Source organism: Zea mays, chromosome 9 (genome assembly GCF_902167145.1).
Source record: "Zea mays cultivar B73 chromosome 9, Zm-B73-REFERENCE-NAM-5.0, whole genome shotgun sequence".
NCBI classification, from domain to species: Eukaryota; Viridiplantae; Streptophyta; class Magnoliopsida; order Poales; family Poaceae; genus Zea; species Zea mays.
The window spans coordinates 96,717,730-96,789,818 of NC_050104.1; the positions used below are offsets into that span (position 1 = coordinate 96,717,730).

General features: G+C 42.9%; 2 protein-coding genes across 2 annotated transcripts; both read left to right on the plus strand.

Annotated features, from left to right (window-relative positions):
- Window positions 1–18,226: 18,226 nt before the first annotated feature.
- LOC100273945 (26S proteasome regulatory subunit 10B homolog A) lies at window positions 18,227–25,204 on the plus strand. The gene is made up of 10 exons (XM_008661540.3): window positions 18,227–18,669; window positions 19,582–19,701; window positions 19,918–20,054; window positions 21,797–21,958; window positions 22,082–22,168; window positions 22,243–22,329; window positions 23,466–23,603; window positions 24,292–24,483; window positions 24,576–24,674; window positions 24,769–25,204. Exons 1-10 carry the CDS (start codon window positions 18,423–18,425, stop codon window positions 24,841–24,843), a joined length of 1,344 nt encoding a protein of 447 aa, XP_008659762.1. The 5' UTR covers window positions 18,227–18,422; the 3' UTR covers window positions 24,844–25,204.
- A 2,541-nt stretch (window positions 25,205–27,745) lies between these two features.
- Window positions 27,746–33,038, plus strand: LOC103638703 (C2 and GRAM domain-containing protein). The gene is made up of 9 exons (XM_008661542.2): window positions 27,746–28,789; window positions 28,933–30,324; window positions 30,426–30,608; window positions 30,698–30,969; window positions 31,068–31,184; window positions 31,268–31,527; window positions 31,615–31,780; window positions 31,883–32,155; window positions 32,243–33,038. Exons 1-9 carry the CDS (start codon window positions 28,291–28,293, stop codon window positions 32,474–32,476), a joined length of 3,396 nt encoding a protein of 1,131 aa, XP_008659764.1. The 5' UTR covers window positions 27,746–28,290; the 3' UTR covers window positions 32,477–33,038.
- The last annotated feature ends 39,051 nt before the right edge of the window (window positions 33,039–72,089 follow it).

The window sequence follows — 72,089 nt, forward strand, 5'->3', positions numbered from 1 at the left end:
AAATGTGGTCTACCTTTTCTTTTAACTTTTTAATTGGAAAACCTATGCTTAAACAATTAAAAATAATACAAGTTAATTTACAAAAATATGTAAATTGTTGCAACTATAAATTTAAACTGATTAGCGCATTAACACAAAGCTAAAAAATACTCCCTTCGTTCTTTTTTATTTGTCGTGTTTTAGTTTAAAATGAACTAGCGAACGACAAATATTCGAAAACGGTGGTAGTATTATTTAATTTATTTGGATATCGAATACACATTTTTTTAAAATAGAAAAACACTATCGCAGAGCTAGAGCACGATTAAACGTAGATGAAAAGGAGTATATTACAAATACAGTCTTCATCTTCTACCTCGATTTGGTCATGGAGTAAGACAAAGTAGCTCCGTCTGTGGGTCGGCGACGTCGCAGAGGCACCAACGAAGGAGACGACAACATGGGAGATGGAGGTCCTAATAGCGTGGGCGTGGAAGTCCCTGTGACGACCGACGACGACGACGATGATGAACGATAACATGCGATAACGATGTGGCCACGACGACGAGCAACAGTGGCGCGATAGCAGCAAATGCGGAGGAGCAAGCACAAAGGATGGCGAGCAGTAGCAAGGCTGGCATTTGGTGGCACTAAGCAAGGAAAATCGGCGAGGGAGGGTGTTGGCACGAAACCCATAACCATACACTCATAAGCGAGGAAGAAAATAGCACGACAAAAGAATAGGATGTAAGCTTAATTGTATTGCCAAGCAAGTCATGTGGGCTATAGGAACGAGGTATATATAGGGTTAGCCGGGGGTTGGTGAAATATGTATTGTATTACCCCCATCTACCAACTATATTTGCACTATGCACTGTACAACTAGGTAATTACAGGATTTATGACATAATTTCCTAATACATTAGATTTAATACCCTCTAGAGTCACTTGCAAGTGGGCCCGCAGAGGGCGGGCGCTGTTTACACGGAGATTGCTCTAGGCGAAGTCTACTTGCCATCGACATCACGGGCCGCCTTTCGGCCATGTTTTGTATTCGAGCTTCCACCAACTATGAGCCCCCTTTATAGGTCAACTTTCCTGGTTGACTTTGCTGCCAATTAGAGAGGTCGTGTTTTCGTGCCTTCGATATTATCTCTCAGCCTTCACCTTTCTTTTGTAGCTTTGATCGTAAGGACTTGTGATCGAAGGGGGCGTTCTATCTTCATTCCAACATGAGCCCCGAGGGGTTGGTTCAACTTGTTGAGTCAAACTCGAAGTCTTGTAGGGATGACAGGTGAACACTGCCCTCCATCACAAGTTGAACTTGTTGCTTTTTGTGTTTGTGACCATTGGTTGCTGACATAGCCAACTGATGTAGGGTGTCTCGTCTTTTGATGGTAAGCAGCTTCATGTTTTTCGAAGTGCCTCTCGGTCGTTGTATATAAGGGTAGGGCGGTGCGTGGTTATTCCTTTTCTGCGCACTGCTTCGTTCCTCTACTCTACCGCTTTTTCTCGCGCCACATTTCTCTCTCTGTCTTGTTAGTGACGATTGCTCTAGCGTGGATTTAGCAAACTGCTCGCCGCCAACGCCGATACATGACACCGCTCTCTTCTTCCTCATCATTAAGTATTGTGCCCCCTGCTAGGATATCGCCGGCGGCGGGTGGTTCCGGTGTACATCGCGCCATTGGCTTGGAAACCTTGGAATTTGGTCGATCTATGGTTTCCTCAAACCATGTGCGTGAGTTTGAACGGTTGGGTTATTTTGGAGTGGGAACCAGGCGCGTGCATGGTACTGAGAAGACTCTGAACCCACAAGGGAAGATCGTAGTGTTCGAGGCATTTTTTGAAGTCGGTCTTCAATTTCCATGCCACCCATTTGTGGTCGAAGTGTTGAAATGTTTCAGTGTTCAACTGCATCAATTGATACTGAATGCCATTGTGGCATTATCTAAATATGTGTGGGCGCTGACTATATATGGCGTAGAGCCTTCAATCGAAGTCTTTGCAAACCATTACTGTCTTCAATGGCAGAAGAAGACTGTGGGTGGCAGGGTGATGCAGTTCGAGAGATGTACTTTCACACCGAAGACCGGCAAGATGGGAGGCAAAGTGTATGAACTGGTGCCGTGTGCAAAGAAAAAATGGGAAGCTAGTTCAAGTCTTGGTTTTATGTTGATCTTGGAGAACGTGTACCGGGTGTGGCTCAGCTGGCATCCAACGTTATGGTGGCCTATGACTTCGTTGCTTTCCATGATTCCGAAGTCGGGGAGATTGATTCTGATGAATGGGTGCTGCATCGTGCGAGGGTGATAATTTATATACAAGAGCGCAAAATTTGTACACAATAGTTATTTTTCATATCTCATATTACTTCATATACAGTCTTTCCATCGTTAATACTAACACAATTGCCATTTACATATCGCATAAGCAGTCTCCCTTCTTACTTCCTACAAATCGTACAAACGGAGCAATCAGTGTAAGTCATGAGCAGATATATACTGGTGCTACATGTTCATGCATACAGTAAAAGGATGCCTTCTAAACCCTATCAACGGAGCAATCAATGTAAGTCATGTGTTGGGGGCCTTCTTCCTCCGAAGGTCCTCAAAAACGCGACTGACTATGTGTTTTCAGTATGACATGGATTATTGCAGGAGGCTTTAGCTTCAGAATGAAGATCTTCTCTCGTGACAAGGGTAAAGATGTAACCCGAAGGTGATAAAAATGGACGACGAAGCTATAGCCACAAAACTTTGGCTGGATGTGATGACGAAGACCAAGTATAACGATGACTAAAAAAGGACAAAGACTACTTAGTCCTTAATGTTTTGTGTTATGATTGTAGATGGATGACAAGGACATATATGTAATTTCACCCGGGATGTGTCATGTGCCTATAAATAGATGAACAGTACCACCGTACTGTTCACGCTGGATTGTAATCACTCTCCCGCATTCACACCTTTGAGCAAGCCAAAGGTATCAATGTAATATCAATACTGTCAAATATTCATTTGTTGGAGACTCGTTCTCAAATGCTATGAATTAAGAACAAGGCAACATAAAATGTTAAATGTTAATGCCCTTCGTCCGCTGAAGCATTATTTCCTTAAGGATTTAATGAACTTCGGACGAAGGTCAAAGATGGTACAATTACGAAGGTTGGATCTTCGTAATTGAACTCCCAGAGATTGTACAAAATAATTCGAGATATGAAGCATTAATAAGAAGTAAATTATAAATAATCATCATTTTCATATTAAACAAATTTGATGTATTCAAATGTTTAGATACATTTGTACCTCTGTCTTGGCGAAGAATAATTTCCAAGTGATGCGATTACAATTGCAGGAATGCGTGAACAGTAAAGGAATACTGTTCACTATTTATAGGCACAGGACACAGCCTGTGAGGAATTACAATCATGCCCCTCATAAAAATTTACAACATTGACTCAGACCTTTATGGACTAAAAGGTCATTTTATCTTTAAGTCGGTTCGTCCCTTCTCCTTCGGATATGTTGTATTATCAAAGCTTCATGAATAATGCCTTCGGCGTCACGTACGAGCAGCTTCAGCCGAAGCTGTATCTCTCTGCAGGACCTTCGGCGATGAAGCATGGTCCCAACATCATTTATATTTTATGGAACACGAATATAAATAAATTGATAAGATCTAGTTTTTATCTTTATCCTTTCGTATTTTTGTTCATGTATTAAATAATGAAGGTATGCCTCTCTTAACCTTCATCTGATGAGTAGTATCCCCATGTGGAGATAATGTTTCGAAAGACGAAGGTCGTTAATCTTTAACGATTGTGTTGCCTTGTTCTTGATTTATAGCATTTGAGAACAAGTGAACAACATTGGTGCCCACCTCCGGTGAACCTGAACGACCACCTTCGGCAAGCATCCACCTTCGTCATGCCGTCGACGAAGACAACAGCGCCAGGGGCTGCTCTGCAGCCACTAGACACAAATCAGGATACACTCTCCCTGCGAGAAGCTAGAAGCCAGAAGAGAAAGGTTACTAGCCCAACACTTCATGAGGAGCAACTGGACCAGGAGATCAGGGACTTAGAAGTGATTCAGTAGCAAGTACAGAGGAAGAAGGGAAAATGCTTTGGCTGGCCGACCTTCAGAGGAAAATTGACGAAGCAGCTGAAGAAATGCGTCATCTCACTCAGGATGAACAAGACCGAAGGCCCCAACACAGGGAGCTTTGTCAAGAAAGCCCAATCAATGAAGATGAATGGTACGACGATTTTCACCATGGTAACTTTGCTTTCGATGATGCTTCTCCTTTGGCAGCAGAATTGCAGGCTACCCCGTGGCCACCATCCTACAAGCCACCTCAGCTACCCATGTATGATGGGCATTCGGATCCAAAGCAGTTCCTGATGAGTTACAAGGCAACAATATCCTCGTATGAGGGCAATACTGCCGTCATGGCGAAGTCCTTCATCATGGCAGTTAGAAGTGTGGCTCAGACATGGTATTCCTCTTTCCGGCCAGGGACAATTACGTCATGGTAGAATCTGAAGGACATGCTAGTCACTAGCTTCCAAGGCTTCCAGGCGAAGCCAATCACTGCTCAGGCCCTTTTCCAATGCACGCAGGACCATGAGGAGTATCTACAGGCGTACGTCCGAAGGTTCTAGCGTTTGAGAGCTCAAGCGCCTACAATGCCCAATGAGATTGTCATTGAGGTCTTGATCAAGGGGCTCAGACCAGGACCCACAGCTCAATATTTCACAAGGAAGCCACCACAGACCTTGGAGAAACTTCTCCAGAAGATGGACGAATACATTTGAGCTGACAATGATTTCTGTCAAAGAAGGGAGGAAGCATATAGGTATTCTGAGGTGACTAGGGGTTTCGGAGGAAGACTCCATCCTAGGCATGTCAGGACAATCCACAATCCTAATGCCAATGATGACAGGGCCAATAATGCTCAGAGCAGTCAGCACAACTCACAGTCTTCGGGTATGCAACAAACTTCCTACAGACCACCAGCCCTGAGAGGCAGAGGGGGGAGAAGCTTTGGCAGAGGAAGGTACGATAATCAGCCCAGGAAATTATTCTGCATGTTCTATGGCGAGGACAAGGGACACACAACAAGGACGTGCCAAGTCACGATCCAGAAGCATAAGGAAATTGCTGAAGCCAAAGCACGGTAGAACCAGTCGAAGCAGGTACTGCATACTGCTTCGTGCTACTCTTCGTATATCCCTTAGTACGTAGGCAATCAACAACCTATGACTTCTGCCGCTTCGGCAAGTCACTCTCAAGCTTCCTGGGCTCAGTTACCACCACCACCACCACTGCGCCTGCCCCAAGTCATGATAAGTAGCCAGAAGGGCATCTTTGGCCTCAACAACAACGTGACCTTCGGGAGCAGTCCGAAGCTCGCACAGTTAACGGTACTGTGCCCGAGTCAAGGCATATCTACTGAAGGTGGCACAATGTTTTGGCCAAAAGAGAGCTCCATTTCATTATATTTTTACTCTTTTTACTTTTTATATTTCCTTCTAAAAAGATAATACAGGAAGGTTTAACCTTCAGCTTGATGTAATAAACATGTGGTTACACCATTGAGTGTGACAGGAGTAAGTTCCGAAGCTCAAAAGTCGTTCCTAAGGGAGCACAGAGTAAGTTCCGAAGCTCAAAAGTCGTTCCTAAGGGAGCGCAGAGTATGTTCCGAAGCTCCAAAGTCGTTCCCAAGGGAATGCAGAGCTAAGATACCACCTAAATCAAAGGTGAAGAAGCTTCAAAGTCGTTCCTAAGGGGATGCAGAGCTTAAATGCCACCTAAATTAGAGGTGAAGAAGCTTAAAAGTCGTTCCTAAGGGGATGCAGAGCTTAGCTCCAAAGTCGTTCCTAAGGGATTGCAGAGCTGAAAAAACCACCTAAGTAAAGGGTCAAGAGACTCAAAAGTCGTTCCTAAGGGGATGCAGAGTCTGGGTACATATTTGAGTGGGTTTATATCTTCGGCATAAACATCATTTTGGATCATACCACTACATCATATTGCATAGCATCACATCATACATCATTTCACATCAGCAAAAAGCCGCGAAGAAGGAAAGTTGCTCCCTCGAAAAATATATGTCGGACCATGAAAGAAGGTGTTGTAGCACAATGTATACTTTCGGCAAATACACTTTTATATAGGAAGGGAATCGTTAACAACAGTTTTACTATGCGACAACTGTGGCAACATACTCAGTATTGATTCGATAGAGGGGGAATTTTTTCTTCGTGAAGCATGAAAACAAGGGAAGGTATTTTTCGCCAATGGCTCAAAAAACGGTACGTGCGAAGGTTTCATGCATCACAAAGAAATATATTACATTAACACGTATACAAATACTTGATGTTTGGTTCTTACAAAGAGACAAAGGCCATATACAAACATTAAACTCCTAAATATACAAAGTTTTAATCTTCTTTTAGCACTATCTCAGCGGCTTCGTTCAGTAGTTTGTTGACAGCTTCGTCAATAGCTTCGTTAGCGATTTTTATTATATCTAACACTTCCTTCATGGCCGGGTCAGCTTCGGGGTCATATGGCTCCGGTGGAGGTGAAAGTTCAGCTACATCATAAAAAATGGGTTTGTTAATTCCGAAGCTAAAAATGAATCCTGAAGCTAAACCTCAGTTAAGATACCTATAAGTCTGGCGCGCTCTGCAGCTTCTTCAGCTCTTTTAGCCTCTTCTTGAGCGTCATGAGATTCTTTTTCGTTTTTCCTAATAGCTTCGTCGGCTATCTCACGTCTGCCCTTTATCCATACTCCCGAGTAAAATTTACCGCTTAACGAAGACGCTTTGGCTGAAGGATTCTTAATGTCGTCGGCTGAGATAATAAATTCTAGCTGAACAACAGCCTTCGCATGGTCGCAACAGACCTTTTCCAAAATTGATACAGCCCCGTGGGCACCAGCAAAAGCACATAAATCCCCTCGATCGCTGAGTATCTCGTCAAAGGCTTCGGCCTTCCCACTGTCACACCCGGGTTTTAGGGACCCTGGCACGAACATAATCACTAGGTGTGCTAGGACCAAGTCTCACACATATGATGACTCATGGTACAGAAATAAATGTCACATCTTTACTATATAATAGGAGTTCTATACAAAATAAATAATTACATCATATGAAGACAACGATCTAGCAACCCAAAGTTGACTGGGAGACAACGACCTAGACCTCTCACGAACACATCGCAACATCCTCCATGCGCCTCATCCTGTGGTACCTGTTCTTGACCTGTGGGGGTGTGAGACAGCAAAAGTGAGCTCACACATGTTAATTGCTCAACAAGTTGTGGGGAATAATGAGCATGAACTCGTCAAAGGTGGGAGCTCATGTGAAGTGTAAGGCTTAACAAAGAGGATGGTTAGAGCTGAGCATTGCTTTTAAAGTTAGTCAAAATTTTATTAGCAATTACTGAGTATAAGTAAATACCAACCCAATTAAGTAGTAGAACAAAAGTTACAACAACATCTGCGATGCAATGCATATGACAAATTGAATTTAGTTCCATAAATTAATCATGTGAGGGTCCGAGCTGCTCATGACCGTGAGCACGACTGATATACCAGTTTTACACTCTGCAGAAGTTGCGCATCTTTACCCACAAGTCATGTTACCTATCTACCAAGGGAAGGTCACTCCCATACACCTCTACCAAGGAGGCGAGGCAGGGTAACACTACGAGGCCTTTATAAAGTCCCACTAGCTTCAGAAAACACGCTACAGTTTCTAGGAAGCTCCAATGCAGGGACCCCTCGCCTGATCGTCATCGCAGCAAAATCAACCCAAGGGCCTCCCTACACTGACCACTCCCCTACTGGCCTTGCCCCTTTCGGGTAAGGTAGTCCTCCACTAGCTTTCCTAATTAGTCAGCCAAGAGCGTCCCATACCACCCTTGTGGTAGCACTGTTTTCCCGGGTGGTCGCTCCATGTTCCAATTAACATAATGATCTTATCATGGACAGTAAATAACAAACTAATAATAAAACTATGATCATGAACAATGTGTATCTCTATACCCAAAACCACATAAAGCAATAGCAGGTACTACCTAAAAATTCAGTGGTAAAAACAAGGTATAAAGATAGTCAAACTAGGGTAACCTATTGGGTCCCATCAAAATTAACCTATGCAGATCATTATGATTAATCAGAACATGACTGGGTAAAAAGAAGTGATCAAGGGCACAACTTGCCGGGGACTTGAGATTCCATGTACCAACTTGCTCTTTAGATGACTTGTAACCTCGCGCTAGTCGTAGCAATACAAATAAATATGGTATAGGCAAAATTATCAGCATACCAAACATAAGAACAAACTGCATAATAATAATCTACGCGTCGCTACGAGATCGTGGGTTCGAGAACCACTAAAATCGGGGTTACGGTTAAGGAGTTGTGATTTATGGAATATCCACGTGATTCAAATATTAAACTATATTATAAATTGGTTAATATATATCATATGAGAGATTGTTCTATAAATAATTAACTCAACTTTAATCTAAGTCATTTCTTGATTATAAATCATCTTTTTAGGCCAAAGATAACCATAAGACCAAGATACTATGTTAATATTAATATTAGGATAAGTTAATCCAAAACACATAGATTAGTCAAATTAGTTACCTTATTATAAAATATGGGATATCATATAATCAATGTTGCTACTACATAGTAAATATTTATACGAAGCTAACGCAACTTGAACGGATTGAAACAGAGTTAAAATGAATTAATTATGATTTTCCGAAGTTTTAAGTGGTAGATACAAAACAAATCAAGCGCATAAATTTAACCATATGTTTCATACTAAAACAAGGTTACTAGATATAAACAATATTGAAACAGAATTAATGCCACTGGAATGAATCAATTTGGAGTTAAAATGAATTAAATATGAATTATACAAGTTTCTAGAATTATTTTTGTATTAAAAATCATTTTCCAAATTAATTACTCAATTTTATTAAATATCTGGACTGCGCGTCAAATACTGGAAAGCGCAGGGTCTAACGTGTAAAATTTTCCTAGACTCAATTCGCTGTTGCAATGGACGGCGGGTTAATTTCTATGGAGTTCAGGGGCTCTTCTATAAGATAGCCGTAGCGAAGGGGTGCGGGTAAACCCCTGTCGCCCGATCCAAACCGACCGCCAGGATTATATCGACACGTTATGTGAATCGGTATACAGTTGCCACCATCAGATCACAGATCCACTACCCGGATTTTATGTAGTGAAGGGGTACGCAAGGTATGATCTTGGCCGTCAACATCAGGATCAACGGTTCACACCAACCCCACTTAAATGCCATCGCCGATCTAATCTCAAACGTACACCCATGATCCAATGGTCCCAGATCACCGCCCCTTCTAACCACTACACACGACGGCGCTGCTGGCCTGCACGGCGGAGGACTCGCCGACGAGGGGCGCCAAGATGCTCGGGTGTCCCAAACATGATTCTCACGTCTGATACCCAGTGAAAACCACCGCACGAACGATGGGGATAGGCTCATACCGGCGATCGTGACGAGAAGTGTGTTGTCCACGGTGAGCGGCGGATTCACGACGGTGCCTTGCATCCGATAAGGAATTGGGGTGGCACCATGGGGTCTTCCCGTATACTGACATTAGGGCAAGAGCCCACGTGCGAAGGAGATTTCTCGGGTCCGCAACCAAGGTGCGTCGTGAGCCCGCAGGCACGGATATATGGCGACGGCGGATTTCCCGGTGAACTCACACCTTTCCCTCTGCCTCAGCGATGAGCTCGATTCCCGCGGCCGGTTAGGTTGGGAGAACTGTGATGCCATGGGTCTTGGTTTTATAGGGTCGACCCCGCGAATCCTAGGCAGAGGACCACGGATTCCGCGTGCCACGCATGGGTTGTTACCGTGCGCTCGCGAGGTTGTTCCGAGGTGGGTGACAGGGTTGACGGGGTGACCCCACATGCAAGCGACACAACGAGGTGAGAAGGAGGTAGATCCACTGGCCAAGAGGGTCCACACGACAACGTAGCAAGTAACCCAACTGCGCGCGAGCAGGCACTCTAGCAGTGGGGTCTGCATGGTGGTGAAACGGAGGACCCAAGGTCCCTAACTGTCGGCGCAACGCAGCTGGGCCGAGCGCGCGAAAAGTGGAAACTGGGCCACGAGGAAGGGAATTCGGCCCAGGTAAGTTCAGGTGAGTTTCTTTCTTCTAATTTTTATTTACTTTTTCTTTTCTTATTTTAATCTCCACATTCCAAATTCAAATTCAACTCATGTTTGAACTCCCAAGTTTCCAACTATCAAACATAACTCTATTCAAAGACATAACATCAACTATTTCCAATATTATTATTTATTATTTTCCTTGTCATTTATTTATGGAAGGAGTAAATATTTTCATTAAAATTCCCTTTCTTATTTTCTATTTTTATGTTTTCATTAAAATTGGAGATCCAATTTCATGTTTTCAATAAAATGTATCACCACAAAATCAACAAGAGATCAACTTTTCTTATCTATTTATTGGTCCCTTAATTAATTTACTATTATTGTTTGAATATGAGGAGAGAGAGTCCTAATAGTTTTTTCAAAGGTCTTCAAAAAATTCTCACCACACTTATTATATATATTTTTATCTCCTTATTTTATTATTTCATGATATATTATGTTTACTTTTATTTTATTTATTTTTTTCCTATCAAATTTTGGGCTTTACACCCGCTAATCCACTGGATAACACCATCGAGGTCACCGCGGATGAACTTCTGCTCGGAAGAGTACGCTCCCACCTTTGCAAAACTATTCTTTAGATTCCTGGTGCATTCCAGGGATATTTTATAGCATCTCTCTTTGGAGTCGCGGAGCTCTTTGGCATTCTTTTGTGCCCTTGCTTTTCAATTTCGCTTATCTCGTGCTTTGCCATTGCAACTTCAAATTTTTCGCTCGTTTCTGCAATCTTCTCCTTTAAATCTTCAACTTCGACTTTATACGGTTTGTGCAGTAAGTTTGGCTTCGCTAGATCTCAGCCTATCAACTAAGGAAAGCAATATTTTATCTTTTTCGAGAGCTTTGTTCCTTAGTGTAATGACTTCTAATCGAAGATTCCCAAGAGCTATTTGACAGCTCTCATCTTCTGCTTCCTTTTGGGCCTTTAAAACCTTGCTTAGAATCAAGCCCTAAAAACGAAGAATGAGAACATAACGATAGCAAGAAAAGCTACAAATATAATTTATTTTACAAGAAAAAATATATGCACCTTCAGGCTATTATAAGCAAGGCTATCTGCAAGATCATCCTTCGACATTGCAGATAGGCCAAGTTCAAACTTCGGGTACCCCATATTTTTCATCATTTCTCGGCAAACATAGATCTCTTTATTGTCTAGCAAACAATAAAGGAAATCATCTTCGTTATCACCACCGTACACCAAGGATCCTCGGGGGTACTTCAGATCCTTGGCATATTGTTTTGCTTCAGCGATCTACTTCTCTGATAACTGCTTCCCCGAAGCATGTCGCACAATGAAATCCAACTCTTTAGCAGGTGCTTCAGGAGCAGGAGATTTGGATTTTTCAGAAGCGCCCTCTTTTTCTTGGATCATCGGTGCGCTTTTTGAAGGTCTAGCTTCGGCGGGAATTTCCGAGGGCCCAATTTCAGAAATAGTTTGCACCATGCCGTCCTCGTCAGATTTCTTTGAAACTTTACCCTCTGTGCTAGGCGCTTCAGCAGAAGCAAGAGTTGATGTCTTCACAGATTCCATAACAGCATCTAGCACGCTGGCCATCCCTCTTTTCCTTGGAGTTGTTGCGGGGATGCTTGATGGCTTCGACAGTTCCGTTGTGCATGGTGGACTAAGTGCTTTTAACCGTTCTGCCGCCTTCTCTAGTTTCGGCTCTTCAACCGGTTTTGTCCTAGCTTCGACTGACACAGAGCGACTTGGCTCTGCAATAGGAGCGGTCCCCTCAATTAGCTTCGGCACGTTGGCCATTTCAATGCACCTGGGCTGGTGTGTCAAAACTTTAACCTTTTTTTACTTCGACGCGCTAGAAGTCACAGTGGTAGCAGCTTTCCTTTTCTTTCCTTGCTTCCGCGAAGGATAACAGTAGTCTGGACATACAAATCCGATGACATCGAATACCCTATTCAGCCTCTTTTTGCCTCAAGCTCCGAAGGCAGTTGTCATCGCGTCATCTTCGGCCTTCGAATATGCTCCAAGCAATTCATCACTGGTCGCCTCTATGGCATCTAGCTAGTCATCATTCGATTCATCAAATTGGTTCCTATATCGAAAAGTATGCTTCAAATACACCAAACCATTTTGATTGGAGGCAGCGGCAGTCTCCTTCGGCATTTCCCATCCATGAGCAAGCGGCCACACTCTATAAGCGATATGCTCCTGCACCAAGTCTCTTGTGCCAATGTAAGTACACACTATGTTGAAAGCCGCCTGGCATGTTTGTATATCATTCCCAAGAGCAGTGGCTGACTTCCTCATGCCAAAGCGAGACCATATAGGGCGTTGAATAATCCCTTTCACATCCTCCCTTTGACTTAGGTCATTCTTCACGTAAAACCATTCCTGCATCTAGGAGCTCGGCCACCTCTTTCGAAATGTAGGCACTAGGTAGCTTGCCTCAGAACGAGGCACGAAGCTGTAATAACCAAAGTTGTTGTGATACTACTCCTTTCTGGTAGCCTTCGTTTCATAAGACAACTCATAAATATTGCAAAAGCATCTTGCATCTGGTTCCAGTCCTTGGCTCTTCATGGTCCATATAAAGATCCCCGCTTTAATGATAGCTTCAGGAGTAAGTTGATGAAGGTAAATTTCAAAGGTTTTCAGAACTTCGACCAACAATTTGTTCAGGGGAACCGAAGCCCGGCTTTCATGGAGCTTCTGAAAACCACCACTTTGTCAGCTTCGGGAAGAGGAACATTATTCTCCCCTCCGGTCCTCACGATTGAGATATCACGAAAATATCTCCCCCTCATTGCATCGATCTGCCCTTGTTTAATAGTTGATTTTCCGAAGACAACATGGCTTGGTCTCCAGGACCGATCTTCGGCATCTTCATTTCTACTTTCTACATCGAAACTCTCACTATCGCTGTAATTTTCAAATATTCCAGCCAACATCTCATTTGCAATCTTCTTTGCGTTGGTTTTCTCCATAGCTTCGTAAAATCCGGCTAGCGCCGGATCAACAATCTTCTTTTCATCAGCCATTTAGTCGATAGTTGCTAGAATGCCGAAGCTCAAAATCTACTTGAACCCAACAAAGCAAGAAAGGTTAAAATGACGAACACAATGTAAGCAACTGAAACAGCACGAAAAATACTCACAATGCAGGCTCCTATTTATATGTTCAGAGCCCCATAGTTTGGTGAGTCCCGCAGGTCAATGTAATTCGCTATTCTAGCGAAGGGAAGATGTTTTTTCGGGCCTTCGGCTAAAGGTCTTCGTTCATGCTGCAGTCTAAATTTGTTACAAAGAAACAAATCAATACTACGAGGGGCTACTGTTGGGGGCCTTCTTCCTCTGAAGGTCCTAAAAAACGTGACTGACTATGTGTTTTCAGTATGACATGGATTATTGCAGGAGGCTTCAGCTTCGGAATGAAGATCTTCTCTCGTGACAAGGGTAAAGGTGTAACCTGAAGGTGATAAAAATGGACGATGAAGCTATAGCCACATAACTTCGGCTTGATGTGATGACGAAGACCAAGTATAATGATGACTAAAAAAGGACAAAGACTACTTAGTCCTTAATATTTTGTGTTATGATTGTAGATGGATGACAAGGACATATATGTAATTTCATCCGGGCTGTGTCCTGTGCCTATAAATAGATGAACAGTACCACCGTACTGTTCACACTGGATTGTAATCACTCTCCCGCATTCACGCCTTCGAGCAAGCCGAAGGTATCAATGTAATATCAATACTGTTAAATATTCATTTAAATTTTATGGAATATGAATATAAATAAATTGATAAGATCCAGTTTTTATCTTTATCCTTTCGTATTCTTGTTCATGTATTAAATAATGAAGGTATGCCTCTCTTAACCTTCGTCTGATGAGTAGTATCCCCATGTGGAGATAATGCTTCGAAGACGAAGGTCTTTAATCTTTAACATTTGTGTTGCCTTATTCTTGATTTATAGCATTTGAGAACAAGTGAACAACATCATGCATCGACTTACATTGGTGCTACATGCTCACGCATACACAAAAATGGTGCCTTCGAATCCCTTTCAATGGAGCAACCAATGTAAGTCATGCATCGACTTACACTGGTGCTACATGCTCACACATAGAGAAAAAGGGTGCCTTCTAAACCCTATGAACGGAGAAATCAATGTAAGTCATACATCAACTTACACTAGTTCTACATGCTCAAGCATACGGGAAAAAGGTGACTTCTAAACCCTATAAACGAAGCAATCTGTGTAAGTCGCGCGTCGACTTATAATGGTGCTACATGGTCACACATATAGAAAAAGGGTAACTTCCAAACCCTACTCAATAGATCGATACATATCATTAACTAAAAGATTTCAGAAGTCCTCCTTACAAAAGGAAACAATCATACAATAGTTTGGGAAATGTGTCAAACGACTCATATTACAACACAATCAAAGTCTTCAGTCTAACACCTATAGGAAAGATGGTGAAAGGAAAACAGAGGTAGAAGACACTCACACCCCATATATTACATCTTGTACGTATATGAACTTTGTGACCCTATGTGTGACTCTGTTTCCGATCAAATCGCATCATGTCAACTATTTTGTGTAGTCCTATTAATTTATTAAACATCCGATATCTTTTACGTTAGATGTCAGACTTATTCCATTCAAATTATGTTAGTTTCATATTAATTTTGCCTACACTATAATAATATTATTTTAAATATAGCATATGTTTTAGATAATTAATTATCCCGAAAGGGGCAAGCAGGGAGTGAGTTGTCGGTATAGGGAGGTTCTCGGGTCGATCATGCAGCGATGACTTTTCGGATGAGGGATTCCTATATTGCCCCTTCTGCTAGAAACCGTAGAGGGTTTTCTCATACTAGTATAACTTTGGAAAGGCCTCGTAGTGACACTCTGCCTCGCCTACTCGGAAGAGGTGTATAGGATTCATGTAGGGCTAGACGAAATACTCGTGGCTCGATAACTCGCTCGACTCGACTCATTAGTAGCTCGGCTCGACTCGGCTTGTTTTAATTTTGTAACGAGCCAAGCTAGCATTCTAGCTCGGTTCTCTAATGAGCCAGCTCGGGTTAGCTCGTGAGCTAGCTCGCGAGCCAAATGAGCCAAGCCACAACACAAGTTTGTCTAGTCGTTGGTGTCGTCTCGTCTCTCATAGTCTTGTTTTCTCGTAGTTATGATCTATGATATGGACATGTGTGGATATGCCATGTGCTTAAATATTTGCATTATTGCATGTCTACATAGCTACATTGCATATTTAATATTTGGTTATTGGTTATGGTTTTGTGAACTTTGTTTCTAGCAACATATGATATTAGTGTTGTGCAATGAAATGTTACATGTTTGTGGAATTGATGATAAATTGCTTTATAATGGTGCTTATTGCTATCTTATTATAATAAGGGTTTGTAAATCTGTAAGTTAATACATATTTGGTTATTTAATTTAATATTAAAAGTTAGAAGCTAGGATGGTGATATGATAATAATATAAAGGTTTTGGGTTTGTAGTGTTAAACATTTAAAATATGATTGTTTAGTTATATATATATATTTATGTACATAGATCTTTGTATTTAGTTGTGTGGCTCGTGAGCCTAACGAGATGGCTCGAGCTTCCTAACGAGCCGAGCCAAGCCAGATGTTTAGCTCGTTAGTATAACGAGCCGAGCCAAGCTGGCCATAATGAGCCGAGCTGGCTCGATATCCACCCCTAGATTCATGACCCCTTAGCAGATGTGTATCACGAATTTTGGGTAAAGATGTGCAACCTCTACAGAGTGTAAAACTGGTATATCAGCCGTGCTCACGGTCATGAGCGGCTTAGACCCTCAAAAGAGTAAATTATGTAATTAAATTTAATCTGTCATGCATTGCATTATGGGATATTTCATCTCTAATCTCTTATTTAATTAGGATGGTAATTATTTGTACTTAGTACTTGCTAATAAATTTTTGACCAAGAAAATTAAAAGCAATGCTCGACTTTAACCATTATCCTTGGTAGCCTTACACTACACTTTTTCCCACACTTACTGAGCGATGACCGTATGAGAGTTCACCCTTGCTATAATCACACTAGGACAAGAACATGTACCGCTGGAGGAGGATCATGAAGATGAGTTCGGAGAGGTCTATGTTGTCGTCTACTAATAACTATGGTCGTGGAGGATCGTTGTCGTCATATGGTGTAATTTATCTAAATTATTTTGTACAGAAATTGTATTAAGTAATAAAGATGTGGCATTGTTTTTTGTACAATGAGTCGTCATACATGTGAAACTTGATCTTGGCACACATGTGGGATGCATCTGGATTTGTCCTTAATTCTGGGTGTGACATTAAGAAAATTGCAAAAGTTAGAGCCATAATAACACTTATGGTTGCACCATTTTTTTAGGTGGTTCTCCATGTTTCAATTAACATGTATGATATTGTTATAACAACAGCATAACAAAAACTAAGGAACATCATCAATATTTTATGTGAACTAGCATAAAGCTAAGTTTAAGCAACTAGCATGACTACTTGTTAAAAAGCATACCTAGTTGAACAAGGAATGGTTGATACAGAAGCTAGGTGCATATAATAGGACCCATCAAATTATGCGTATAACATAAACATGTAGTTCAGTATCATGCTATGTTATTGGGTTCAAAAGAATATGCATGCGGTGAATTCCACTTGCCTTCGTCACAGAATTCCCAGGGTTCTTCTTCGAACTGGTCCTAATTCTCAGATAACAGATCAACCTCTATGCGATACACAAATAAATAAAAATAAGCACTAATCAATATTCATACAATAGATCACTATAAACAAGATTAGTACAATAATGAAAATATTATTTATTTCTAAAAATATCAAAGCAAAGATTATAACGAAAAGGTACTCTTTAAGAAAAATGGTTTTCTCTATAATTTATAAAATCAAGGATACAAACTTAGACACATCTTAATTATAAACATTAACTACACCATTTTAATCATTTTTAGAAAAGCTATATTATGGAACATCCAAGGCTTTGGGTTAGAAGATTATAAATTGTGTTTTGAAACATATATTTATTTATTAAAAACTAAGATATAAATCGAAATAGGTTTTTATGTGAATAAAATAAATAAATATCTTGATTTTTGGTAAGAAAACACATGGTCTACCTTTTCTTTTTAATTTTTATTAAGAATCTATTATCCCAAAAGGTATTATATAAACTATATAATTTAGAAATATGAAATCTAGTGACAAAATTGTGCTAAAATATTTACCATGTTAAAACAAAAGCTAACAAAATAAAAATGGATTTTATTTGGACTTAAATTATTCATTTAAAAGCAAAAAAGGCCATGTAGGGATCTAATTATAAATAACTACAACTCTCAGGGTTAATTTTGAATAAATCAAGGGCCTAACAAGTATTTTATCCGAAATCGAGAGACTGGCGGAAAACCGAGGGTTTGCAGGCATGAAACTTTACATGAATACAACAAACACTTAGCAAAATTTCATCTATTTAATAAATTATATAACTTTTTTATATCTCTATTTTTAAAACATAATTTTTATTGGAAACTAATAAATTAAATTTGGTTAGTTTTAGATGATGGAATTTGGATGTTACAGTTTCCTTAACAGGGATGGCAACACGAAAATCCCCCAAAAATTCCTCATCGAATTTTTCCATCCCGGTGACGAAAAAAATTACCCGTGGGGATCCCCATAAAAGTTTGCTGGGACATTTCTTCCCTATCATTATGTGTATATCAAATTGAACAAATTTGTACAACGAGTGATCTCTTGACAAGATAAGTATTTATTTTATCATTAACTATTACATGAAAATATTATTGTATGTAAGTTTAATAGGTCCCCGCGGGAAATAGGACGTCAAAGGAGATTTTTTTCACCATTTACATTTCCATGGGGGAGAAACTTTTCTCCCATCCTCAATATAGAAATTCCCCGCGAGGAATCAGGAATCTAGACATTGCCATCTCTATTCCTGAAAGAAAATTTTGGGCTGCTCGCTCTTTGGGGTGACACTAACTTATATGGGCCGGGCCTGAGTAATCCTTCCGAGCAATGTCCGGAAAAAGCCCACAGACGACCTAGCCTGGCACTTGGCAGGCCCCCAGCAGAAGGGCTCGAAATCCGACCAGGAGGCAGAAGGGTCCCAATTTACATAAGGAATTATTTAATTTATGAAAAATTCCGCTTTACATTTCTTGCGAGAGAAGAAGCAAAGCCTGTGTTCTGCTTCTGCATTCTGGAAAAACAGGGTCCACCTCCGTAAAAAAAAAAAGAAAGCCTCGCGCCGCCGCCGCCGCCGAGGAAGGTTGAGGAAGAGGATGGCCGAGGGCGGGGAAGAAGCCCGCCGCCGTGCTGCGATCGCCGAGTACCGCAAGAAGCTCCTCACCTGCCGGGAGCTCGAGGCGCGGGTCAAAACTGGTAACACTCCACTGCCGCATCCTCTTCCGCCCGTCTACCCGTGCGTGGATGTCATCGTCGGTCTCTGGGGTTCAGTGTCTTGGCGTTTGCGAGCGGCGATCGCGGATGGGGGGATCTGGATTTTACGGTACTACGGCGGCGGGGTAGGGTTTTGGCTGCCCCAATTTGGGTTTGGCGGGTGTGGCGTATTTTCGGCGGTTCAGCCTTAGAGTTTTTACGTTGGATAGGTTCTCGTGTAGGGTGGGTTTTATAAGTCAGAAATTTTGGATGCAAGCGCATGGTTTCCACTTTTCGGTTAGCTTGCATTTAGTTAGTGGCCGTTGACCATTCTGTAAATGGCTGCGGGTGTTGTCCGGACCTGCTGAGGATATACGTATATTTGGAGTTCAATTTTGAGTTAATGTTTTTGGGGGAAATAAGAGTTGTTACCTCCACTAATTGAGATTCTACGTAGTCACTCTACCTTTCATGCTAGAGTCCTATATTCGTGTTGTTTATTGTGTGGCATGTCAGATTGGTTATTTGGTTATAGTTGCACATAACCTTTTGGTAATAATATGAGAGCAACTCCATTCAGCATTTGGGATAGTAAACTAGTTTTGGAGGAAGTTTATGAATATGGGCCAATGTGACTTCAAATGGTGTACCAAAATACTAGATTTATTGTGCCCGAGTGATATATTCTGTGCACCTGTAAGTGTGGTGCTGTTGACGTGCCGTTCCTCAATGCTCCATAGCGGGTGGTCCCTCTTGTGATTGATTCTCTTATGCTTATACTATTTACATCAATGTTACAGGTTTTGTTATGCTCATAACTGATAGATGCGATAGCAAACATTTTTGTACTCATAGCATATACCTGATACTTTTGTTATCTTGATTTTTGTGATGAACTTGTGTATCTGGACTCAGGGAGGGAGAATCTAAAAAATGCAAAGAAAAACTTGGAAAAAACTGAAGAGGATCTAAAATCACTGCAAAGTGTTGGTCAAATTATCGGTGAAGTGCTTCGACCTTTGGACAAGGAACGATGTAAGTAAAAAAAATCCTTATGTTTGTCTCAAAATTTGTTAGTACGAATAATGAAACACTGATGAATTATTTATGTGATCTTTAATTGCGTATTCTTTTTCCTAGAAGTTTACAAACATGAACTTTTATTACGTCATGCTAAAGACTTGTTACTTCTCAACTGATTAATAATGTACCTAGTTTTATCAAAGTAACTGAAACATGTCTTTTTCGAAGTTATTGTCAAGGCTAGCAGCGGACCACGTTATGTTGTTGCCTGCCGAAGTAAAGTTGACAAAGAAAAGTTGATTGCTGGTACACGAGTTGTTCTTGACATGACAACACTTACCATTATGCGCATTCTGCCACGTGAGGTATATGTTTGTTACATATTATTCTGCTTATGTGTTCGTGTCCATTTGATTACTTTTGAAATTAAGCCTCTGTGATCGCTATCTATTTACAAACTTAGTAGTTTAAACCAGTCATAGGATTTAGGGTTGATTAGGTTGATGGATTTGTGGTGGGTGACCGAGTTCCCTTTGTGTGGAGACAGGAAGCGGTCAGGATGGGTAGACTAGAGGAAGGGGTAGGGCTACCTAGGTGGGCAATGGATTTCATGGTTCATTATTACAGCAGCCCAGTTTATCTTTCCTTCCATTTTTAGACACCTGCGTCCATGGTTCATGAGGCATCGTTAGTTGTCACCTAGGCGACAATGTGTGCTTTGGGTGTTGGACGTCGGGGTCGCCACGACCTCCACGCATATGGTGTCCGCCTTCCACAATTAGGCATTGCCTAGGCATGGAATGGTGTTGGGCGGACACCTATAAGACTGCGGATGCCAGACACAGATCTGTGTGTGTGTGCAGTTGCGGACCCAGCTGCTACGCTTAGGGTGTGCCAGGAAAAATATCAAAAAAAGAAACAAAAAATAGAGATCAACAAGACTCGAACCTTGACTGCCAAGTTCAAAAAATAGTAGTTACACCACTACGCTAACTAACCTTATATGATCTTAGGGTGTGCCATGGCCTATATGGACCACCCACTGGGTCCGCCCCTGTGTGTGTGTGGAAGGGGGGGGGGGTTTGGTGGGAATCGACTGCACCATAATGGAAGAGAGTGGAAAAGTGTGTGGGTACAGAGAGAGGAAGAGAGGAAAAGAGAAGGCGGATGGCGGGCCTGGAGGTCGTAGCGGCGGCGGCTGGCAGCCACTGCATCTCCGCTAGGCTGTTTCTCTGGGTTAAATCTGCTTGCTCGAGTTCCTTTCACCGCCAGCCATCCATAGCTGCCACCCGCCGGCCTCAGTGCCGGACCGGACACCGTCGAGCGTCTGCACCGCACCTGCCTGCTCGCTTCGAGTCTTTACTGCTGTCACCCGTTCCCATCTGGCTGTCTACCTGGTAAGTGCGTACATTCCTGCTGCCTCCTCTGTTCTAGCCCCAAAATCTCCTAGCCCCCTGCCGTCTCCTCTGTTCTGGCCCTCCAAATCTCCTAGGCCCCTGCGGCCTCCTCTGTTCTGGTATTCCAAATCTCCTAGCCACCTGCCACTTTTTATGGTTATTTACTCTGCCATTGCTCTTGCACTACTACTCGCTCTGAACATTGTATGCTGTTTTTTTATATATATTGGCCTGTTACATAGTCACATACGGGGTACACACAAAGCACAATGATCTTTCTTTGATTAGTATAATATCTGCTTGGGTTCTTCCTTTGGTTAGTATGATACACATTGATTAGTAGTGCTCTCCTAGTTGTACTAGTATGTGCAGGCTTAAGAAGGACAAATAATGATGTATGTGCTGCACTAGTATCTAAAATTCTAGCTTACACTATGCCTTTATGGTATAAACGCCTAGGTGTTGTGAGCGGGGTAGGGCACCGCACCTCACTTCACCGCCTCAAAAGGACAAAAACCATGCCTGCGTCCCTCAATTGTGACCTGGTAGTGCTGTATTTTTATAGCAGCCCAGATTTCCTTTCCTTCTTTTTTAGACACCTGCATCCCTCAATCGCAACCTGATCGACTTGTATTTAGTTACTATATATGAATTGGACATTATTAATCCTTGATGCAATAAGCAATATTGTTCTTATTCCTACTTCTCAGGTCGACCCTGTGGTTTACAACATGCTACATGAAGATCCTGGCAATGTAAGTTACTCAGCTGTAGGTGGGTTGTCAGATCAAATAAGGGAACTCAGAGAATCCATTGAATTACCTCTTATGAACCCAGAATTGTTTCTCCGTGTCGGGATTAAACCGCCGAAGGTAAGTTCAAGAAATAAATTTGCTTAGGAATACAAAATCACATAGTTAGCTCAAAGCCTCAAATTAATGGCTGCCCATTTTAATGATCTTGGGGTGTACCAAATGTTACTTTACTCATTCAAGGGCGTGCTGCTCTACGGTCCACCTGGAACTGGGAAGACGCTCCTAGCTAGAGCCATTGCTAGCAACATTGATGCTAATTTTTTGAAGGTCTGGATATTTTTCTAGTAACTTATAACATATATTAAGCATATGTTTATTCACTGATGTCACCTTTTAAACAGGTGGTGTCAAGTGCTATCATTGATAAATACATTGGTGAAAGTGCACGCTTAATTCGTGAAATGTTTAACTATGCACGTGAGCATCAGGTAAGCTTTGTTTTATTTTGTTATCTGTGTATGTATACCTAGCTATTCTGATTTATTTATTTATTTATATAAAGCACTAGTTTTCACGGTTTTCACTGTCGTCATGCTCCCCCACGTTTAAATGGTAAAAAGCTAAAATTACGCACAAATGGGCATGCTTATCAAGGACGTGAAGCGTCGCCTTAGTGTCGCTTAGGCACTAAAGCGTTCATGGATTGCTTTAGGGCATAAGACGTCCACTGCGGCGGAGTGTCGTCGGATCGACGCCTTGGGGGCGAGCGGCGGTGAGAAGGGCACGGTGGCATGGCGAGCAGGGCACGTCCTTGGCGGCGTGCGTGGTCTGCTCCCTGCCTCCCTCTCAGGCAGTGGTGGCGCGGCCGAGCGCGCAGGTCACGGTGGGGCGGGGCGGCCCGCAGGGAGAAAGAGGAGAGCTGCAGGGAGGGAGGAGTGCTATGGGGAGGGAGAGGGAGGGGACGGAGAAGGAACTGGCGGTTGAAAGGGCTGCAGGCTGTACCCCTGTAGCTGCTGGTGGCTGGGAGATAGATAACCCTAAAATTGTTGGGCTGGGCTGACTGCTGGTGGACTTCTTTCTTTTTTTCTTTTTTGTTTCTCTCTTCTACCAGGCTTAACTTGCCTTACCGCCTTAATAACTATGCAAATGGGTATTCGAACCATGTTTGTTGGCTCCAAACCCACATTCACACCCACCTTGCAACAAAACACACATGTCTTCGCTTTTATACTCTATATTTACAAATGAAAACCATGGCAACTTACGGGCATTTTGCTAGTATTTATTTATTTTGGAGGAAGATGTCTGTAGCATAAGCTATCCTTTTTCTCCATGGCTATATAGTTTGCCTATGAACTATGACATAAATATAAACAGTCCATTCAATAGTAAAGGTTGAAGAAGTAAGCAACTAGTGCAGGGCATGTCCAACTCTAAATGTACATCGCCAAGAATAAATAGACACAACCTTTTGCATTTTAGTTAGCACGCAGACTTGTTTAGTTGGAAAAAAAAGAAATATGCACACCCGTGGCCCGTGCATAATTTCTTTTAATTGAAGTGCATAATCCGTGTATATGTCATTGCTATAAAATGTTGTCTTTGGTTTTATCTTGTTGCCTAGCCATGCATCATTTTCATGGATGAAATTGATGCCATTGGTGGCCGAAGATTTAGTGAGGGCACAAGTGCAGATCGTGAGATTCAGAGGACATTGATGGAGCTTCTAAATCAGTTAGATGGATTCGATGAGCTTGGGAAGGTATGCCTTTTCTGTGCTAATGATATTAAAATGTTTTTTCATATTAATTGTCTGCTGTTCTGAGGACTGTCAGTGCTGAAGGCGCCTTTTGGTGTAGGGCTGGTGCAAGAAAGTTCCATCAGCTCTTGGTCAGGGCTTCGGCCTTGGATGTTTAGGTGTTCCTTTTGTCGATCATTTTGTTTTTTAGTGTGGGGTTTAGTGTTGGGGTATTTGCTGTTCTTGTACTCGGGACAGGTCTAACCTGTCTGTCCCCATTGTTTCTTTTTTACCTTATATGAAATGACACGCAGCTCTCCTGCGTAGTTCAAAAAAAAATTGTCCGAAAAAAATTGTCCGCTGTTCATTTCTTAGGACCAGTACGTAGTGACATGAAAGTTTTTTTCTAAATTATACACCAAGTGCTGTAGATCCATATTGCATTTGCTTGATGCAAAATCAGTTCACAATTTGTGACAAGAGAATAATTATTTTTTTTATTCCAGTCAATCTTCTGCCCTCATACAGTACACAATCAATCATTTGCCACATTGTATTTTTTGCCGACACAGTGATGCTGTAATTTTGGTGTACAAAGCTAGAGACTATAAAGATGATGCTGGTTGTTCGGTTGTTCCTTACAGCTTGTCCTAATATTTTCAGTGCTGTGTACTTGCGTAGTGTGTCACAAAAAACGTTCTTGTTTATATAGGTGAAAATGATCATGGCAACCAACCGGCCTGATGTTTTGGATCCTGCACTCCTTCGACCTGGTCGGTTGGACAGGAAGATCGAGATCCCACTGCCGAATGAACAAGGGAGGATGGAGGTCCTCAAGATTCATGCAGCTGGCATCGCAAAGCATGGGGAGATTGACTATGAAGCTGTAGTCAAACTAGCTGAGGTGAGCCAGTCTTTAGTCAATCTAGCTATGTAAATTCCTTAACATGATTTTGAGCTATCTCCTGAACCCTAACTATTGCAATAATATTACAGGGCTTCAATGGAGCCGATATGCGCAACTTGTGCACAGAAGCCGGCATGGCTGCTATCCGAGCGGAGCGTGACTATGTCATTCACGAGGACTTCATGAAGGTGCGATTGCATACCCTAGTTTTCTTGTACTAGATGGAGCTTGCTTGGTGCTAACTGTGCCCGGCCCCCTTCCCTTTGTGATGAAATTGTTCAGGCTGTGCGCAAGCTGAATGATGCCAAGAAGCTCGAGTCCAGTGCGCACTACAGTGCTGACTTCGGCAAGGATTGAACGGGGTATCAGTGTATCACCTGATCCGGAGCTGTTCTGATCATATTGCAAACTGTGTTAGGCTGTATTCATCTTATCCTGGATGGAAGAACTCTCATCCAGACGCCCTGGGAGCAAGAGCAAGCAAACTCTTGATTTTTCTAAATTCTATCTGATATCTGATAGATTCCAGGATGGTTGTGGAGGGAAATTTGGCAGTTGGATAGATTCCAGGATGGATGTGGAGGGACATCTGGCAGTTGGGTCATGGATGTAGTCTGTAGACGTCCAAATTCATGTGAAGCTCTTGTTCTTGCTTTTTATCTCTCAATACAGGGTGCGTTCTTTTGCTTATGGTATGGATACATACTCCTTTACATTATTTTAGGATATGAAAAAAAAATCAAAGAAGGCTATTTTTAATATATATTATTATATTATCATAGTAGTTTATAAAATTAGAAAGAATTCATCTGAAAAATCTATAGAGGACTAACAATACTTTAATGGTTATATATACAGATATACCTCATCGCTTATATGTGGGTAATTAATGGATTCAGACAATATTTAATATATGTAATATAGTTTATATATTAAGAGCCATGTGCTTCCAATAATTAGAGGAAATCCAGGTCGGATGGTGCAATTCGGTCGAGCCGGACCAAGTCCGGACGTCTATAAAACAAGACCCAGAGTGCTAGGGTTTAGTTTTTCATGCCCCATCCCGATTCATTAGCGACGACGCGTGCAACGATGGCGGTTGCCTGAGAGCGTGCGTGGCGGTGGATCCTCAGCTGGTGGCTGCGGTGGTCGCGGCTCCTTGACCTCGACGCGTGGTGGCAGCGGTTCCTCGATCCGGAGTAGTGGCGGCGGTTCCCAGGTCGGTGGGGGTGGCTCCTCGATCCAGAGGGCGAGCGGCAGCGAGACCCTTATGCGGGCAAGCGGCGGCGTCCCCGTGGCCCCGAGGCGACGACACTTTCAAGGCCGACGAGCAAGCGGCGCCCCTCGGCGTGCGAGTAACGACGACGGCGCACAAGGCATGAGGTTCGAGCGGCGTCACGGAAGGCGCGAAGTGCGCGCAGCGATGACCGCGCGTGACATCCTCCGATCCGGCGCAGTTCGGGCGGCCCGAGTGACGACCTACATCTGTGCTTGTGTCGTCGATGACGTCCTCCAGCCACTACCTCCTCCCATTCGTGTTTTCTTTTCGATTATTGTGTTTTATGCCTACCACATGTATTATTTACGCTAAAACTATATGATTTTATGCTTGAACACATAGTTTGTATATCAGTTTACTACATGCACATTGGAAAGACAATTCCTTGATTTATGCTGTTCATAATTACCATAAAAAATCAAATCATTTATGTTCGTAAATGCTAGATTTGTACGTCTGCCATATAACTATCCCTAATTCCGCTTGTTCGTAACTATCATAAAAAATTAAATCAAATCACTTATGTTCGTAAATGCCAGATTTTTACGTTTGCCATAAAACTGACCCTAATTTCCGCTGGCGTTCTTAGTTGGACCGATATATTATGCTACACAGTGTAATTATTTATAAGACGTTGTATAAGAATCTATGCTCTCTGTGACTCATGTCATCCAATTTTTAGCGGGTGAACTAGAAAGAAAAATATAATCCAAAATTTGCGTGCATGAAATGGGAACTCCCAGGAGTCATGTTTTTCGAATCTGACATAAAAATAGAACCGTAATAACAACCTACTAGAGCTATCAACCTTTCACATTGGCTCGGTATTTACGCTTATAACTGAGGGGTTTTATGCTCAAAACTTAAGGTTTTTAAGCTCGAACCTGAAGATGCATCCACCAGTGAACAATATACTAGATTTTTTACGAAGTGTACCACATTGTATAAATACTTACATCATGTAGCATAATTTGTATAAGTATATATCATAAATAGGTCTAACGAGCCTAGTTGCATGTTTGTTGGAGCTATCCTATATTTATGGAGGAAATAAAGCATTTAAATAAGTTTTTTTGTTTTCATGCATGTCAATCGATTTTCTTTCATCGTAAATCTTGCCATCCTAAATTTGTGCGTATGCAGCAGGAAACAAATTTTTACGCAGTGTACCGAATTGCATAAATATCTACACCGTATAGTATAATTAGTATAAGTATATATCATAAACTAGTTCTAACGAGTTTAGAGGCATTGCTATTGGAGGGATCCTATATTTACGAAGGAAATAAAACATTAAATACGATTTTTTGTTTCTATGCATGCCAATTCATTTCCTTTCATTGCACATTCTTTCCATCATAAATTTGTGCGCATGCAGCGGGTAACAGATTTTTACGTAGTATACCGAATTGCATAATTATCTACACAGTGTAGCATATTTAGTATCGATATATATATCATAAAATGGTTCGTACGAGTCTAGCTGCATGGCTGTTGCAGCAATCCTATATTTATGGAGAAAAATAAAACATTTAAAAATAGAAACCACCACACATCTGTTTCATAAATTTACGCGCATGCAAGGGAACGTGTTTGACTCATGCATGTATTTCTTTTTTTACGCGCATAGGCGTGGGGCACCCAACAGCCTGTTTGAGTCGGCGCGCCGGATTGAACCAGGTTGCAGGGGTGGTTGCTGGGCTTACTTTAACTATTGGAAGCCCAGCAGAACTCCTATTATACTTGTCCATATGTAATATATGTATTTTATATATGTGTCTATATTCATTATTACTATCTATTTAAATATAGATATAAAACTAAAAGCTAAAAGAAATACTACTATTCTACTGTAAAAATAGAAAGATATCTCTCTGTATAAAAGCAGGGAACCTCTTGCTGATCCCTAGAATATCACTTGGAAGCGCCTGCCACGTGGGTACCTTGCTTCACACCTATGTCTTGGAGCGTCTGCCAAGGGGGATAGCTTGCTTCCCACCTATGTCTTCGGAGTCGGAGCGCCTGCTGTCACGTGGATAGCTTGCACCCGTTTCTTCTGAGCGCGCTTCCCACTGAGGCCTGATATGGCTGGTTTTTGGCTTTTTGCTTCTTTCTTGATATGAAAGTGGCCATGTCACGTGGGGGTCGCTTCTTTGATTGGTTTGGTTCATTCGTCTTCAGTTTTTGGCTATGTTTGGAATGTGCCTATGTTGGTAACCTGAACCTGAAGCAGCCCATGCGGCACGGAGCTTGCCCATCCTCGTACATAGGAATCCCAGCGTTTTTTTTTCTCCCTATGCAAATGTTTAGAAACCTGAACATTTTGTCCCCACGCCTATGCCTATGTTTAGAAACCTGAAACAGCCCAGCCCATGCTGCACGAACCACAGCGGGGGAGGAAGCAATAGCTCAAAACCGTCCAACCTCTCTCCCGCTCTTTCTTGATCGATTCGCTCTATCACCGTCGCTCTTCCTTGACCGATCCGTTCATCACCGCCGCCGGCCGGGACCCTCGCATCGCATGCATGACCAAGTCGGCGGCGAGGAGCGCGTCGACGGTGTCGGAGGCGGCGGCCGCCGCCGCGGCGATGTCGCTCCCGTCCATGACGAAACCGGGGAGGAACAGCACTACGTCCGTGGAGGCGGCGACGGAGAGCGCGCTGCGGGTTACGCCGATGAAGCTGCTGGTGCGCGTGGTGGAGGCGCGTGGCCTCCCCGCCGTGCACCTCAACGGCTCCAGCGACCCCTTCGTGAAGCTCAAGCTGGGCAAGCGGCGCGCCAAGACGGCCGTGGTGAAGCGCAGCCTGTCGCCCGCCTGGGACGAGGAGTTCAGCTTCCTCGTGGGCAACGTCGCCGAGGAGCTGGTCGTGTCCGTGCTCAACGAGGACAAGTACTTTAGCAACGACCTGCTGGGTCAGGTCCGCCTGCCGCTGTCCCAGGTCATGGAGACCGACGACCTCTCCCTCGGCACCCAGTGGTACCAGCTCCAGCCCAAGAGCAAAAAGTCCAAGAAGAAATGCCGCGGTATCATCGCAGTTGCGCGCTTTCTCAACCTCTCCTTCTTTCTTCCCGCAACATTATCCACGTGGAGTGGAGTACGATGCAAATCAAATACTAGTGATTTTTCGTCTTGATCCATGACCTAGATTTGCTTGCTAAATTTTCAGGAGAAGTTTGTCTGCACGTATCGTTGTCCACAAGAACCCACGTATCCGAAGAATCACAGAGCGTTCCCCATCCTGCATCAGACGACCTGGCGTCCAGTTCAGACAGCACCATCGAGCACAAAACGCTGTCGACAACATATAGCTGCATCGACCTATCAGCCGTCCCCAGCATCGAACGAGCGTCTCGCAGCAGCTTCGAGCGATTCCCTTCCAGCATTCTGGAGCAGCCAGACCGGAGCAGCGTGGAGGACTTAGCAGCCCCTGACCCTGGTGGACCAGCAGCAGCCGCAGACACCGACGCGATGCCAACCCCGTCGTCAGTGGTGGAGGTCCTGTCCCGCTACTTCTTCAGGAAACCCGAGAACGCCACCGTGCAGCAGGTGCAGCATTCTGTCGCATCGGACACCACCGACCATCCAGTCGTCGACCGTCAGCTGCAAGAGCCAAACGCGAGCTCATCAGAAGACCGTGAGATCCCCGAGAGAGTCACGGTACCTGAGCCAAGCCTCGACGAGCTGCTCAAAGTCATGGAGTCAAAAGACCAAGGCAGCGAAATGCCGGCCGCCTTGCCTGGTGGCACGCTGGTCGACGAGTCCTACGTCGCCGCTCCCACCGAGCTCAACTCTCTCCTGTTCTCGGCGAGCTCAGACTTCTGGCCAGCAGTGGCGGAGCTCCAAGGAACGAGCGGGTTCCAGATCGAGCCGTGGAAGCTCGACAGCAGCGAGAGCTTCGTGCAGAGGACACTGAGCTACACGAAGGCCGCAAGCAAGCTGGTGAAGGCCGTGAAAGCCACGGAAGAGCAGAAGTACCTGAAAGCGGCCGGGAACTCGTACGCGGTGTTCTCCGTCGTCAGCACTCCCGACGTCCCCTGCGGGAACTGCTTCAAGGTGGAGATACTGTACTGCGTCACGCCGGGTCCCCAGCTCCCGTCCGAAGAGCAGACGTGCCACCTCACCGTGAGCTGGAGGGTGAACTTCGTCCAGAGCACGATGATCAAAGGGATGATCGAGAGTGGCGCCAAGCAAGGCATGGCCGAAGGTTTCGCCCAGTTCTCCGAGGTGCTGTCCCAGAAGCTCAAGACGGCCGAGCTTGACGACGCCAACTCCAACAAGGAGAAGATTCTGGCTTCGCTGCACGCGCAGAAGGAATCGTGCTGGCGGCTGGTCGTCCGCTTCCTCGGGAACTTCACGTTCATTTTCTCCGTCGCCATAGCGCTCTACGTCATAGCGCACCTTCATCTGTCCAAGCCCGACGTGATGCACGGGCTCGAGTATTTTGGCCTCGACCTTCCGGACTCCATCGGGGAGGTTGTGGTCTGCGCGGTTTTGATCCTTCAGGGACAGAACATCGTCAAGGTAACACGGCGCTTCTTGAGTGCGTGGAAACAGAGAGGTAATTAACAAGGCCCTTCTTTGTTCTTTATGAAATCGTCCAACTTTAATTGGCTGATGAATATAGCTAGCTGTTTGTATTGACTTGGTTCCCTGTATCAGGCAGTGATCATGGGGTCAAAGCTCACGGGGACGGTTGGCTGTTGACCGTAGCGCTTATAGAAGGCACTGGCATCATAGCTACTGGCTCATCTGACCTCTTTGATATCTACGTTGTTTTCACATGCAATGCCAAGAGGAAAACGAGCTCGATTAAGTTTCAGACGTCCGATCCAAAATGGAACGGTTAGTTAATTACTTTCACCTTTCCCTCTGTTGTCAACTGTGCAGTGATCCAAAATGGAGCTTTTAATTTGATGTTTGCCTTTTTCTAGAGATATTCGAGTTTGATGCCATGGACGATCCTCCGTCAAGGATGGACGTTGCGATCTATGACTCGAGCGGACAGTGCGTCATTGGCCACACAGAAGTCAACTTTCTGAAGAACAATCTGTCAGAACTGACTGACATATGGCTTCCTGTCAGTGGGAAGTGTGACCAAGCGAGCAACCCTAGGCTGCACTTGAGAATATTCTTGAACAACTCGAGGGGCACCGAAGTCGTCATGAACTACCTAGCAAAGATGGGGAAAGAAGTCGGCAAGAAGGTAAGGGATTTACCACAGTTCTTTCTGTGCTGAGAAAGCTGATCGGCGGGCGTACTCCCGTCTTCAGCCGCTCACAGCAGTGTAGGACATGTGTGCAGATAAATTTGCGGTCAGCCCAAACAAACGTTGCATTCCGGAAGCTGTTCGCCCTCCCTCTGGAAGAGTTCCTCATCGACGATTTCACCTGCCATCTCAAACGGAAGATGCCGCTTCAGGTTGATGGTTCGTTTGGCTCCTGCCGGTGTCCAACCCCCCGTTGTGTTGGCACTAAAAACCTGTCCCGTTTCATGTGATGCAGGGCCGCCTCTTTTTCTCCCCGAGAATAGTTGGGTTTTATTCCAACATATTTGGGCACAAGACCAAGTTCTTCTTTCTGTGGGAGGACGTCGACGACATCCAGGTCATCCCTGCTACACTGTCCATCGGTAGCCCGTCTCTGATGATCATCCTTCGGAAGGATAGAGGGTTGGAGGCAAAGCATGGTGCCAAGGGAACAGATCATCATGGAAGGCTCAAGTTTGTTTTCCAATCTTTCGTTTCCTTCAACGATGCTTACAGGTAGATTCAGTTTCTTCCCTGTTTAAAGATCTGATGAGACAAATATGTCTAGAACTGGTACTTAGGCTCTTGACCTCTGTCTCACAGGATAATCACAGCAATCTGGAAAATCCGAGCGCTCAGCCCCGAACAGAAGGGGGAGGCGACTGAAAAAGACGAAGTGAAAGAACTGCTGCCTGAAGAAGCCGGAACCTTGTTCACTAACGCGGACGTTAAAATGTCTGAAATATTCTCATCAGTTCTTTCTGTTGATGTGAGTGCTGCTTTTTTTTTGTTTTTTTTACATTGCAAATGGTGTCGCAAAGCACATAATCCGTTTTGAGCGCCCATAGGAATGAATACCTGCGCCCTGCAGGTCGAGTCCTTGATGGAGATGTTTTCAGGAGGCCCCCTGGAGCACAAGATGATGCAGAAGGCCGGCTGCATAGACTACACTGCCACGCAGTGGGAGCTCGTAGGGTGCAACATACAGCAGCGGCAGACGAGCTACAAGCTCGACAAGAACCTATCTCGGCACGGAGGAGAAGCGGCCACCACCGAGCAGAAGTACAGCTTGGTGAACCAGGATGGCTGGGCCATCGAGAAGGTGATGACCCTCCAAGGTGTTCTGCTCGCAGACCACTTCAATGTAAGGCCCTCCTCCTCCATCCACCACCATCTGTTCTTGGAACTTTTCTTGGACTCGCTTTGAGATATGGTTCGTGTGATCGTACAGCTCCAGATGAAGTACTGTATCACGAACGTACCTTCGAAGCCAAACACCTGTAGTGTGCTGGTTTTGCTGGGGATTGCCTGGTTAAAGAGCACCAAGCAGCAGAAGAAGGTCACCAAGAGCATTATTTCCAATACCTCGAATGGATTGAAGGAACTGTTTGCTGAAGTCGAGAAGGAGCTCACATCAAGCAGCAGTAGCCATCCTAATGTAGCAGCTGGTCCCACTACTGCTTAAATGTTATCAGTATCACATACAAACAATTATTACAGGATTCACATCAAAGCAATTCAGGTACAAGGCTAACATCAGTACAACACCAAAAGATAGATTGGGCATTGCATGAATCACATGCGTATGAAGAAGCCAGAAGAGTGGATAGCTGTTTGTGATCTCTTCCTGTTCTCTTCTGTTCACGGTGTCACCTGCTTCAGCGCTCTTGCACTGCCGGTAGAAAGTCTTACAGAGATGAGAGCTAAAAGGGTTTCAAAGTAAACAGGTTGTTTCAGAAACGCTTCACAGAAAGTGGCGCGCAGAGTAGTGTATGTGCAGCTGACATGTATGTATAGTTAAAAGGAACCTAACTTTCGCTCATAAATGTAAAATAGAAAAAAAGCGGGGGAACTATATATGCAAGATCAAATTCAGGATATGCTTTGCCCGTTCTTTCTGTCAATTTCCTCGATGCATGAGTATGTACAGATAAGCAGGAAATGTTGGTTTAGGAGAATAATGCACTAGCTTTTGAAGGAACATGTCGCGATGGACTTGACAAAGAAATTTGAAATATGATTTTTCAGCTAAGGCTATCTCAAGCTTTTCATCGTTATATTTAAACTCTACTCTACGAACAGTACAATCTATAATGTAAAACAATATTTTGGATGATGATATAGGTGAACTGTTGAAGACGGTCTAATATACATTTCGAAGGGATGCTACATATTTTTTACAAAATTATATTTCAGTTCATGTAACCATATAAATGTGGAAGCTTAAATGCAATACAAATACAAACACTCGTAGACACGCCGATATTTTTATTAAGATATCTATTAAGTGCACAAAATTTTAACCGTCCTCGCCCCACGCAAGAGCCAAGCTCTTGGTGAGGTGAAATCGTAGAAAGCCTCAGATCTTCTCCATGCGCAAGTGGTGTTCTAGTTCCAGTCTCTCTAAAATATTTCCTATTGTCTCCACTATCAAGATTTCAGTTGAAATAGTATTCTTTCCTCCAGTATATAGTGGCGGCCATACAAAAAATGCATGTTGTATCATCTCACAAGACTATAGTCCCTCTTGGTACAACTACAATGATACGCGCAAATGTCAAGGGATACAATGGTGTGCGAAAAAATCAAGGTTTTGAGGGTGTCTACAATGGTGTGCGAAAAAATCAAGGTTTTGAGGGTGTCTATTCTCACTTCTAACTAGGGGTTAACCTACGCTAATTATCGAATGATTCTGTGAGCAGTTGGGTGTTTAGAACTATAAGAACTATAGTATTGTTTCTCAGCTCCCATACCTCTCAAATGGCCGATGGAGCAGCGCTATTCGTCATCCTAGGTGAAGCTTCACCTAGCCGATAATTATTGAAGAACACTCAATAATTTTCAGCAATGACTGAATATAACTTAGTCATTATCGATAATTACTGAAGATCGTTTAGTAATTACCAGTTGATTGAAGCTTCACCTAGGGTGACAAATAGCATATATATAGCATCCCTATGTCACTAACCATTGGAACCATGCGGACTTCTGCGAGGGCACTAGATACTCTGGTTTGTGCACCGAACACGTTCGATAAGTGTTCCACATGTACTAGCCATTGCCGACCATTGCGCTTGGGATAGCTGGTGTAGTGTTTAGTGCAACACCGTAGTCGCTGGTGTGTTGTAACCTCGCTCGATTGCATTTACAACATCTCTGAACCCTATTTGGTGCGGAGTTGGGTGCATCACTTGATATGTTCGGTACGATGTAATCCTTCGTGTACACATTGCATACTTCTATTGGTGCCATACCCAGTGTGACATTTAGTGCACACTTGCATATCCAATGTACTCTAATATCAAACCCCATTTTTAGTATAGCACTGCTCTTGTCTAGTAATTTATCTAGTGCACTACCGGACACATGTTGTGTTGCTCAGCAGCCTATTTTCTTCTCTCTTCATAATTTGTTCGTCGAGGATTCTTTCTTCTTGTGTATTAAACTCTTGCATGATCTTCATAGATCTTTAATGAGTATTCTAATGTATTACTTTGAGGTGTTGATCTTCTCGATCATCATGTTGCCTTCGTCCAAGTTCACGTTCATCCTTTGAATTATATTTATAAACACTAGCAAATATAATGAGTCCAAATGGTTATATTAATCACCAAACACCAAAACACTTAATCCAATGGGCCTCAATTTATTTTCCCTACACTACATATGGACTAGACCCTATGTATATCAATATGAACATGTATTAGTCCATCTAAGTTATCACTCAATTATCAAAACCAAACAAGGTTCTCTCAACATAACACCTTGGAGTTTTGCGCAAGTCAGAACTTCCAACATGGCAAACTTTCCAAATACTATCTAAGCGTGCAACGAGGTGCTTGTGTGTCTCTTTGTTTATTTTAGATGTCGTATTAAGCACTTGAGCATTATCTATTGTGAGAGTTGCACCCCTCTTTGTAGCATGATTTTCCTAAACTCGATTTTGAAAAATAGAAGTTGTCATCATTTGAGTTTGAAGCCTTTGTTTGGAATAGAAATTGAGGGTTCTTATTTCTTATACTTGATTCCAACAAATCTTCATTTGTGCTTAACAACAACAACAATTGCTAATATAACTTTCTAGATCCTAAATTGCTCATCATTAATACACCAAAATCCACTTAGTTGTCCATTGCAATTTCATAGGGCTGTATACACTACAAAAAACTGGTCGAAGAACGTGGGTGAAAAAATCGCCGAACTTAATCGCATAAGTCGACAAATTTAAATTAAGTTTGTTGGTTTACCAAAGAACATAACCGATGACTTATTTTGACGAACTTAATAAGTTAAGTTTGTGGGGGCTAACAAACTCAAGGTTAAGAAAGTGGGGCCGACGGTAACACCCCTAGTGTTAAGCATGCATAGGCATACCTTATGCACAAATTGAGCATCATCATAAGTATCCATGGTAGGAATATCAACCCTAGAATGCTTGTCATTTGATGTGGTTTATGAGTTTTTGTCGAGACACCTAAAGTTATGTTAACTATACTGCAAGTGAGTGGTGCATGTTCATTAAACCAACCTAGAATGATATTAACAATGTGGTGTGATAACCCCATGGCTGCCGACGGTGAGGAATACCAGGCGATGCTCATCGGAATCACGCCGCCTTTAATGAGGAAGAGTCGACCAATAGTATTCCAAATATTTCCTGTCTGCCTTTCCCATCCTTCTCAGTTGCCTTGTATAGCTGATACTTAACTGGGCCATATGTTGGGCTCAATTTTAGTGGTGTCATGGCCCATGGAAGAGGCATATGATCAGGTGTTAGATTACCGCCTCGATGAAATGTTGCTTGTCCCCAAGCAACACTGTGTATAAGCACTCTTCTGAATAAGATCATATTCGATGTTGTATACATAATAGAGCTGACAATACCTAGATCCCATTGTTTTCTTTTCACTTTGAGCATCGCAAGTTGCTGAGCAGGTAGTCCTAGACCAAAATCACAAAGCCTCCACACTTGCAGTTTCATTAGCATTGCTTGAATTATATTAATTCCCATAATGAGATCAGAAACTCTAGCGTAAGAGAGGAGCAAGAAGTCAATTTTGTTTGAAGCAATCCATGTTGTGATAACATCCATGTCTCTTCAGATAATTTGGGTAAATCAATGTGAACCTGGGAGCAATGTAATGTGAATACTGAACCAGCTAAAATAGTTGTTTACTTAAGCACAAAAACCACATCATCTCCTTTAATTTTAGAAATCTCCAAACAAGCTAAAATAGTCTCACTGCCAGAGAACAAATATTGAGCACATATTGAAGCAGATGGTATTACAACCTTATTGAGGTTGACAAAATTGGTGGACAACAAGCTGATGATGGCTTCTTGTCCCTAGTGAGGCATGAGGACATCCATATCATTCTCAACACTATATGTCTAATTTTGCCTGCAACCAACCATGTCAAGAATCCAAAAATTTTACTGAGAACAACATGTGCATCTTATGTGTAAATTTCCTTGGATTGCATCTCAATTGTAACAAGTTGTAAGAATAGATGTATTCGATTATGCTCCGTCTTCCATATGACCTGTGTTGATGTAAGGCTTCTTTGTAGTTCATCTGCATGTTGTTCTAAAGTGGATTTTAGAACAACAATAAAGTCTCACTCAACCTCTAGAAACATCATAGCTAGAAAATCGTCAAGAGAAACTGCATGCACATAAATATTCAACACCATCAACTCCATATCCATAATTGACCGTTGTCCTAGAACATTAATAAACTCTGCTCGTGATCTCATTCTCATCCTCTAGAGGAATTACATCAAACAAAACATCTATCAGAAGCTTATCATAAGTTTTGTTTAGGGTGTTTTATTTCATCTCTTCAAGAACCAAGTTTGGAGTGGCTGGGCCCTTATCAAATTTCTTGTCACTAATGTCCAACACTATCAATGGCTCAAAATCATCAACAACCAAGTATAATCCACCATCAATTAAATGCTCCAATGAAATTCTTTGCAAGCCCTATACAAGTAAGAAATCGTCGACCCAAATCATATCAGCAAAGGTGATTTCATAAAATACTTCATGTGTACCCATGACTAGCTGTTGCAACCATTAACCATGTATATCACAGTTTGATAAAATCTATCTCGAGCATGACATTTCATCCATTTCTTCTTGAGCAGGACACCTAACAAAGTTGCTTATCAACCCATCACCTTGCACTGGTTGCCACAACAAACCATCATGTGAATTAAAGTGTTGCAAGCACTCTTCATCCCAAACCACATTGTTAGACCTTTCATGGAGCACTTGACCATTAGCTAATTGTTGCCGCAAATCATCAGGTAAATTGAAGTAATGTATCATGTTTTCATCACAAATCACATCTTCAGGCAATTCATCGAACACTTCATCTGCAGCTCCATTTGACCCCACTGGATTCAACCTCAACTGCTCATCTTGAAATGGCATCTCAACTAACTTGTCCAACAAAACACCCTGCAAGCCATGTCCATCCAACGAATCTCCATACCAAATCATAGCAGCAGGATGCACATCGTCCCAGGTAGCAACCTTTGATGGCATAACGTCAACGACATGGCTCAGGTAATACGATGAACAATTGAAGGACACATAGATGTCGAAGCCACTCGGCTCCAAATCGATAAGAGGCTCCTCATCGAACACATGCCCCTCATCAAAGATGGACTGCTCATCGAAGATGTCGTCATTCTTATCAAAGCTTGTGTAGTAGTCGCCACACTTGCATCCATGGACCTTGGGGGTAGGTTGAAGGATGAAGAGATCTCTAGACGATACGCCACCTGATCCAGTAATGGCTCTAGAAGTAAGGAGTTGCAGTGTTGATGAAGGCACAACAGTAGCCTTGGGGAAGCTACCCTCATCGTGCGTCATCTCTAACCGTCTGGAATCACCCCCGATAGCTGCTCCAGTAGCTTGGATGCATCACCGATTTATGCTGCCACAAGTTGTTGCGTGGTGACCACGGACTCCATGCGAAGGCATAAATGATCCAACCGACTCTACAGCTGCGACCAGCGATCCTCGGATTGTGCCACTGACGTGACTTGTCCATGGATTGGTGCAGCCACCGAATCGGACTCGACCAAACACACTCCCAGAAACGGTGCCTCTGATACCATCTGTGATAACCCCATGGCCGCCGACGATGAGAACTCCGGCGACGTGAGGAATACCAGGCGATGCTCACCGGAATCACACCACCTTCAATGAGGAAGAGTCGACCAATAGTATTTTGAATATTTTCTGTCTGCCTTTCCCACCATTTGTATAGCTGATACTTAACTAGGCCATATGTTGGGCTCGATTTTAGTGGTGTCACGACCCATGGAATAGGCATATGACAAGGTGTTACATGTGGCATCATTATCACATGTGGGGTTTGTTTGGTTAATGTGTGATTTACTAATTAAAAATGTTTAATTATGCTTGTTGCATTGTGGGTCACAATGAACCATGTTGGGAAGAGTATTAGTTAGTCTCTAAACATATCTAGGATCAGGTAGGATATCATTTGGTGTGATATTCATGTTGGACAATTTGCCTAATTAAGATTCTATGTGACAATTTACTTGATATGCGCTAGAAATAGTTTTGTTTGACTAAATAGAAAACCCTAGCTATAATACTTACATGGCTATGGGCCCTAAATAAAAGTCATAGAGAATTTCATAGGAACAAAAGTTATTTTAGGCCAAGTCACGAAAATGTGTGGGAAGTATTCAAAAAAGTAGCTCAGACAGTTTTGATGTTTGTTTTAGGTACTTAGGATATTTCTAAGTCTAATTTCCCTGTCGATCACCTTTGCATGTGTTCTTATATATATATGTTATGCTATGTTTAAATAAAGAGACAATACATCAAGAAATCAAAGGCTTATTTTTTGCAATTCCACATGTTTTCCGTTAGCCCAAAAAAGAATGACTTCTTTCATTCAAAAAAATGTAGAGAGGTTAAACTCTTTTAAGGTTCACTAATTATGTTTACAAAAGTACTAAAGGTCATGATATGTAATAAGCATAATTATATAGGCCCTAAAATGTATTTTGTAAAAACTTATCTGGTGATATAAATATTAATACTACTTTCTAGATAACTAGTCAGATTTAACAGAATTTGACTTCTCAAAAAGTGTACTATGCATCTACTTTAGGACGGAGTGAGTAATTCTACCTTTGAGATGAGTCAAAATTTTAAAAGTATGATCTAGTTTATAGAAAATAATATCGATATTTATGTCTCGAGATAGATTTGGTATGAGAATATTGTTAGATTCTATGGTGCCTAGGATCAATTCCTAAGCCCCAATAATACCAATTTGTATTGGGAAAACCTCGATGATGAGTAGATGTAATTTACTGACAGGTGTAGATTAACATACCTTCATTGTTGTTCATTGTGGTAGTGATGACGTTGGCATCTTGCATCGTAGACATGCCTCCTCCTCCTCCACCACCTCCCTACGTGTTCTGGCGAGGTTATTGTTCACCATCACCGGTTGGTGGTGGATCACCTCCTCAAGTAGCACCTTAGGTGGCTCGGATCCCGAGCCCGTTGGGGGTGATCACAGAGCTCGATGCCATAGATCACAACTCTTCTAGTCACTACGCACACCTAGGTGATGGGGACCTGTGTGGATGTCGATTAGGGTTTGTGGTTGAGTAATTAGTGTTGGCTAAACCTGTCATGTCTTAATCTTATTTATATGGCATCGTTTGACTGGGGCTGCAACCAACAGTTAGGATAGCCCCCCGATCAAGGGCGCGTTTAGATGGTTAGGATTAAGTCTACCCCGGTTCCTGTTAATCGACTCATGTAGAGAACACACCCTAACATTCTCCACTTTGTTCTCTACATACCTTACACTCAAACTTTCCTGGATTCCATCCCTCGACAAGTTTACACATAGAGACCAATGCGTGACAATGACCGATTAAGTATCACCACACTCATTGACTACAACATACTCCCTCGCTTCAGAACAAAAATACTTACTAGGTTGCAATCCGTAGCCCATGTGATTCAAGATCATAGGCACTCCCTTAATCCATGTTGGTTGAGTGTTGTCTAAACACGTTGGGTGGAAGGCCTTTTGTGAGCGGATCCGCTAGCATCTGTTGGGTTCTAACATGCTCAACTTCAATGGTTTGATCCTGAATCTTCTCCTTAATAATATAACACTTAATGTCAATATACTTGGCAGTGCCACTTGACTTATTTTTATAGGAGAAAAATACCGCTGACACATTATCACAGTAAATTCTTAGTGGTCTTTCTATGCTATCAACCACTCTTAATCCAGGTATAAATTTATTCATCTACATCGCCTGTCTAGTTGCCTCATACGTAGCTACAAACTCAATGTGCATTGTCGATGATGCTCTCGCTATCTGTTTGCAACTCTTCCAAGAAATAGCCCCCAAAGTGTGTAAATACATACCCTAAAGTGGACTTCAGTGCGTCTTTAATACTTCCCTAGTCAGCATCTGCATAGCCAACTATTTGTAAGAACCTAGATCTTCTGCATGTTAGCATGAGACCTTTAGTACCTTGAAGGTACCTTAGAGACTTCTTGACTGCTTTCTAGTGATCTATGCCTGGATTTTTCTGATATCTTCCAAGCATCCCGATGGTAAATGCTAAGTCAGGGTGAGTAGATACTTGAGCATACATAATGCTTCTGATAGCCAAGCATATGGTACTAACTTCATCTTATTTTTCTCATACTGATTCTTGGGGCACTGATAATCCCCAAACTTATCACCCTTGACTATTGGCGAAGGCGAGGCCTTACACTGATGCATACTATACCTCTTTAGTATGTTTTCTATGTATGACTTTTGTGAGAGTTCCCTTTTGTCTATCTCTAGGAATTTATATTCCTAGAACATAAGAGGCTTCTCCCATGTCTTTCATATTAAAGTTCGAGGAAAGAAATATCTTTGTTTCTGCCAGTAGATCTTTATCACTACTAGCTAAAATATGTCATCGACATACAGAACAAGGAAGATATACTTTCCTTTCTTAAACTTTGCATACATGCAATTGTCTTCCTTGTTTTCTTCAAAACCAAACTTTCTGATAGTCTGATCAAACTTGAGATACCACTGTCTGGAGGCTTGCTTTAATCCACAAATATACCTCCTTAAGTGACATCCCATATGTTCTTTTCTGTGCATGTCAAAACCCTTTGGTTGTGCCATGAACATGTTTTCTACTAACTCTCCATTTAGGAATGATGTATTTACACCCATATGATGGAGTTCTAGATCAAAATGGGACACTAATGCCATAATGATCCTGAATGAATCTTTTGTTGAGACAGGTGAGAAGGTTTCATGGTGAGATTTAAGAAGTGCCTGCTGAGCGTCCTTGATGCTCCATTCAAAAAAGGGGTCGTGGTTTCAGCATCGTTGAGGCTAGGCCTAACACTTAGCCTAGGGGACGACGAGCTTGGGCCCTAGCATTCTAGGTTTTGGAGCCCTAGAATGATGATGATGGTGGCCGTCACCGCTCTACCTCCTCTTGATGCTCCTATCGTGCGCGGGCTTCGTCTTCATGATGCTCGCATTGTTTGTCATGGTAGAGAGCCCCCTATGGATTTGTGTTCCAAGGGTGGCTCAGCAATGCTGCAATAAAAGAGGTATGCCAATCCTCGTCTTTTCCCGAGGGATGGTCGGATTGAAGGATACCACTTTTAGGTGTTGTTCCATGTGGACTTCTAAAATTCCGTCATCATGGTTAAGAAGCATCAGCCCATCTTCCTGTAATTTCCCATCAATCAAGATGAGTGCGAAAGTATGGGAGATCTTGATCTGTCAAGAGCTTTGCAGGCATGTGAAAGTAGAGGGATGAAGGACATCATGACTTTTGCCTATGATTGGAACAATGAAGTCATCGCTCAGTTCTACTCCACTTTGTTGATCAAGGCAGGTGATGAAGAAGGTGGTTACCCTCATCCCTACATTAACTTCAACATTGAGGGAACGAGGTATAAAGTCAGCTATCCTAGGTTTGCATATATACTTGGGTTCTCTGATTCAGATAATGCCGAGAATATAACTTGTGTGCATGAGTTTAAGCAACCCTCTTGTGAGCAAGTCATGGATATTCATGTGTCTCCAGATCGTGAGTTCTTGAAAACCCCAAATATACATAGGTACTACAGGTACTTAAATGCATTGTTCAGGATGACTCTGTTGCCTAAAGGATGAAATTAATTCAATGTTCTTGGGGACAACGGGACTTTGCTTTACTTCATGCAACCTGTCAAGACCCGGCGTATGAATGTCTTTGTTTTGATATGGCAGGAAATCATCTATGTTTCTATCTATCCTTCTAAGGGATGTGTTCATGCTCCATATATCATGAAGATGAGGTAGTCTCTCAGACTTGGTTTGAGAAGGAGACTCATCTCGTAGCCTACACCCCTCATTGGATAGACCCTGCCAATCCTTCTAGAAGGTCGAAGAGAGTGCCTGCTAGAGTTGCCATGCAAGATTATTGTTCTGATGAGCTTGCTCCTGTGGCCCCTCGTCATCAGTCTTCTTCTCATGCTGCTGCCACATCGCGTCCTATGGACAGCGGTGGTCGAGGGAGAGGACATGGTAGAGGACTTGGCCCATGTCTTGCTCGTGGCCTGGCAGCCATCTTCTCTACGTGTTGTGATATCTCGGCAGATGTGCATGAGTTGGCTTAGCGCCAGTGGGAGACTGATGACAACATGCATCGTCAATGGTCTTCTCTTGGCATGCCTTTGCCACCTTGCTCCCAGGATGTTCCTCTTCATCAATCGTTCGCCAATATTGATCAGTGGCACTAGCATTAGTTTGGTGTCCCTTTCATGACCCCTGAAGATGATGAAGACGATGGTGATTGGGGACATCGCCAGTCTATTCCTCATCCTCTGCATCTAGACCAGTCGTCTGCTTCCTAGCCTCCTCCTGGCCAAGCTCCTTTAGATGTTCAAGACTTCTTCGCTGCCTTCACCAAGCAGTTATTCGCGCCACCTTTGGGTGGTGGTTCTCTAGTGAGTGGTGAGCCATCTCTCTTGTCTTTTTGGTGCTTGGTGCCAAAAGGGGGGATATGTGGGAGTGAGGGAGGTTTTTAGTGTTGTTGAGGGAGCTTCTTTTATCTACTTGCTTATTATTTTATGTAATCGAACATATGTTTTGTAATAACTTTGTGATGAACTATGTGATGAACCAAGCTATGTGATGGACCTTATGCTTTTATGTGTATCTTATATCATGTTGGATGATGGATGTATATGGTTTATCTGAGTATTATTTTTTCTTGCAATATGATTTCGTATGATATTGTGATATGTGGAATCATTGCTATGATGGTTGAGATAATTGTGTGCATAATCTATCATATGTGTATTCATCGATATTTCATGACACATGTGTGCACCCCTCGAACATATGTGTATGTGTGACACTTCCACTGTCTCTCTAAATGGTGATGCAATTTTACATATCAGGTCAATTCAAAAGTTCATTATATGCACACATTTAGGGGGAGTCACACAAACAAAAGTGTTCAAAAAGATTGCAATGATATTCATTATATTTGTCGTTTTATTTGTTTAACATCAATCACCAAAAATGGGGAGATTGTAAGTGCAATCAACCTCTTGAGGGTTTTGGTGATTAATGGACAAAACAAATAAAAGCGTTCTAATCAGTTTGCTCCTAGTGCATGTCAAATTTAAAATATAAAAATATGCATAAGAAAGTAAAAAGTAAATGAACATGGAACCATGTTATGAAGAGTGAAGCATTTGCATGTGATTCCCGGCGAAGACCCCCATGTATTTTTGCTTTATATCTAGTGGTAGGAATCTCTGCTTGTTTAGAATGTTTGCAAGGTAAGAATGGTTTGCACCAACTCACTCTATCCATTTCAAAATCTTTGTTTTGAAAAGTCATGTGTTTGCCTGCTGAATTCTCCCTTGGGTTTTTCCAAAGTGTGATTTTTCTGCGAATGGCGGTTTAACCGGTATTTCACAGAGGTCTTCTCTGGAAATTCTAGGTTCAAACCATATTTCGAGGGCAGATCAACCTATAATTTGCAGGGTCCTCTCTGGTGGATCCCGGTTCAACCGAGATTCATGCCAGTTCAATCAGCATTTGCGTAGCCAACGCATAATAGCCAGATCTATTTGGGACCGGCTATATAAACCTCTCTCTCTCTCTCTCTAAACCCTAGAACTCTCGACCCTAGACACATTGACGACTGCTCTCACTTCATTCAAAGCGATTCAACTCCATTCTCATGCCCTAAGTCCTTCTCCTTTCGATTGGTGGGAAGATTCTTCGGTGTGAGATAAGTTCTAGATCCCAAACGCGATTTTGATTCTCATTCTTCAATCTCTCTCTTGAGTTGGTGCAATTGTTCTTATTTGTGAATTCATTGTTCTTGGAACGTGTTGTTCCTCGACTGATTGTAACTTTGCCTTAGGAGTCTCCAAAAGTTGTGGACGATCCCAAGAATGATTTGTATCACCCGCTCTTTGTGAGCACTTGAGTAAGGGATCACCTTGACCTTTGTGGTCGACAAGGAGGAACGGGGTTGAGAAAGACCCGACCCTTTGTGGGCACCTCAACGAGAAGTAGGGCATCTTTGTGGTGTGACCGAACCTCGGTAAAAATTGTGTCTCGTGTGCTTTTGTGATTGTGCTTTATCTATATTCATATTAGATCTCAATATTCTCAAGATTCATCTTATTCAACGCTTCTATTGTGATTTTTGGTGTTAGATTAGAGCCTTAATTCACCCTTTGCAGTTCAACCAAGGTAGTGTGGTTCAACCAACCCTCCATAGCGGTTGAACTGGCCTTGCTAGTGGAACTGGTTATTCTCACAAAAGTTCGAAGTTTGTGTTGGAATATTTAGGTGTAGCCTATTCACCCCTCTCTAGGCTACTTTCACTTTATCTTTAGGTCATGTTGATTTTCTACCTCAGCCTTGAACTATTTAAACTTGTCTAAAGCTTCTGATCTTTCCTTAATAAAATAATATAACCATAGCGAGAGTAGTCATCTATGAATGTTATGAAGGAATCAAAACCATCCACTATCCTAACTAGAAAAGGTCCACATCTATCTATATGAATAATCTCTAACACTCTCATACTTTGATTAACATTTTTATTAATCTGCTTTACAAATTTATGTTTAATGCAATCTCTGCTTTGCTCTAGGTCTGTAAAGTCTAAGGGATGGAGAATCTCATCTTTGATGAGACGCTCTATTCTCCCCTTCAAAATATGGCCCAAACGATAGTGTCATAATTTCGACAAGGTCTCTCCATCACTTATCTTTTTTTTCCTCCCATTGCTGTCTGGAACATTTTCTAGTGTGTCTAACCTGCTAACAACATCACTATGCGAAAGTAAATAAAGCATATCTCTTTGAATGGCGAGACCAACATCTTTATTACTAAATCGAATGATACATTGTCTGTCACTGAAGTGACGATGAACATCTCGATCATCAAGTCCAAAAATTGAAATAAGATTCCTTCACAACGAAGGGACATAGAGTATGTCTCTCAAACTAAATGAAAACCATCATCTAATGCTAAGACTAGATATCCGATAGCTTCCACTTCTGCTTCCTTTCCGTTTGCTATCTTAATTGTTCTTTGGCCCTTTCAGAGTCTTTGGCTTGAATGGAATCCCATTCTCCAGAAGATATTGCAGAAACTCTAGGTACTTCCTCTTGTAATGCACTGTTTTCTTGCAGTAGAGGCATGCATCATGTTGCACTTAGAAGTTGCTTGACTGCTTCAGTTGATTATTGCTAGTAGAAGTCTGGTGATCATGCTTCATCTGCTTCTTGAACTTATTTTGAGAGTTCTTGTTCTATTTGGGGATATTTTTTTACAAAGTTGACAGAGTCTCCTTTCTGCTTCAACATTTTCTCCTTTTGAACACACTATGCCATGAGTTGGTCTATGTTCCAATTATCTGTCACACTGGTGTTGTACTGGATATGAAATGTCTAATAGTTCTTTGGCAGAGACATCATTATCATGAACACTACAAATTCCTCATGCATGGGAGACCCGAGGTATTTGTTTATCTTAGCAACCACGAAGATCATGTTCTGTATGAATGCTTTGACACCATTTCCATTGTACTTTGCATTGACAAATTCCATTATCAGAGAGCATGCATATGCCTTGGAGGACCTTTTAAAATGAGAACCTATCTTCTCAAGGTACTCCTTGGCAGTCTCACATTCTGATATAGAACCCTAAAGAGGATCCTTGATGCTTCTCTTGATGATGATCAAGCACTTGCCATTGGATCTCTCCCACTTAACCTTATCGATGCTGTATTGCATCTAATTATGATCATAGTTGGAAGTGCCCATTGTGGGCTCTATAGGTTTCTCAAACCGCAGTGAGTAATCTATTTCACCCATTGTGGTTATTTCCCCCAAGAATGGTAATTACTACCATCCAGTGGTTTAATCTATGCGATCTGACCAATCTGCATGTAGTGTTTGCACCTTTAAAATATTAAAATAGAAAAAATATTTAGGACAACTGAAACGAAATACTGAAGCATATAACTTGCATGATTAAATATTTAACATTGGTCAAATAATAACCATTCATGATAAACAAAGTTTCTTGTTTAATAATTCTAAACTATTGTTGGATGATCTAGAAAATATAAACTTGTACAAAATATGGTAACAATATCGAACATTGGTAAATTATTCAGTTAACACAAATTTTCTAAATTCCACGTGATTTAAACTATAATTAATTCACATTGGTTTCATAACTAACCCAAATTGCACAAAAAATTAAAACAAAGTACGCAACAGAATAAAATAGTCTAAAAATATCTCTATAATTTTCTAAGTCTGGAAATAATATTGCTAAAAATTTCTTTACTATTTTACTAATTTCTTTACTATTTACTTTTTGCTGGAAATACATTAAAGGATTCTGAAATCTCTTGAAAAAGAAAAGGGCCAGCTGGCCTTGGTCGGCCTCATTGGCACGACCCATATTGGCCTTTCGGCGTGCAGGAAGCACATAGCGCACCTGGGCCCGAGCCACCATTCTGTCCCAGCTCACGGATGGTTCCCCACCGCCTTAAACACGACCGCTTCATCGAATCGGATAGTCCTGGTGACCCGAGGCACTGTGCGTCGGTTATAAGACGTTGAAACTTTGGAGGGGGTTGGTGAAAGCGAAATGTGCCCTTGGGACATTTCCATGTGTTTTGGTGATTAACTGCTCAACACACTACTATAAACTAACACTTTTCACATGAGCATGAGTACACATTATAATCTAGCAAATTGAAGATGTCAAGTCCAAAAGAGCACAAACAAGGATCTAGAAAGCAACTTTGTGAGATATGGTATAAGTGTGAGCACTTTTGGGGCTTGAGTTTGGGGCATATTACAAATCCTGAAGGAAATAGATGAAAAAGGTATAGTTTCAAGACTTAGTCAATTGTTTTATGTGCTAATCATTTTTGTCTAGGTGCTAAGGATCATCTAAAGTCGAGCCAAACGAAGCCAAAGGAATTTAACACAAAAAAGGAGAAGATGGGCTGGTCTGGGCAGCACTAGGCAGTCCGATGATTGTACGGGCAACGAGGCCACTCTCGGGTTCAGCCAGGCCTACTCGGCTATAATTCACCGGACGGTCCGCGTAGAGCCCCGGACAGTCTGGTGTGATAGTCAGCTAACGGCTATCAACCACGTCAGCAGACTCCAACGATCAGATGGTGCACTGGACAGTCCGGTGCCCGTCTAAGAAGAGAAGTGGCCAATCAGTGATCTTCTAACCATTGTATTGTGCAGTGTCTAGTGTGCCACTAGACAGTCTGGTGCACATGCATACAAAAAGGTTGGGAGCTCTAATGGCTCCTAGGCCCCTTGGGACTATAAAAGGACCCCTAGGCACCATGGAGCAACAGACCAAGCATTCTAAGAGCACACGCGACCATGCTGTTTGAATTGTTTGAGAGATTTGCGCGCTTTTCTGAGCTGTAACTCAGTTGTTCTTGTTCTTGTGCTTTTTTCTTCGCTTGTGTGCATGTTATTGCTGCGATTGTGCTCTTGTGTCTGTGTTCTTACTCCCCCTTACTTCGGTTTTGATATTGATCACTTGTGTAAGGCATGAGAGATTGCAATTCGTGGAGATTCCTCACAAACGAGATTGATATAAGGAAGAATACCGTGACACTCAAGTTTGATCTTTGGATCACTTGAGAGGGGTTGAGTGCAACCCTTGACCGAAGGAGGTCACCACAACGTGGAGTAGGATTTGGCCGAACCATAGGAAAAAACGATGTGTCTCTTATCCATTTACTTTACTGTGATTTCTATCTTCCTTAAGCATAAGCTTCACTTACATATTACTCCTAGTTTAATACACATCTCAAGTGAGCAATTAGGTGAAGAATCTTTCTTTCTTTCCTCTTCTCATCCGAACTTGTTTTTTAGTCTCTCTAATCTATAAATTGGACCAAGTTTGTGTTGTTTTACTCAAGTTTTGTAGAATCACCTATTCACCCCCCTGTTCTATTCATCAAGGGACTAATCGCTCGAAGATATGGATCCTAAAGGCAAGGGGAAGGTGACCGATGAGAAGGAGAAGGAAGTCCTCTCCGACAACACGCCCAAGGGAGCAGAGACCGTCAAATCTGGATCCGGCAAGAACAAAAAGGGCGAGAAGAAGAATAAGGGCATCAAGAAGATAATGTACTACAACAGCGACACTTCTTCATCTTCACCAAAGGACAACAACGACTTCAAGAAAAAGACGGACAAACAAAGTTACTCAATGACGTCTTTTAATTACTCTCGCATTCCTTATGGTTCAAATGCTCATTTATTGTCCATTCCTCTTGGCAAGCCTCCTCACTTTGATGGGAAGACTATTCATGGTGGAGTCATAAGATGCGTAGTCATTTATTTTCACTCCACCCTAGCATTTGGGACATAGTAGAAAGTAGAATGCATTATGATAACAATGATGATGCTATTCATATTCATGAGCAAATTCATAGAAATTCCCAAGCCACTATTGTGCTTTTAACATCTCTATGCAGGGATGAATATAACAAGGTTAGTGGCTCGGACAACGCCAAGGAGATATGGGACACTCTCAAAATTGCACATGAAGGGAACACCATCACAATGATCATCAAGATGGAGTTGATGGAAGACGAGCTGGGGAGGTTCGCCATGAAGAGAGGTGAAGAGCCAACCGACACGTACAACATGCTCAAGACCCTAGTACAAGATGGACAGATCATGACATCGTGCAGCTTATGCTAAGGTCATTTACCGTTATTGATCCTAATCTTGTAAAACTTATTCGTGAGAACCCCAGGTACACCAAAATGTCGCCCAAAGAAATTCTTAGAAAATTTGTGAGCGGGCGCATGATGGCAAAGGAGGCGAGGCACGTCGACATCATCGCCAACAGACCTCTTCCTCACTACGAGCCGCAACCCGTTGCTCTCAAAGCAATGGCTAACAAGGAGGCTCTCCGCGACAAGGTGGCGCATAGGGATGGCAGCGGGTCGGGTTGTGTTCGGGTCTGATAATACCCGACCCGATATCATACCCGACCCTTATACAAATATCCATACCCACCAAGTCAATCGGGTAAAAAATGGACCCGTACCCACCGGGTATCCGTCGGGTATCGGGTATCTGGTGGATATGGTACTGTAAAATATAAATCTGCATGTAAATTGATGAGCAACATAGTTTATGACAGATGGGAGTTAATGAACAACATCACAACATGTGAAATTGATAAGCAACATCACCAATTTACAAATCATAGATTCATAGTACAATTCATGACTAGTACACGTCCAGTTCACATATCATAGTACAGTTCACAAATCATAGTACACGTTCAGTTCACAAATCATAGACTCATAGTACACGTCTAGTTCACAAATCATAGTTCACACAACACAAATATAAGCAACAACACAATGATAGGAAGTCCATGGTGTTCATGTAGTAGCAGGCAGGCAACAACTTCATAGTAGCAGCCAACAAGTTCATGGATCAATGATTTTAGATTGCATGCCATCCTAACAAAGTGACAAATCATATAGTTATTCAAATAGAAATTTAGTAAAATATAGAATGGCTAAATTTCAATATACCATTGCTTCATCTTCATCATCAAGGCAAGTCATGAGTGCATTGAGTACATGAGATCCATGACCTAATCAAAGAGAAGTTTGAAACATTAGTGCTATCGCAGTGAAAGGAATGAAAATAAAACAACATTATAGATCCACTAGTATTCATACCAAGCATGTCAGCGCGAGCCCAAGCTTGCATACACATCAAGGCTTCAACCATTTTTGGGGCTAGTCAACTACGACTTGGGCTAATGACCCTCCCACCAGTACTAAAGACAGACTCGGAAGCCACGGTTGTCACAGGAATAGACATGATATCTCGGGCAATCTTTCTCAAAGTGGGATACTTCACCCCTGCCACATTCCACCAACCAATGATGTCTAAGTTTGTAGTTCTAGCCAACATTTCCTCTTCCAAATACAGATCCAATTCTGTGCTAACAAAAGCGGGTGGGGCAGCAGGTTCAGCAGATAAATATTGATAAAAAATGTCAAAAACAGCCGCATCCCCTTCATTTTGGATAGTCGTACTGCTGCAAGGCCCAGCAGCACCATCTGTTGTGCCAAACCCCTATATGAAACCTTGATATTCCTTCACTAACTCAACCAACAAATCCTTAACTTTCGTAGTTTCTCTACCCACATTCTCATGTCCATAAATTTCAGTAAACATAGCATACAAGAACTTCATTTTAAACCGAGGATCAAGAACTGTGGCAACAACCATAAGAGCATGAACATCTGTCCAATATTTCAAAAATTTATCTTTCATGGCTGTTGACATGTCTTCTATGGTTGGGTTATCACTAGATCGCCATTTCTTAATTGCTAAATAAATTCCACAGATTTTTGGGAAAAAAGGTTGGCTGTCACATAAGAAGTCCCAGACAACAGTTCTATAATATCATAAAACAACCTCAACCTATCACAAAGATGTCTAGAAAAATTCCAATCTTCTTCTGTAGGTTGAAAAGGGGCACACAATTTTTCCTTTTTTGCAAGGCGATCAAAATCTGGAACATAAAACATTGCAGTGCTAAGCATTATATATGTGAAATTCCATCTAGTTTTAACATCAAGTGCTATTCTTTTGTCATACTTAATGCCCTCTTGACCAACAGCCTTTTCAAATCGTTCCTGCCTTTTTGGTGTAGATGACCAAAACCCAACAATGTCCCGAATCCTACCAATTCCCACTTCCATGACTTTTACTCCTAATGCATCCTTTATACCCATCCCATCTTTGTCAATAAGATTAATGATGTGAGCAGCACAACGCATATGCAACAATTTGCCATGCAACATGAGGAAGGAAAGAGGCATCTTATCTTGCATTTCCTTCATAACATTGTCATTGGTGCTACAATTGTCAAGAGTTATAGTGGAAACCTTCTTGTCAATCCCCCAATCCATGAGTACATCATGAAGTACATCACTTATGACTTCAGCTGTATGTGGGTGTGGCACATACATAAACCTACAAAATGGAGTAACAAGAAAGTGTCCACTATAAATACTAGTATATATGCATGGCAGCAGAAATATAGAGCAGCAGAAATATTACCTTAAAAGATAGCTTTTTAGACTCCAATTTTCATCAATATAGTGTACAGTCACTGCCATGTAACCCTTCTTTTGATGATTTGCTGTCCACATATATGTGGTGACCGCAATACGAGATTGTTGTTGTTGGAACATTGTCACCATAGAGAGCTTTTGAACGTCATACATATCCAGAATATCCTTTCTAATGGTATTTCTTGACACTAATTTAAACAACGGTTGCAGGGAAGCACAAAACTTTCTAAAGCCTACATGGTCAACCATATACAGCGGGTACTCATGCACACAGATCATTAATGCAAGTTCTTTCCTAGCAACATCTTGATCAAATACATACTTCTCTAAACAAACACTGCCATCTGGATTTTGTGAAAATTTCAAGGAGGATTGTTTTAGGCCTTTTCTAGCTTGTCGTGACTCACATGTATTTATGTGGCTTTGTAAATGGCTGGTACCACTTTTACTTTCGGCTGTCAATAGTTTGCTACACCAATTGCACTTAGCTTTTCATTTACCAGATATAGTAACTCTAACAAAATCCTCCCATACTTTAGAGTTCAACTTCCTCTTACACCCAACCTGTGCAGCATCATCTATTTCAACAACATCATTCCTTGTCCCTTGGGTTGCTGCATCAGATGGAGTGGGATCTCTAAAGCTACCAGCATCAGCAAGAGCTGCTCCTATGACACTGCGACGACTGCTACTGTCTTGTGGAGTTGACATTGGATTTGGGCTTCTAACTCAGTACTGAGCTACTGAGTACCTGAGGGTCCGACGGCGGACAGCGCAGGCGCGCAGGCGCAGGCTCACAGTCGCAGCTCGGGGTCCGACGGCGGACGCCACAGGGGCGCAGGCGCGCCACGCACAGCTTGGGAGTGCAGGCCGCGCAGCCGCAGCTCGACCGCTCAGGGCAGCGCCGCAGCAGGCTGGAGACTGGTGGCGGAGGCGGACTGGCGTCTGGGCGGGGATGGGGTCTGGCCACCTGGGAGCCTGGGAGTGGTGGCTAGGGGCGTGGGGCGCTAGGAGCCTGGGTCCTGGGAGTCGCGGCTGGGGTGGGCGGCCGGGTACTCGGGAAGGGAAGGGAAGTAGGGAACTTAGGGAGTTAGGGTTAGCTTAGCCAGTTCACTGCTTTGGCCTTTGGGCTTCTTTTCTTTGCTTCATGGGCCAAAAACACAACATGTAAAATTATGAATTAATATTTCGGGTATCCAGTGGATATCCATGGGTAAAATATACTATCTGTACCCTACCCGACGTATTTCGGGTACCCGACCCGATAGGATCCACAGGTGATATTTCAAATCCGAATCCATGTCCACCGGGTATGAAACCCGTGGGTATCCATACCCACGGGTCCAATTGCCATCCCTAGTGGCGCAAGTTGAGCTGGCCAGCCTAAATGAGGACGAAATGACACTGTGATCAAGCGCTTCAAGACTACTTTGAAGGGACGCATGGACTACCCTAACAAGAACAAATCAAGGGGAAAGTGTTCATGCTTCAAGTGCGGTAAGTCCAGTCATTTTATTACTCAATGTCCCAATAATGAAAATGACCAGGACCTAGACAAGAAAGGGAAGAAGGAAAAGAAAAAGTTCTATAGAAAGAAGAAGGGCGAGGCGCACATCAGCAAGGAATGGGACTCATACTACTCTTCATCCGACTCCGACGACGAAGGACTTGCCGCCTAGGCCTTCAACAAGTCTTCTCTCTTCCACAATGAGCAACACACATGCCTCATGGCTAAGGAAAATAAGGTACGTACACGTGACACTCCTAAGTACACTTCTAGTGACGAGGAATCTGTTGGTGATGCAAATTATAGTGATTTTTAAGGGCTTGGATAGATCTAAAGTAGACAAAATTAATTGATGATTTTAATGAAAATGATAGATTGCTAGAAAAGCAAGAGGATTTTCTTTATGAGAAACATGATAAAGTTGTAGAAGTTGAAAAATCCCTTGCTTTAGAAGTAAAGATGAATGAAAGGTTTGCTTGTGATTTATCTTCATGTCATGCTTCTATTTCTAGCCTCAATGCAAATGATGATTTAAATGCTAGAATAAAAAAGTGAATGCTTCTAGTTCTTCTTCAGAGCATGTTTCAATTTGTACTAAATGTAACGATAATGATTTTGATGCTTGTATTGATCATGCTTCTACTATTTCAAAGTTGAGTAATGAAATTGTTCAATTAAATGTTCAACTTAAAACTTACAATAATGAAGTAGAAAAATTTAAATTTGCTAGGGATGCCTTCACCATTGGTAGACATCCCTCTATTAAGGATGGTCTTGGTTTCCATGGGGAAGCCAAGAACATAAAGAGCCATATGGCCCCCAGCTTCAATAAGGAGAAAGGGAAAGCGCTTATGGCTAGTAGCTCACATTCTTTTCATGATAAAAAGAACCATGCTTTCATTTATACTCATGTTAAGAATGCCAAGAATGCTCATCATGATACTTGTAATGATCATTCTGCTTTACCAAAGCGTCATGATGTTGTTTTACTCCTCGCACTATGATTGCTTCATCTAGTGGTTCTTATGCTCATAGTAGGAGTATACCTAGGCGCCGTACATCTCATGTTGTTTCTCACGCGCCTAAGGATAGGAATTCATCTCATGGTCCTTCTATTCTATTTTGTACTTTTGATGCTTCCTATGTAATTTATCGTAAGAATGATAGAATTGTTGCTATAATGTGGGACCAAAATGCAAGAGAGGTAATACTTGCATTTGGATTCCAAAATCCTATGTAACTAACCTAATAGGACCCAACACAAGTTGGGGACCTAAACTCCAAGCCTAAAACCTTTGAAGGTTTATCCATCCGGGGGCTCAAGTTGGATTATTGATAGCGGATGCACGAACCATATGATGAGGAAGAAGAAGATGTTGACTTCCTATGTCAAGAATAAGGATTCCCATGACACGATCATCTTTGGAGATGGAAACCAAGGCAAGGTAAAGGGGATAGGTAAAATAGCATTCACTACCGAGCATTCCATTTTGAATGTGTTTTTGATAGAATCGCTTGGTTACAACTAGCTTTCTGTAAGTCAGTTATGTCATATGGGTTGTAATTGCTTATTTACAAATGTTGTTGTAACTATCTTTATAAGGCGTGATGGTTCATTAGCATTTAAATGTGTATCTGACGGCAAGCTTTACTTGGTTGATTTTACTAAAGAGAATGTCGATCTAGATGCATGTTTACTTGCTAAGACTAACATCAGCTGGCTCTGGCATTCGTGTATAGCAAATGTTGGGATGAAGAACGTTCATAAGCTTATAAAGGGAGAACATGTGTTATGACTAACAATGTCTGCTTTGAGAAAAATAGATCTTGTGCAGCATGTCAAGCAGGGAAACATGTGGGAACAAGTCATCTGAATAAGAATATAATGACGACATCAAGACCACTGGAGTTGCTACATATGGATCTCTTCGGGCCTATTGATTATCTTAGCATCGGAGGAAGTGAGTATGGTCTCATTATGGTTGATGACTATTTCAGCTTCACTTGGGTATTCTTTTTGCAGGATAAATCTGAAACCCAAGAAACTCTCAAGCGCTTCTTAAGGCGAGCTCAAAATGAGTTTGAGCTAAAGGTGAAGAAGATAAGAAGCGACAATGGATCAGAATTCAAGAACCTTCAAGTAGAAGAGTACCTTGAGGAGGAAGGCATCAAGCATGAATTCTCCGCCCCTAAACTCCACATCAAAATGGGCTAGTGGAGAGGAAGAATAGGACACTCATTGATATGGCAAAAACTATGCTGGGAGAGTATAAGACGCCGAAGCGGTTTTGGTCGAAAGCCGTGAATACGGCTTGCCATGCCATAAACCATCTCTATCTTCATTGCCTCCTCAAGAAGACATCATACAAGCTCCTAACCGGTAACAAACCCGATGATTCTTACTTTCGTGTATTTGGGAGGAAATGCTACATTTTGGTTAAGAGAGGTAAGCATTCAAGTTTGCTCCCAAAGATGTTGAAGGGTTTTTACCTGGTTCTGATTCAAATACAAAGGCATACATGGTCTTCAACAAATATTCTGGTTTAGTTGAAGTCACTAGTGATGTTGTATTTGATGATACTAATGGCTCTCCAAGAGAGCAACTTGATCTTGATGACATAGATGAGAATAAGGTTTCAACGACCGCCATGAGGACTATGGCGATAAGCGATGTGCGACCACAGGAACAACTAACAAGTGCAATATCAACCTTCTTCCTCAACGATGGTGCAACCTTCAATTCAAGATGAGGAACAGGTACCTCAAGATGATGGCATGTGTCATGGGGGAGCGCATGATCAAGAAGACATGGAGGAAGAAGTACCATAGGCATCTCCCACCCTAGTCCACACCAACATTCAAAAGGATCATCCGGTGGATCAAATCCTTGGTGACATCAGCATGGGAGTTACTACGCGTGTTCACGTATTGCTACTTTTTGTGAGCACTACTCCTTTGTTTCTTCTATTGAGCCTTTTAGGGTAGAAGAATCCTTGCAGGATCCGAACTAGGTGATAGCCATGCAACACGAGCTCTACAACTTCAAGAGAAATGAAGTTTGGAGCCTAATGCCATGTCCAAAGCAAAATATTGTGGGAAACAAGTGGGTGTTCCGCAACAAGCAAGATGAGTATGGAGTGGTGATAAGAAACAAGGTGAGACTTGTAGCAAAAGGTTATGCCCAAGTCGTGGGTTTGGATTTTAAGGATACTTTTGCTCTTGTAGCTAGGCTTGAGTCAATTCTAGTTTTATTAGCCTATGCTGCTCACCAATCTTTTAAGCTTTACCAAATGGACGTGAAGAGCACCTTCCTCAATGGGGCAATCAAGGAGGAGGTGTACGTGGAGCAACCCCTTGCTTCGAGAATGATAGGTACCCTGACCATGTATATAAGCTCTCTAACGCGCCAAGAGCATGGTATGAATGCCTTAGAGACTTTCTTATTTCCAATGCTTTCAAGGCCAGGAAAGCAGATCCTACTTTTTTCACTAAGACTTGTGATGGTGATTTGTTTATATGACAAATATATGTCAATGACACAATATTTGGTTCCACTAACCAAAAGTCTTGTGAGGAGTTTAACAGGGTGATGATGCAAATATTAGATATGTCTATTATGGGCGAGCTGACATACTTTCTAGGATTTCAAGTGAAACAGCTCAAGGAAGGCATATTCATCTCCCAAACAAAGTACACACAAGATTTGCTCAAAACGTTTGGGATGAAGGACGCAAAGCCCATCACGACACCGATGGGAACAAACATACATTTCGACCTCGACGTGGGAGGTAAGTCCGTAGATCAAAAGGTGTACCGGTCTATGATAGGATCCTTGCTTTATTTATGTGCAAGTAGACCAGATATTATGCTTTCCGTTTGCATGTGTGCTAGATTTCAATCTGACCCCAAGGAATGTCACCTTGTGGCTGTGAAGCGAATTCTTCGTTATTTAGTTCATACGCCTCACTTCGGGCTCTAGTATCTTAAGGGGTCTACCATTGACTTGATTGGGTACTCAGAATTCGATTATCTAGGGTGCAAGTTTGATTTGAAGAGCACATTGGGGACTTGTTAGTTTCTGGGAAGGTCTCTTGTGTCATGAGCTCTAAGAAATAAAATTCCATTGCCCTATCCACCATCGAGGCCAAGTATGCTGTTGCAGGCCAGTGTTGCGCACAACTATTTTGAATGAGGCAATCCCTCCAGTACTTTGGCTACAATCTGAGTGAAGTTCCACTCCTATTTGATAATAAGAGTGCAATTCTCTTGGCGGATAATCCCATAGAACACAGCCGACTAAGCACATAGACATCCGACATCACTTTCTGAGAGACCACCAGTAAAGGGGAGATATCGATATTTGCTATGTTAGCACCGATCACCAGCTAGCCGATATCTTCACCGAACCTTTAAATGAAAGGAGGTTTTGTGAGATGCGTAGTGAGCTAAATGTCTTAGATTCGTGAAAATGGGATTGATCTATAACATACATGTGTCTTTATGCCTTTTATCATGTTCTCTTTAGCTTAATTGTGTTTATTGCTTATTTTGGTGCTCAAGTTGTAAAATGTCATCCCTAGACCTCATAAGTTCCTATGCATTGATGCATATCTTTAGGGGAGGATATGCTACAACTTGACCCTTTGAGAGTAATATGCTTGCTTGAGTGATTTTGATGTAGTCTCAAAGGTGGACTGGAAGAGAGAAGGACTTGGACAAAGTAAAAGGCTTCCACTACATAACGGTATCAATGTACTTTGTTCAAGTTTCCCTTGATATTTTCTTTGCCTTTTGCACTTGATTCACAATTTTTTGGTGAGGCAATGAGGTTTAAGGCTGCTAGTTTCTTCGTTTTGGTGCTTAATGCCAAAGGGGGAGAAATTAAGGCTAAAGCAACTAGATCAACCACCACTTTTGAATTTAAAAGAATTATTTTATTATGAACTTGTCCTTTTTTATAAAAACCCTCTTGACTGCAAGAGGATCCCTATGATTACAAAACTGCTTTTTTGTGGGGGAAAATCTTTCTTATGGAACAAGGGGGAGCTTTTGTGTTTTGATCAAAACTAGTCTTGAAAAATGGTTTGATTTGCAAAACTAGAGTGTTTTGACTTAGAAGTAAGAAAATGAATTTGTTTTGCGAAAACAAACCAAGTGGTGGAAACATGATCCAATTATGCCAAATCCCATACTTATTCAATCGGTCTTTTAGTTTGACTTCAATTTGCAAAAGATGTCTCATATCTGGTGTTGGGGGCCTTCGTCCTTCGAAGGTTCTCAAAAACATGATTTAACAATATCTTCCAAGTGTGACATATGAATAGGTACCTTCAGACTCAGGCTAAAAGCATGCATGATGTAAAAAACATGATCGTGACGAAGGTTGAAGTTGCTCCGAAGCTACGCGCAGGGGAGCTTCAGCTAAATGGCGGAAAAAGGAACCGACTTAAAGGGGAAAATGCTATCTAGTCCTCATAGAATTGTCTATAAGTCAATAATAAATGTGAAGGGCATGAATGTAATTTCTCACAGGCTGCGTCCTGTGCCTATAAATAGATGCCCCGTACTGTTCATGCTGACTGGTATTCACTTTTGCGTCACGTTTGTACTTTTATCTTCCATCAAACCGAAGGTACCTTTTTGTAATTCAATATTGTCTATGTCTTTTTAGAATAATATAATGATAATGAATCAATAATGTTATATGATTGAATATGTTGTCTCTTATATTTCGTATACCTTTTTGTATCGCATTGATGAAGGCATGTTCTTCATAACCTTCGTCTGAAGATTATTATATCCTAAGGGAAATAATGCTTCGAAGGGCGAAGGACATTAACATCTAATATTTTGTGTTGCCTTGTTCTTAACTCATAGCATTTGAGAACAAGTCCTCAACATTGGCGCCCACCTCCGGTGAACTCTTTCGACCACCTTCGGCAAGTATTGACCTTCGTCATGCCGCTGAAGAAAGCTTCAGCGCCAGGGGCTGCTGCATTGCGGCCGTTGGACCCAAACTAGGAGACCCTCTCTCTCCGAGAGGCCCGAAGCCAGAAGAGGAAAGCCACCAGTCCAACACTCTAAGAGGAGGAGTTGGACCAAGAGATCAGGGAAAAGGAGATCATCTATCAGCAAGTACAAAGAAAGAAGGAGAAGATGGCGCGGCTGGCTGATCTTCAAAGGAAGATCGACGAAGCTACTGAAGAAGTGCGTCATCTTCCTGAAGATGAACAAAATCGAAGGCCCCAGCACAAGGAGCTTCATCAGGAAGGCCTATTCAATGAAGATGGATGGTATGATGATTTTAATCATGATGCCTTTACTTTTGATGATGCTTCTCCCTTGGCAGCAGAACTGCAGGCTACCCCATGGCCCCCGTCATACAAGCCACCTCAGCTTCCCATGTATGATGGGCATTCGGATCCAAAGCAGTTTCTGATGAGCTACGAAGCAACTATATCTTCGTATGGAGGCAATACTGCAGTTATGGCGAAGTCCTTCGTCATGGCAGTCCGGAATGTAGCCCAAACATGGTATTCTTCTCTTCGGCCAGGGACTATCACGTCGTGGCAGAAGCTTAAGGACATGTTGGTTACCAGCTTCCAAGGCTTTCAAACGAAGCCGGTCACAACTCAGGCTCTGTTCCAATGCACGCAAGACCACGAAGAATACCTTCAGGCATATGTACGAAGGTTCTTGCGATTGAGGGCACAAGCGCCTACGGTGCCCAATGAGATTGTCATTGAGGCCATGATCAAGGGTCTTCGCCTAGGACCTACCGCCCAATATTTTGCGAGGAAGCCCCCACAAACTCTGGAGAAGCTGCTTCAAAAGATGGAGAATACATCCGAGCTGACAATGACTTCCACCAAAGAAGGGAGGAAGCTTACAGATTCTCTAAGATGACCAGGGGCTTCGGAGGAAGAATCCACCCGAGGTATGTCAGGTCAATTCATAACTCCACTCAGAGTGATGACAAAGGAAGTCAGCTGCAGAGGCCACAGTATACCTCACAATCTTCAGGGCAGCAACAAAGCTCTTTCCGGCCACCAGCTCCAAGAGGCAGAGGCGCCAGGGGCTTCGGAGGAAGATATGGGGATCATCCCAGGAAGATCTACTGCTTATTTTGTGGTGAAGACAAGGGCCATACTACAAGAATGTGCCAAATCACCATCTAAAAGTAGAAGGAGATCGCAGAAGCCGAAGCTCGCCAGAGTCAACCGAAGTAGGTCTTGCACACTGCTTCGTGCCACTCACCCTACATACCAGAATATGTGGGTAATCATTCTGCAACTTCTGTTGCTTCGGCTAGCCAGCCACATGCTTTTTGGCCACAGCTTCCACCTCCACCACCACTACAACCTACCTATTCACGAGGACAACAGCCAGAAGGGCGCCAACACACCCAACAGCAGCGGGATTTCAGGGAGGAATCCAAAGCTCGCACAGTCAACAGTACTGTGCCGGAGTCAAAGCACATCTATTGAGAGATATCCTACCTTCTGAAACACTTTTTTATTCTATGCCAGTTTGTTTTTTAATAAGGGACAAGTAATGCAAATCTAGTTTTAATTCCTTGTAATAGTTTCGCTTCTATTAAAATGAAATATATCTTCTTCACAGATTTACGAAGCTCGAAAATTGCCGAAGCTCAAAAAGTCGTTCCTAAGGGAGCGCAACATAAGTTTTGCCGAAGCTACAAAAAGTCGTTCCCAAGGTAGCGCAGTGTAAGTTTTCTGCTCAAAAGTCGTTCCTAAGGAAATGCAGAGCCAAATACCGCTGAAATATAAGGCGAAGCACGAAAAGTCAACGCGAAAAATACCGCCGAAATAGAAGGCGAAGAAGTTCAAAAGACGTTCCTAAGGGGATGCAGAACTTACACCGAAAAATAAGCGGTGAAGCCGAAAAATAAACGGCAAAGAGACTTCGATCGTTCCTAAGGGAACGCAGAGATGGTGTGTTCCAGTGTGGGCGTGTGGGTACGTATCTTCGGCATTAGCATCATTCGCATCATATCGTCACATCATCTCGCATAGCATCACATCATACATCATATTGCACTAATGACACGAATTGAATACAAAGTCGACCTTCGGAGACTGCTTTATAAAAAATGAAAATGTGCTAAGGCACAAAGTTAGCTGAGAAATACAGCTTCGTCAGCTCTATTGCAAAAGAAGGGATCCTTTGTTTACGAAGCATGGATATTTTCATGAAGCATATATTTTCTTCTTTGTGAAGCATGAAAAGAAGGGAAGGTGTTTTTTCGCCGACGGCTCAAAAACGGTATGTATATAAAGTTTCATGCATCGCAAAGAACAGAATTACAAATAATTTACACATTAGATCCAAAAATATTCACATCGAATATTACAGTCTTGATACAACAATGCTACATCGATCGTCTAAAAATGTTTTTACAATAAGTATTAGTCCTCTTTCAGGACCTTTTCCGCAATTTTATTCAACAACTTGTTAACAACTTCGTCAACAATAGATTCAACTATATTGATGATTTCTATTGCTTTCTTCGTTTCTGGGTCGGCCAGGGGGTCGAACGGCTCCTGTGGAGGAGATAATTCAGCTGCGGTAGGAAAAAATAATCAGTTCGAAGTTACGAAAGCAAACGATGAAGCTAAAGGCCACAAAACAATACCTATCCGTCTCTCGCATTCTGCAGCTTCCTCAGCTTTTTTCGCTGCTTCTCGAGCGTCGTGAATATCTTTTTCACTTTTCTTCATTATTTCGTGAGCCATTTCTCGGCCGCCGTTTGCCCAAATGTCAGTGTAAAATTTTCTGCCTATTAAACTTGCTTCGGCTGAGGGATCTTTTGTGTCATCCACGGAGAAGGCAGCTTCGGCCTGAGCCAGAGTTTTGACATGATCGCAACCCGCCTTCTCCAAGATGGCTGAAATTCTCCTTGCACCAGAGAACGCGCAGACATCCCCGCGATCACTTAAAATTTCTTCGAAAGCTTCAGCTTCTCCGCTTATCCATTCGATAACGCCTTCAGGGTCGCCTCGTATAAAGTTATCTTCATTGGAATAGGTGCCCACGTTGGCGAAGCTAGCCTTTATTTTCTCCACGCAGCTCAGGGATTTTTTGAAGCATCTTTCTTTGGATGCGCGAAGTTCTGCAACTGTTTTTTCTAAATAATTTCTCCAATATTCGCTGGCCTCTCGGTTAGCTTCTGCGAGAGCACATTTTCTCCACGCAGCTCCAAGCAGTTCATCACTTGTAGCTTCGATACATTTCAGCCAGTCGTTGTTTGGTTCATCAAATTTATCCCCATATCTGAATGTATACTTCAGCCGGACCAGTTCACCTTCGCTAGATTTGGTGATGGTCTCCTTCAGCATTTCCCAGCTCTCTACAAGCGGCCATACTCTGAATGCTACGTGCTCTTGAATTAAATCTCTCGTACCAATAAAGAAGCAAATAGTACCAAATGCCTTCTGACACGCTTCGACGGCTTCATCAATTTCAACCTTCGTGTTTCGGAGGCCGAAGCGGGACCATATAGGGCGCATAATAACCTCCTTGATGTCCTCCCTCGCTATCAAGTCATTCTTCACATAAAACCATTCTTCCATCCAATTTCCCGGCCATCTCTTCCAAAATGTTGGCACTGGGTGGCTTGCGTTGGGACGGGCGATAAAACCATAACAACCGAAGTTGTTGTGATACTATTCTTTCCCGTGGCCTTCATCTCATATAGAAGTTCATGCATGCAGCAGAAGCATTTTGCGCTTGGCTCTATCCCTTGGCTTCTTACTGCCCAAACGGAGACTCCCATCCTCAATATGGCTTCGGGGGTCAATTGATGAAGGAAAATTTGGAAGATTTTCAACACTTCAACTACGAACCCGCTCAGTGGGAACCGAAGCCCAGCTTTGAAGAAGCATGAAAAAATCACAACTTCGTTCTCCTCAGGCGCAGGAACGTTGTTGTCTCTGCCAGCCCTCACAATAGATATGTCCTGAAAGTACCTTCCCCTCATGTTTTCGAGGTGACTTTGCTTGATGGTCGATTTTCCGAAAATTGCATGACTTGGTCTCTAGGGTCGATCCTCGGAGTCTTCGCCTCCACTTTCTGCATCATAACTGTCACTGTCACCAGTATCTTCAGACAGGCCCTCCAGTATCTCCTTAGTAATTTTCTCTGTATTTGATTTTGCCATTGACTCGATAAACCCAGCTATGTAAGGATTCGCAGCCTTCTTCTCCTCAAAAAGCTTCTCCTCTTCAGTTAGCTTCGTCTCAGCAACAACCTTCTTGTCTTGAGACATTTTTTCCTCCAGAGATGACGAAAATGTGTCTTTCTAACCGAAGCTTAGGAAGTTTGAGAAACTAGCAAGCGTTAATGAGCAAGAGCTATAAAATTGAGAAAATAAAGCAAATGGCACAAGCAGTGTACCAAATGTGGTTGGCGCGAGTTCTTATTTATACGCTCGGCACGCTCCAAATTGGGGGCCCCCGTCTGTCATTGACTGTTGCTATTCTAGCAAAGGGAAGGTGTTTTTTCGGACCTTCGGCTTAAGGCCTTCGTCCATGTTGCAGTCTGAATTCGCTATCATAAACAAATTAATACTGCGAGGGGCTATTGTTGGGGGCCTTCGTCCTCCAAAGGTCCTAAAAAACGTGATTTAATAATATCTTCCAAGTGTGACATATGAACAGGTACCTTCGGACTCAGGCTAAAAGCATGCATGATGTAAAAAACATGATGGTGACGAAGGTTGAAGTTGCTCCGAAGCTACGCGCAGGGGAGCTTCGGCTAAATGGCGGAAAAAGGAACCGACTTAAAGGGGAAAAGGCTATCTAGTCCTCATAGAATTGTCTATAAGTCAATAATAAATGTGAAGGGCATGAATGTAATTTCTCACAGGCTGCGTCCTGTGCCTATAAATAGATGAACAGTACTCCTGTACTGTTCACGCTGACTGGTATTCACTTTTGCGTCATGTTTGTACTTTTATCTTCCATCAAACCGAAGGTACCTTTTTGTAATTCAATATTGTCTCTGTCTTTTTAGAATAATATAATGATAATGAATCAATAATGTTATATGATTGAATATGTTGTCTCTTATATTTTGTATACCTTTTTGTATCACATTGATGAAGGCATGTTCTTCATAACCTTCGTCTGAAGATCATTATATCCTAAGGGAAATAATGCTTCAAAGGACAAAGGACATTAACATCTAATATTTTGTGTTGCCTTGTTCTTAACTCATAGCATTTGAGAACAAGTCCCCAACATCTGGTTAACATAGTGAGTTTTGAGTTGCTTTGAGTGTGTAGGCATAAATCACCAAAAAGGGGGAGATTGAAAGGAAAATGTACCGTTGGGCCATTTCTAAGGGCCTTGGCGATTAACTGCTCAACACACTACTATGAACTAACACTTCTCATGAGCATGAGCTCATGTTGTAATAAAGCAATTGAAGATGTCAAGTCCGAAAGAGCACAAACATGGATCTAAAAAGCAACTTTGTGAGATATGGTATAAGTGTGAGCACTTTTGGGGCTTGAGTTTGGGGCATAATGCAAATCCTAGAGGAAATGGATGGAAAAGGTATAGTTCCATGACTTAGTCAATTGTTTTATGTGCTAATCATGTTTGTCTAAGTGCTAGGGATCATCTAAAGTCGAGTCAAAAGAAGCCAAAGGAATTTGGCACAAAAAGGAGAAGCTGGGCTGGTCTTGGCAGCACCGGACAGTCTTCCCCACCCCCACCAGACAATTCGATGTGGATCAGATAGTCCGGCGATTGTGCGGGTGAAGATGCTACTCTTGGGTTCAGCCGGGCCTCCTCAGCTATAATTCACCGGACGGTCCACGTAGAGCGGCGAACAGTCCAGTGTGATAGCTAGCGAACGACTATCAGCCACGTCAGCAAATTCCAACGGTCAGATGGCACACCTCAGTGCCCGTCTGAGAAGGAAAGTGACCAATCATTGATCTTCTGACCGTTGTACTGTGCACTGTCCGGTATGTGAGAGCACCTAGAGGGGGGGGGGGTGAATAGGTGATCCTGTAAAAGTTCAAAACTTAAGCCACAAAAACTTGTTAAGGGTTAGCATAAGTATGGCCAAGTGGCTAGAGAGAACTCAAAACACGATAACCACAAGAAAGCAATCACAGAGTTGACACGGTGGTTATCCCGTGGTTCGGCCAAGTACAAAACTTGCCTACTCCACGTTGTGGCGTCCCAACGGACGAGAGTTGCACTCAACTCCTCTCAAGTGATCCAATGATCAACTTGAATACCACGGTGTTTTTCTTTCCTTTGATCTTTTCCCGTTTGCGAGGAATCTCCACAACTTGGAGTCTCTCGCCCTTACAATTGAGTTCACAAAGAATACGGAGTAAGGTGGGAATGAGCAACGCACACAAGACTCGAAAATCAGAGCAACAACACGCACACAAGTCGCAACAAGAGCTCGCAACGCAACACAAAGAGTTCACAACTCCACAAGAGCTCTATATGCTATCACAATGAAACGAATGCGTGAGATTGATGTCTTGGTGCTTAGAAGAGTTGTAGGAATGCTTGGTGTTCTCCTCCATGCGCCAAGGGGTCCCATTTATAGCCCCAAGGCAGCTAGGAGCCGTTGGGAACAAATCTGGAAGGCCATCTTTGCCTTCTGTCTCGTGGCGCACCGGACAGTCCGGTGCACACCGGACACTGTCCGGTGCCCGATTTCTTTCCTTAACAGGCGCAGCCGACCGTTGCCGACCACTGCAGATCTGGCGCACCGGACAGTCCGGTGCACACCGGACAGTCCGGTGCTCCCTTCCGACCGTTGGCTCGGCCACGTGTCGCGCGCCGATCGCGCGGCCGACCGTTGGCCCGGCCGACCGTTGGCTCACCGGACAGTCCGGTGCACACCGGACAGTCCGGTGAATTTTAGCCGAAGTCGCCGGAGAAAAACCCGAGAGCGGCTGGTTTGCGCTGCGCTGATCTGGCGCACCGGACACTGTCCGGTGCACACCGGACAGTCCGGTGCCCCAGCCCGAAGCAGCCTTTGGCTGTACACAGCCACTCTCCACTTCTTTTCTTTTCTTCTTTCTCCTGTTTCTAACACTTAGACAAGATGTTAGTACACAGAACTAATGTACTAAGGCTTAGAAACATACCTTTACTTGTGATTTACACTTTGTTCATCCATGAGCATATTTTCACATTTAGGCCCTTGTGTTTGCACTCAATCACCAAAATACTTAGAAATGGCCCAAGGGCACATTTCCCTTTCAATCTCCCCCTTTTTGGTGATTTATGCCAACACAATATAAAGCAACTAGAACAAGTGCAAAATCACTTTAAATAAAAACTCAAATTGGTTTTATTCAATTTTGGCATATATATGGATCATCATTTGCCACCACTTGGTTTGTTTTTGCAAATCAAACTCAAATCTCTATCTCTAAGTCAAACACACATGTTGAAGTATAAGGAGAGTCATTCCAAAAGAGATTGATCAAAGATTTCAAAACTCCCCCTTTTTCCCATAATCAACACTTCTCCCCACAAGAAGCCAACTTTTGAAAATAGAGACAATAAGAGACAATAAAAGCTTTTGACAAAACAAAAACTCTATTCTACTATTTTCAAAATCTCTCAAGTGGTAGCTGATCCATTTATCACTTTGGCCTTTATTTTCTCCCCCTTTGGCATCAAGCACCAAAACGGGATCAATCTTGGCCCGTTAACCCCATTGCCTCACCAAAGTCTTCAATTAAGAGCAAATGGCAATAAGATGAGATGAACTTGGAATTAGTTACCCTCTCATCGGAGTGCAGTGGAAGTCTTTCATGGTCCAAGTCCACCTTTTCCCTTTCAATCCTCCTTCGAGACTAAATTATCAAACTCAAGCACATGGTTAGTCTCAAAGGGTCAAGTTGTAACACATCTCCCCCTACACATGTGCATCACTTTGCAACGGACTTGTGAGGTCCAGGGAGTGTTTGTACAACTTGAGCACCATAATAAGCAACATAATGCAAAAAGGAACATGATCAAAAGCATAACTACATGTATGCTACAATTCAATCCAGGTTCCGCGAATCTAAGACATTTAGCTCACTACGCAACCTGCAAAAGGTCTTCTCATCTAGAGGCTTAGTGAAGATATCGGCTAGCTGGTTCTCGGTGCTAACATGAAACACTTCGATATCTCCCTTTTGCTGGTGGTCTCTCAAAAAGTGATGCCGGATGTCTATGTGCTTTGTGCGGCTGTGTTCAACAGGATTTTCCGCCATGCGGATAGCACTCTCATTATCACATAGGAGTGGGACTTTGCTCAGATTGTAGCCAAAGTCCCTGAGGGTTTGCCTCATCCAAAGTAGTTGCGCGCAACACTGTCCTGCGGCAACATACTCGGCCTCAGCGGTGGATAGGGCAACGGAAGTTTGTTTCTTAGAGTTCCATGACACCAGGGACCTTCCTAAGAATTGGCATGTACCCGATGTACTCTTCCTATCGACCTTACATCCAGCATAGTCGGAGTCTGAGTATCCAACTAAGTCAAAGGTAGACCCCTTTGGATACCAGAGCCCGAAGCAAGGCGTAGCAACCAAATATCTAAGAATTCGCTTCACCGCCACTAAGTGACACTCCTTAGGATCGGATTGAAATCTAGCACACATGCATACGCTAAGCATAATATCCGGTCTACTAGCACATAAATAAAGCAAAGAACCTATCATTGACCGGTATGCTTTTTGATCAACGGACTTACCTCCTTTGTTGAGGTCGGTGTGTCCGTCGGTCCCCATCGGAGTCTTTGCGGGCTTGGCGTCCTTCATCCCAAACCGCTTTAGCAGATCTTGCGTGTACTTCGTTTGGGAGATGAAGGTGCCGTCCTTGAGTTGCTTCACTTGGAACCCAAGGAAGTAGTTCAACTCGCCCATCATCGACATCTCGAATTTCTGCGTCATCACCCTGCTAAACTCTTCACAAGACTTTTGGTTAGTAGAACCAAATATTATGTCATCGACATAAATTTGGCACACAAACAAATCACCATTACAAGTCTTAGTAAAAAGAGTTGGATCGGCTTTCCCAACCTTGAAAGCATTAGCAATTAAGAAATCTCTAAGGCATTCATACCATGCTCTTGGGGCTTGCTTAAGTCCATAGAGCGCCTTAGAGAGCTTACACACATGGTCGGGGTACCGTTCATCCTCGAAGCCAGGGGGTTGCTCCACGTACACCTCCTCCTTGATTGGCCCGTTGAGGAAGGCGCTCTTCACATCCATTTGAAACAACCTGAAAGAATGGTGAGCGGCATATGCTAGCAAGATACGAATTGATTCTAGCCTAGCCACAGGAGCAAAAGTCTCCTCGAAATCCAAACCTGCGACTTGGGCATAACCTTTTGCCACAAGTCGAGCCTTGTTCCTCGTCACCACCCCGTGCTCGTCCTGTTTGTTGCGGAACACCCACTTGGTTCCCACAACATTTTGCTTCGGACGAGGCACCAGTGTCCAAACTTCATTGCGCTTGAAGTTGTTTAACTCCTCTTGCATGGCCAACACCCAGTCCGGATCTAGCAAGGCCTCTTCTACCCTGAAAGGCTCAATAGAAGAGACAAAGGAGTAATGCTCACAAAAATTAACTAATCGAGATCGAGTAGTTACTCCCTTGCTAATGTCACCCAGAATTTGGTCGACGGGATGATCCCTTTGAATCATCGCTCGAACTTGAGTTGGAGGTGCCGGTTGCGCTTCTTCCTCTATCACTTGATCATCTTGTGCTCCCCCTTGATCAAGCGCCTCCACTTGAGGTACCTGTTCGTCATCTTTGGTTGGGGGTTGCACCATAGTTGAGGAAGAAGGTTGATCTCGTTCATCTTGTTCCTGTGGCCGTACTTCTCCAATCGCCATGGTCCGTATAGCGGCCGTCGGAACATCTTCTTCATCTACATCATCACAATCAACAACTTGCTCTCTTGGAGAGCCATTAGTCTCATCAAATACAACGTCGCTAGAGACTTCAACCAAACCCGATGATTTGTTGAAGACTCTATACGCCTTTGTATTTGAGTCATAACCTAATAAAAACCCTTCTACAGCTTTGGGAGCAAACTTAGAATTTCTACCCTTCTTTACTAGAATGTAGCATTTACTCCCAAATACACGAAAGTACGATACATTGGGTTTGTTACCGGTTAGTAGCTCATACGACGTCTTCTTGAGGAGGCGATGAAGGTAGACCCTGTTGATGGCGTGGCACGCCGTGTTCACGGCTTCCGTCCAAAAGCACTCGGGGGTCTTGAACTCTCCTAGCATCGTCCTCGCCATGTCGATGAGCGTCCTGTTCTTCCTCTCTACCACACCATTTTGCTGTGGTGTGTAGGGAGCGGAGAACTCGTGCTTGATCCCTTCCTCTTCAAGGAACTCCTCCACTTGAAGGTTCTTGAACTCGGACCCGTTGTCGCTTCTTATCTTTTTCACTTTGAGCTCAAACTCATTTTGAGCTCTCCTGAGGAAGCGTTTGAGGGTCCCTTGGGTTTCAGACTTATCCTGCAAAAAGAACACCCAAGTGAAGCGGGAAAAATCATCAACAATAACTAAACCATACTTACTTCCCCCTATGCTTAGATAGGCGACGGGTCCGAAGAGGTCCATATGCAGCAGCTCCAGGGGTCTTGAAGTGGTCATCACATTCTTGCTGTGATGCGCTCCTCCCACCTGTTTCCCTGCTTGACAAGCTGCACAAGGTCTATCTTTTTCGAATTGAACATTGGTTAGACCTATCACGTGTTCTCCCTTTAGAAGCTTGTGAAGGTTCTTCATCCCCACATGTGCTAAGCGGCGATGCCACAGCCAGCCCATGCAAGTCTTAGCCATTAAGCATGCATCTAGACCGGCCTCTTCTTTTGCAAAATCAACTAAATAAAGTTTGCCGTCTAATACACCCTTAAAAGCTAGTGAACCATCACTTCTTCTAAAGACAGACACATCTATATTTGTAAACAGACAGTTATATCCCATATTGCACAATTGACTAACAGATAGTAAATTATATCCTAGTGACTCTACTAAAAACACATTAGAGATAGAGTGCTCATTAGAAATTGCAATTTTACCTAACCCTTTTACCTTGCCTTGATTCCCATCACCGAATATGATTGAATCTTGGGAATCCTTATTCTTGACGTAGGAGGTGAACATCTTCTTCTCCCCCGTCATATGGTTTGTGCATCCGCTATCAATAATCCAGCTTGAACCCCCGGATGCGTAAACCTTGAGAGCACCTAGAGGGGGGGGGTGAATAGGTGATCCTGTAAAAACTTCAAACTTAAGCCACAAAAACTTGTTAAGTGTTAGCACGATTATTGCCAAGTGGCTAAGGTGAAGTCTCAACAATCTCAACAAAACACAGTACCACAAGAGAATCAAACACAGAGTGACACAGTGGTTTTATCCCGTGGTTCGGCCAAGACCAACGCTTGCCTACTCCACGTTGTGGCGTCCCAACGGACGAGGGTTGCAATCAACCCCTCTCAAGCGGTCCAAAGACCCACTTGAATACCACGGTGTTTTGTTTTCCTTTCACTATCCCGTTTGCAAGGAATCTCCACAAATTGGAGTCTCTTGCCCTTACAAGTATATGATCACAAATGAAACACAGAGTAAGGGAGGGAAGCAACACACACAAATCCACAGCAAAAGCGCACACACACGGCCAAGAATCGAGCTCACAAGACTATCTCAGAGTTCTCACTTAGAACAGAGCTCGAATCACTTAGAAACACAAACGAATGCGCAGAGACTTAGTGTGGATGATCAAGAATGCTCAAAGGTTGCTTGTGTGTCTCCTCCATGCGCCTAGGGGCTCCTTTTATAGCCCCAAGGCAGCTAGGAGCCGTTGAGAGCAAATCCGGAAGGCCATCCTTGCCTTGTGTCGTCGGGGGCACCGGACAGTCCGGTGCACACCGGACACTGTCCGGTGCCCGATTTGTTTCCTTAAACGGCGAAGACGACCGTTGCAGACCGTTGGCAGATCTGGCGCTGTTGGCGCACCGGACATGTCCGGTGCACACCGGACAGTCCGGTGCCGTCTTCCGACCGTTGGCTCGGCCACGTGTCCCGCGCGGATTGCGCGGCCGACCGTTGGCCCTGGCCGACCGTTGGCTCACCGGACAGTCCGGTGCACACCGGACAGTCCGGTGAATTTTAGCCGTACGCCGCCGGCCACTTTCCCGAGAGCGGCCAGTTCGAGTCGCGCCAGCCTGGCGCACCGGACACTGTCCGGTGCACACCGGACAGTCCGGTGCTCCAGACCGAGCTGGGTCTTGGCAGCACACAGCCAAGTCCCTTCTCCTTTTCTCTATTCTTCTTCTTTCTGTTTCTAACACTTAGACAAATATATTAGTACTTAAAACCAATGTACTAAGGCTTAGAAACATACCTTTACTTCATGATTTTCACCTTGTTTATCCATGTACATAAATTCACATTTAGGCCCTTGTGTTTGCACTCAATCACCAAAATACTTAGAAATGGCCCAAGGGCACATTTCCCTTTCAATCTCCCCCTTTTTGGTGATTTATGCCAACACAACATAAAGCAAGTGGAACAAGTGCAAAATCACTTCAAATAAAAACTCAAATTGGTTTTATTCAATTTTGGCATATATGGATCATCCTTTGCCACCACTTGGTTTGTTTTTTTTGCAAATCAAACTCAAATCTCTATCTCTAAGTCAAACACACATGTTGAAGTATAAAGAGAGTCATTCCAAAAGAGATTGATCAAAGATTTCACAAACTCCCCCTTTTTCCCATAATCAACACTTCTCCCCACAAGAAGCCAACTTTTGAA

Excerpts from the sequence above, each read along its gene's own strand:
- LOC100273945 (XM_008661540.3), top strand. The coding sequence starts at position 18,423 with ATGAAAAATTCCGCTTTACATTTCTTGCGAGAGAAGAAGCAAAGCCTG. Across the intron at positions 18,670-19,581 it reads CGAGGCGCGGGTCAAAACTG|GGAGGGAGAATCTAAAAAAT; the intron begins GTAACACTCCAC and ends ATCTGGACTCAG. Across the intron at positions 22,330-23,465 it reads ACTATGCACGTGAGCATCAG|CCATGCATCATTTTCATGGA; the intron begins GTAAGCTTTGTT and ends CTTGTTGCCTAG.
- LOC103638703 (XM_008661542.2), top strand. The coding sequence starts at position 28,291 with ATGACCAAGTCGGCGGCGAGGAGCGCGTCGACGGTGTCGGAGGCGGCG. Across the intron at positions 30,325-30,425 it reads GAGTGCGTGGAAACAGAGAG|GCAGTGATCATGGGGTCAAA; the intron begins GTAATTAACAAG and ends TCCCTGTATCAG. Across the intron at positions 31,528-31,614 it reads TCCTTCAACGATGCTTACAG|GATAATCACAGCAATCTGGA; the intron begins GTAGATTCAGTT and ends TCTGTCTCACAG.